The sequence below is a fragment of the Manihot esculenta genome, chromosome 7, assembly GCF_001659605.2.
Source record: "Manihot esculenta cultivar AM560-2 chromosome 7, M.esculenta_v8, whole genome shotgun sequence".
NCBI classification, from domain to species: Eukaryota; Viridiplantae; Streptophyta; class Magnoliopsida; order Malpighiales; family Euphorbiaceae; genus Manihot; species Manihot esculenta.
Window position 1 is genome coordinate 11,457,057 of NC_035167.2, and position 72,089 is coordinate 11,529,145.

Consider the following 72,089-nt stretch of genomic DNA (forward strand, 5'->3'; position numbering starts at 1 on the left):
AGGCGAACACATCTAACACCGTGGTGTTAGGTAATCTCGTCATTGGTTGTTCATATGTTTATGCCTTAATGGACCTGGTGCATCTCATTCTTTCATTGCTCTGAGGGCCGTCGAGAGGTTGGGTTTGATGGTCTCTGGGTTAGAGTGTCCCCTATAGGTCAGTGGACCCAAGTGTGACCCGTCAGTGGCAGAGTCAGTCTGCCAGTATAGTCCAGTTTTTGTTGAGGGGAGATGCCTTTCAGCCGACCTTGTGGTTTTAGATTTGACAGATTTTGACGTCATTCTAGGGATGGATTGGCTATCTACCCATGGTGCTACCTTGGACTGCAGAGACAAGGTAGTCAGGTTCAGATGTCAGGATGGGTCAGAGGTTGTCTTCAGAGGAGACAGGAGAGGTACACCTAGAGGTTTGATATCAGCCCTACAGGCTCGTAGGCTACTCAGGAGGGGTTGTCAGGGTTTTCTAGCTCATGTGAGAGAGCTGGATAGTCATGTCAGAGAGCCCGCCTCAATGCCCGTGGTCAGTGAGTTCTTAGATGTCTTCCTAGATGAACTGCCAGGTTTACCACCTGCTAGGGAGATAGAGTTTGAAATTGAGTTGGTGTCTGGAACTAGACCGATCTCTATCCCTCCCAACAGGATGGCACCATCAGAACTAAAGGAGCTTAAGGAGCAATTGCAAGAGCTGGTAGATAAGGACTTCATCCGACCGAGTACCTCACCTTGGGATTCTCCAGTGCTGTTCGTGAAAAAGAAAGATGGATCCCTTAGACTTTGTATCTAGTACAGCCCGGAAACCGGTACCCCTCTGTAATGGCCCGAACCATCACTGGCACTAGGATCCAGATCGGCTTAAGGCCACCGGGACCCCTCTGTAGCTAGCCAATCCACCACGAGAAGGACATCACACAGTCAAATCTAGAACCACTAGGTCAGCTGGAAGGCATCTACTCTCAACAAACTGAACCAGCAGACTGACTCTGCCACAGATGGATCACACTCAGATCTACGAACCCAAAGACAACTCTCTAAGCCCAGAAGTCATCAAACCCACCCTCTCTATGGCTCACTAAACAACCAGGAAAGAGAAACAACAGGGTCCAAAAGAACAGCATACACATCGGAACATCCACAAGTGAACGTACCAAACATCACCATGTTCGATGTGTTAGCCTCCTGCTAAGGTCAGGGTGAAGATCCAAGCCAAAGCTAACGGACCTTCCTTATGGGAACCTACTGAAGAAAAGGCTAACCCTCTCCTTCCGCCTCACACACTGCCCTACAATATGGCTAGAGCTACTGGCTGAGTCACACTACCTGAAGTCATCCACTGGGACTGTGCCAACCAGGGCCGCAGTAGGACACTCACATAACATGAGTTCTTCTTGCTCGCATCTATACATGCCGTAGTCCCATACCGACATACTCCCTCGTGCGAACTCCACGCCTCACGCATCCAGAACTATACCAGAGCTCAAACTACCACTTACTCCCGGACTACACTAAAACCTCTCCTGAACTTACGCTTAGTCTTACTCTTAACTTACACTTCCTCTTACTCTTCTCTGGCTTACTTCTTCTCTTCCTCTTACTCTTACTTACTTTACACCTCTTGTGTAACAGCCTGGCCCCGTACGACCGGCCCTGTTACCGCTCACAGCCCGTGACCTTCCTCTGGGCCCAGCCACTGTGAGCAGCTCTTAACATCCCTTCACCCTCACGGGTTCCAGGCAGGATTTGTCCCTCGGGGGAGCCATTACGGCCCGCCCTAGCCCGAGTGGATTTGGCCCAATTCCTTCCTCTGGGAATTAGGTCGCCTCCCCCACTGCTCGAACCCTTGACCTCCCACTTTAAGGGAATAGTCTGGTGAGAGTGAGTACCAATTGAAGGAAAGGAGGAGATGGTTTGCCGTTGAAGCTGAGTTCTGGATGAACTCAGGTTCGGCAGCCGAAGGTTCATTCGGCCGCCGAACCTCTTGCATGGTGGCTTGGCTGCCACAGCTTGTTTTGCATGTTCGGCTCTGTTTGGGGGATTCGGCCGCCGAAGGTGCCGCCGAAGGTGCTTGAGTTTCGTCTCTGGAGAGGACATTCGGCCGCCGAACCTGCCGCCGAAAGTGTCCTGTCCAGCTTTCTTTTGCATGCTTTGCATGGATAGTTGAGTGAGTTTAAGGGGATTCTTGGGAAAGTTTAAGAGAGTTATTGCTACGCTTGTTTGGTCCCTCATTTGAGTCCATCTGTATAGGTACAGATCAGAGGAACCAGAGAGAGCAGCAGTGAGTACTGCTCCAGAGGTTCAGAGCCTGCAGAGTCAGTCAGTCCAGATAGCCAGAGGTGAGTGGAACTAAACTTATGACTTTTAATTGAACCACAAACTGCTTTTAGCATCTCTCATGCATCATGTATATGCCATAGGGTGATTGCATTAGTATTCACGAATATGTTGCATTGCATCGTTATTTGGTGATGTGAGTGAATGCTGAATGATCCAATAGTCTCAGACAGGAAGTCCAGGAGCCTTTGACTACGCCCTGGCAGGTATAGTGAAGTCCAGGAGCCTTTGACTACGCCCTGGCAGGTATAGTGAAGTCCAGGAGCCTTTGACTACGCCCTGGCAGGTATAGTGAAGTCCAGGAGCCTTTGACTACGCCCTGGCAGGTATAGCAAAGTCCAGGAGCCTTTGACTACGCCCTGGCAATGGTAAGTACAGAGGTATTATATACACATATACATATATGACAGGAAGACCAGGTGCTCGATTCTACGCCCTGGCACAGAGTTACTGGGACTATGTGGTGACAGGTTTACTCTTGATGTGGCTTGTCTGTGATATGGTGCATTCCATGAGATCATATTTTACTGAGATATTTTACTGTTCTACTCACTGGGCTATAGAGCTCATCCCACTCCCTTAACCCCAGTTTTGCAGGTTCAGTGTACAGTGTACTGGGACAGTCCAGCAGAGTACAGGAAAAGTAAAAGAGATCTGTAATAGCTTAGAGTGGACATGTAATATTAACGAGATGTAATAGTTGTTGCTTGACCTAGTGATGTATGTTTTGTACATGATCTGTATATGTATATATGTTTTTCCTGTATGTGAAAACCAGGCTTAACAGGTATGAGATAACCCATCTAGAGCAAGCTCTAGTCAGGGATACAGAGTACAGAGTACAGAGTACATGAGTACAGAGTACAGATAGTGCATGCATAGGTTAAGCCTTGGTTCAGAAAAGAGTTTTATTTTCACAGAAATGTATGATCATGTAGAGGTTTACAGGTACACAGAGAGTCTAGTAGGCTTGCTACGGGTTCTGGCGGCCTTAAGCCGACCTGAATCCTAGCGCCGGTGACGGTCCATTTTGGGGTCGTTACAGATTATTGGAACAACTGGTACTCACTCTCACCAGACTATTCCCTTAAAGTGGGAGGTCAAGGGTTCGAGCAGTGGGGGAGGCGACCTAATTCCCAGAGGAAGGAATTGGGCCAAATCCACTCGGGCTAGGGCGGGCCGTAATGGCTCCCCCGAGGGACAAATCCTGCCTGGAACCCGTGAGGGTGAAGGGATGTTAAGAGCTGCTCACGACGCCAGTGGAAAGCCCGAGGTGGCAAGAGGCCAGGCGAGGGATAGCCCTGGGCCGTGAGCGGTAACAGTGCCGTGCGTACGGGCCGGGCTGTTACATCTTGAGGAGTGCAGGGGTTGTACTCTGAGATGAGAGATCACTCTCCCAATGTCTGGAGTTAGAAAAGACTCACCTCTCCCTGACCTCTCTCTTACTCTTTTACTTTGCTCTTTGTCACTTTCCCCTCTTCTTCTTCTCTTTAACTCTTCTCTAAACATCTATCTCTGGTAACCATTTATCTCTATTACTTTCTGTTCGGTGAACATCTAACCTCAGCATTACTCTCACATCAGCTATCATCCTCTTGGATTCAGTCCTGCTCTAACTGCATCAAAAGACCTTCTAGGGTCCCTTGATGTACCCTCTCTGCGGATGCTACGCTACGGTGCTCTTGGTAGAACAAAGGGAAAAAGTATCTATACCTTTCCTTTCAAGTGGAACTCCTGTCAATCCGTAGATCAACGAGTACCTCATATCCTGCCTGCTAGAAACAGAGCACACACAAAGAAGCCACATCATATCATAAACATATCATACGATAAACATAGTATCATAAGGGCATATCATCATATGATCCATGTGATAACACATGAACCCCATATCTCATACATAGCATATCATGGATGAACTGGTCACCACTAGCCCTCTACTACTGCCAAGGGCGCTGAAGCCTCACCCGGACTTCTCTTACTCTTTGCCAGGGGCAACTAAGCCAATCCTGGTCTGCTCATCGCATACATGTCATCACACGCATGCTAAGGGCTCAAGGATCTTCCAACATCCATTCACAACATAACATAAATGCGCATGCATACAATCATGGCATTTCACATCATCCGCAAGACAGGACTCCACATCCTATCCTAGTGGACATGATTTGGCCTATTGTGCTTGCCCTCCTATAAAAGAAAACACCTCTTTCCGATGTGAGATATCTCTAATCACTGAGTATACGTACTCAGCACATCGTACTCAGGAGGCTCTATGCTCTGATACCAATCTGTAACAGCCCGGAAACCGGTACCCCTCTGTAACGGCCCGAACCATCACTGGCACTAGGATCCAGATCGGCTTAAGGCCGCCGGGACCCGTAGCAAGCCGACTATACTCTCTGTGTACCTGATAAAATCCCATACATGATAAAAAATACTCAACAATCCTGTCAAACTACCAGGCTTAACTACTACTACTCAGATATACAAATCTGAAACGGCCCTCAAGGCCTATACCAGTGACTACTGACTGCTGTGGGTCAAGGGATTGAAACCCTTTCTTCCCTCACTGTTATGCTCTTGGGTCAAGAGATTTTATACCCTTTCTTCCCTCTCGGTTATGTTTTTGGGTCAAGGGATTTGATACCCTTTCTTCCCAAAACACAACCCACTGGCATCGCATCAAAGCCATACATTAAGCCTGGTTTCACACATTTCTCATCAAGAAACGCAAAACAGGATCCATGCACAAAGGGATTAATCATACACCACACTAAGGCAAAGACACGAGGGTAAAGCACAACTCTATCCATCAGAGGACTGTAATACCCGGCTAGAATCCGGCATCGGGATTCCTGCCTTCCAGCGGAATCTAGGGCGTTGGATCTCTCTAGAAGGGGTAAAATGTGTTTTCTAAAATGTTTTCATGTGATTTCATGGTTTTAAATGGAAAAGAATTGAGTTTGAAAAGGAAAAGACCAAGGAGGCGTTTGCCAGGTTCGGCCGCCGAAAGTGAAGTTCGGCCGCCGAACATGGAAAGGTTTCGGGAGTGCTTTTGGCCTCCGAAAGTCTTGTTTAAACGAGCCAAGGTTCGGCCGCCGAAAGTCAAGTTCGGCCGCCGAACATGCATGAGTTTAGGGGGCACGTTAGGCTGCCGAAGGTCTTCGACCAGGCCACCTATAAAGGGCCCTCAGATCGGAAATGGGTGAGTTTTCTCCCCATCCTCGAGCTCAGGTGAGTTTATGCCTTCCTTTGGTCGTTTTCGTGTTTTCTCTACCCATCTCTCAAGTTTTTCATGATTTTTACCCTTGTGCTTGAAGATTTAAAGCTTAAAAGGAGTTTTGGGAGCTTGGAGCTTTTGGAACTTGGATTCTCCACACCTCCGAGTTAGGGGTCACACCACCCTCGATCTTCAAGAGGTAAGTGTAGATCCTTGCTTCCCTAGTGTTTTCATGAAGTTTTATGATGTTTTTGATGGTTGAGTATGGGTAGATATGCATGTTTAGGTTTATGTGGGTTTTATACCCAATGTATGTTATGTGATGTTTGTGTTGAGGAGTTTATGTTAGTTTATGCTCCTTTATGCTTGTGGGAGTGAGTATGCATGATTGGGAGAGAGTATGTAAGGATTTGGGGTGTTTTGAGTTTGGTTTTTGGCTTGGCAGAATCGGACCTGTCGTCCAGAGGGGACCAGGTTCGGCCGCCGAAAGGAGTTTCGGCCGCCGAACCTGCATGGGAGGCAGTCTTTCGGCTGCCGAATGTGCCCCCGAAGGAGGGACTTTCGTTTCTGTCCTAGGGTTTCGGCCGCCGAACCTGCCGCCGAACCTACCCGAGTTTCGTCTCTGGAAGAGACTTTCGGCCGCCGAAGGTGCCGCCGAAAGTGCCCTGTCCAGCCGTTTCTTGGGTGTTTTCCATGCATGTTTAAGTGATGTTTAGAGGGGTTTTAGGGGGTATGTTTATGAGTTGTTAGAATGTGTTTGGCACCTCATTCGAGTCCACCTGTGTAGGATCGGACCCGAGAGACCGAGGAGGCCATCAGTGTTAGCAGTTGCAGAGTCAGTCAGCGTCTGCTAGGAGGTGAGTAGAACTAAACTTAATCTTTTATGCACAAAATCTAATGCCTAAAGCATGTTCATGCATCATGATTATGTATAGTAGGTTGATTGCACTAGTTCACGAATATGTTGCATTGCATTATTTCATGTTGATGCTGAGGTAGGGTGGACCGAGGCGACTTCAATAGCCCATATCTGTCACGAGTCTTGTCTTTGTCCTTTGAGAGCCGGACAAGTACATGTAGGAAAGTCCATGTGAGCTCTCTGTGGACCAGACACCATGTCATGTATGTTTCAGGCCTTTGTGAGCTCCTATGGGGGAGCCGGGTACCGACAGAGGGATTTTTGATGTCATGTCCATCCTCTGAGAGGAAAGATGCATGCAAAAAGACAGACTCTCAGAAACCAAGGTCCGTGGGGAATACATATTGCATAAGCCCCCAAGACGGACAAGATTATGTGATTTCTCTGTGTTATGACGCATTTCATGAAAGCATGTAATTAATGAACTGTTTTCTCTGTTTCTACTCACTGGGCTTTTTAGCTCACCCCTCTCCCCTAACCCCAGTGCTGCAGGTTTAAGTCAGAGCTCAGAAGTCAGCAGGGTAAAGATTAAGAGACGTGTGTTTTATGTAATAGTGTATGTTTATGTATCAGTTGAGTAGTTTTAGAAGTGGACATGTAATATAAGTTGAGATGATGTATGTAACTGATTGTAGAGTTAATGTTTATGGATTAGAGTGTGCTTGGCCCTATAGATTGGTTAATCCCTGTTAATGCATGGTTATGTTTATATTATATGTTGAGTTGAGAACCAAACTTGAGGCATGTAGTGTTACCCCATTGGAGTATATGATGAGGGCTCCAGTGGAGGTTTTTATGATTTTATGATGTATGTTTCATGTCAGGATACATGCACAGGTCAGGTTTGGGTTCATCAGATGTTCAGATTTCAGGTTTTATGTTAGAGTTTTGATCATGTATGGGATTTGACCAGGTAATAGTATGTATGTTGGCTTGCTACGGGTCCCGGCGGCCTTAAGCCGATCTGGATCCTAGCGCCGGTGATGGTTCGGGCCGTTACAGAGGGGTATCGGTTTCCGGGTCGTTACAGTTGGTATCAGAGCTTTGGGCCTCAAGAGTACGGTGTGTTGCACATCGGAAAGAGGTTGGCTTAGAGGTCATAGTAGGGCAAGCACATTAAGAAAGATTAAGAGTAAGAGCATGTCCACTAGGATAGGATGTCGAGTCCTGTCTTGCTATGATGATGTGATATGCCATGATTTCATGCATGTGCATAAATGCTATGATGTATGACATGTTATGTATGATATGTATGTATGATGTAGGTTCATGTGTTTCCACATGGACCGTATGATGCTGATGTTGTTTGCATGCTTGTGTGTGTGCTTCAGAGGAGTCAGGATGTGGGGTACTCGTCGATTTGTGGAATCGACAGGAGTTCCGTCAGAGAGGGAAGGTATGGACACCTTTCCCCCTACCCTGCCGAGAGCGCAGTCGTGGGGAGTCAGTAGATGGAGGACATCAAGGGACCCTAAGAGGTCTTTTGATGCAAGCAGAGAAGGTATGGATCTAAGGAGGATGTCAGCTAGTATGAGAGAGCCTGAGATGGATGTTCAGAGGAGAGATATGAGTTTGGATGTGGCTATGTTTGGAGAAGGTATGGGAGATTCCCAGGAAGATGCTCAGACCCAGGATTCTAGAATCTCGGGTTCAGGAGGGATTGATCCCTCCACTCTGAGTACAGCTGCCACGAGAGGTAAGAAATGGAAGAGAGGTCTCAGGAAGTCGCAGAAGAAGTTTTGGCAGAATTTGAAGGCCAGTTTGGGTTTTGGTGGCTCAAGCTCTGGCTCAGGCAGTTCAAGATGCTTGAGGTGCGGAAGGCCGCACAAGGGAGTCTGCCGTTATGGGACTACAGCTTGTTTCAGGTGCGGACAGGAGGGGCACATAGCACGTGAGTGTCCCACTGCGCCCAGGTTGGCTCCGTCCCAGCCAGCAGCTCCAGGTAGAACAGCTCAGCCAGCAGCTTCAGCCATGTTTCAGGTTAGTGGTCGAGGCAGAGGAAGAGGGTCAGCCCCTCATTCCTCAGGTTTCCGCGAAGGAGGTCCGTCAGCTCCGGCTCGGATCTTCGTCCAGGCTCAGCAGGAGGCAGACACATCGAACACGGTGGCGTCAGGTACGCTCACTTTGATGTTCTGATGTGCATGCTTTTGTGAACCTTGGTGTTTCTCTTTCCTTAGTTACTCTAAAGAGTCGTCGAGGGGTTGGGTTGATAACTTCTAGGCTAGAGTGTTCTCTCAGGGTCAGTGGACCCAAGTGTGATCCATCTGAGGCAGAGTCAGTCTGCCAGTTCAATTCAGGTGTCAGTTGAGGGTAGATTCCGTCCCTCCGGCTTTGAGGTCGTAGACTTGATTGTCTAGACGTCACTTTCAGACTGGATTGGGTTTCTACTTGTGATGCTGCCTTGGTCTGTAGAGGCAGGGTAGTCAGGTTCAGAGGACAAGATGGGTCAGAAGTAGTTTTTTGAGGGGACAGTGTAGGGTGCCTAGAGGTTTGATGTCAGCCTGTCAGGCTCATAGGGTGCGTAGGAGGGGTTGTCAGAGGGTTCTAGTTCTTGCTGGTGGGTTAGTAGTTGGGTCGGGAACCAGCCTCAGTGATAATAGTAGTTAGAGAGAGTTCTTAGATGTATTCCCAAGCGAGTTGTCAGGTTTACCATCTGTCAGGGAGTTAGAGTTTGGTATAGGAGTGGTGTCTGGACGCAGAACCATTTCTACCCTTCCCTATAGGATGGCGCCTGCATAGAGAAAGGTAGCAGTAGAGTAGAGGCGAGACTTGGTAGACAAGGGGTTTTGTCCGACCTAGTACCTCACTCTGGATTGTTCCAGTATGGTTGTGGGAAACGAAGGATGAATCCTTGAGACTTTGTAACGACTGTAAGCGGTTAAACAAGGTCACTACCAAGGGCAGGTATTCCCATGCAAGATGGATGATCTATTGGGACAGCTAGTAGGAGCTGTTTGTTTTTCCAAGATAGATCTGAAATTCGGGTACTACCTGTGAGAGTTAGAGTTAGTTTTGGGTTAGTAGTGAGAAGAAGCCAGTTAGTAAGGAAGAGAAGAGAAGAGAAGGACCAGAGTAGCGCGACAGAAGCTTGTGGAGTTCAGGAGAAGGTGAGGTATCGCTATTATATGTTTGAAAGGTCGGGAGTTCTTACTCCAGCAGTGCCTGTGTCTCTCTTTTAGAAGAGAGGTTTTTGGGTTTTGCTTGCTTGTTTATGTATGATTGATGCTATGTTTCAGATGCCTGTTTGTTTGTTTTAACATTCGGGGACGAATGTTTTTGTAAGGGGGGTAGAATGTAATACCCGGCTAGAATCCGGCATCGGGATTCCTGCCTTCCGGCGGAATCTAGGGCGTTGGATCTCTCTAGAAGGGGTAAAATGTGTTTTCTAAAATGTTTTCACGTGATTTCATGGTTTTAAATGGAAAAGAATTGAGTTTGAAAAGGAAAAGACCAAGGAGGCGTTTGCCAGGTTCGGCCGCCGAAAGTGAAGTTCGGCCGCCGAACATGGAAAGGTTTCGGGAGTGCTTTTGGCCTCCGAAAGTCTTGTTTAAACGAGCCAAGGTTCGGCCGCCGAAAGTCAAGTTCGGCCGCCGAACATGCATGAGTTTAGGGGGCACGTTAGGCTGCCGAAGGTCTTCGACCAGGCCACCTATAAAGGGCCCTCAGATCGGAAATGGGTGAGTTTTCTCCCCATCCTCGAGCTCAGGTGAGTTTATGCCTTCCTTTGGTCGTTTTCGTGTTTTCTCTACCCATCTCTCAAGTTTTTCATGATTTTTACCCTTGTGCTTGAAGATTTAAAGCTTAAAAGGAGTTTTGGGAGCTTGGAGCTTTTGGAACTTGGATTCTCCACACCTCCGAGTTAGGGGTCACACCACCCTCGATCTTCAAGAGGTAAGTGTAGATCCTTGCTTCCCTAGTGTTTTCATGAAGTTTTATGATGTTTTTGATGGTTGAGTATGGGTAGATATGCATGTTTAGGTTTATGTGGGTTTTATACCCAATGTATGTTATGTGATGTTTGTGTTGAGGAGTTTATGTTAGTTTATGCTCCTTTATGCTTGTGGGAGTGAGTATGCATGATTGGGAGAGAGTATGTAAGGATTTGGGGTGTTTTGAGTTTGGTTTTTGGCTTGGCAGAATCGGACCTGTCGTCCAGAGGGGACCAGGTTCGGCCGCCGAAAGGAGTTTCGGCCGCCGAACCTGCATGGGAGGCAGTCTTTCGGCTGCCGAATGTGCCCCCGAAGGAGGGACTTTCGTTTCTGTCCTAGGGTTTCGGCCGCCGAACCTGCCGCCGAACCTACCCGAGTTTCGTCTCTGGAAGAGACTTTCGGCCGCCGAAAGTGCCCTGTCCAGCCGTTTCTTGGGTGTTTTCCATGCATGTTTAAGTGATGTTTAGAGGGGTTTTAGGGGGTATGTTTATGAGTTGTTAGAATGTGTTTGGCACCTCATTCGAGTCCACCTGTGTAGGATCGGACCCGAGAGACCGAGGAGGCCATCAGTGTTAGCAGTTGCAGAGTCAGTCAGCGTCTGCTAGGAGGTGAGTAGAACTAAACTTAATCTTTTATGCACAAAATCTAATGCCTAAAGCATGTTCATGCATCATGATTATGTATAGTAGGTTGATTGCACTAGTTCACGAATATGTTGCATTGCATTATTTCATGTTGATGCTGAGGTAGGGTGGACCGAGGCGACTTCAATAGCCCATATCTGTCACGAGTCTTGTCTTTGTCCTTTGAGAGCCGGACAAGTACATGTAGGAAAGTCCATGTGAGCTCTCTGTGGACCAGACACCATGTCATGTATGTTTCAGGCCTTTGTGAGCTCCTATGGGGGAGCCGGGTACCGACAGAGGGATTTTTGATGTCATGTCCATCCTCTGAGAGGAAAGATGCATGCAAAAAGACAGACTCTCAGAAACCAGGGTCCGTGGGGAATACATATTGCATAAGCCCCCAAGACGGACAAGATTATGTGATTTCTCTGTGTTATGACGCATTTCATGAAAGCATGTAATTAATGAACTGTTTTCTCTGTTTCTACTCACTGGGCTTTTTAGCTCACCCCTCTCCCCTAACCCCAGTGCTGCAGGTTTAAGTCAGAGCTCAGAAGTCAGCAGGGTAAAGATTAAGAGACGTGTGTTTTATGTAATAGTGTATGTTTATGTATCAGTTGAGTAGTTTTAGAAGTGGACATGTAATATAAGTTGAGATGATGTATGTAACTGATTGTAGAGTTAATGTTTATGGATTAGAGTGTGCTTGGCCCTATAGATTGGTTAATCCCTGTTAATGCATGGTTATGTTTATATTATATGTTGAGTTGAGAACCAAACTTGAGGCATGTAGTGTTACCCCATTGGAGTATATGATGAGGGCTCCAGTGGAGGTTTTTATGATTTTATGATGTATGTTTCATGTCAGGATACATGCACAGGTCAGGTTTGGGTTCATCAGATGTTCAGATTTCAGGTTTTATGTTAGAGTTTTGATCATGTATGGGATTTGACCAGGTAATAGTATGTATGTTGGCTTGCTACGGGTCCCGGCGGCCTTAAGCCGATCTGGATCCTAGCGCCGGTGATGGTTCGGGCCGTTACAGAGGGGTATCGGTTTCCGGGTCGTTACAGTTGGTATCAGAGCTTTGGGCCTCAAGAGTACGGTGTGTTGCACATCGGAAAGAGGTTGGCTTAGAGGTCATAGTAGGGCAAGCACATTAAGAAAGATTAAGAGTAAGAGCATGTCCACTAGGATAGGATGTCGAGTCCTGTCTTGCTATGATGATGTGATATGCCATGATTTCATGCATGTGCATAAATGCTATGATGTATGACATGTTATGTATGATATGTATGTATGATGTAGGTTCATGTGTTTCCACATGGACCGTATGATGCTGATGTTGTTTGCATGCTTGTGTGTGTGCTTCAGAGGAGTCAGGATGTGGGGTACTCGTCGATTTGTGGAATCGACAGGAGTTCCGTCAGAGAGGGAAGGTATGGACACCTTTCCCCCTACCCTGCCGAGAGCGCAGTCGTGGGGAGTCAGTAGATGGAGGACATCAAGGGACCCTAAGAGGTCTTTTGATGCAAGCAGAGAAGGTATGGATCTAAGGAGGATGTCAGCTAGTATGAGAGAGCCTGAGATGGATGTTCAGAGGAGAGATATGAGTTTGGATGTGGCTATGTTTGGAGAAGGTATGGGAGATTCCCAGGAAGATGCTCAGACCCAGGATTCTAGAATCTCGGGTTCAGGAGGGATTGATCCCTCCACTCTGAGTACAGCTGCCACGAGAGGTAAGAAATGGAAGAGAGGTCTCAGGAAGTCGCAGAAGAAGTTTTGGCAGAATTTGAAGGCCAGTTTGGGTTTTGGTGGCTCAAGCTCTGGCTCAGGCAGTTCAAGATGCTTGAGGTGCGGAAGGCCGCACAAGGGAGTCTGCCGTTATGGGACTACAGCTTGTTTCAGGTGCGGACAGGAGGGGCACATAGCACGTGAGTGTCCCACTGCGCCCAGGTTGGCTCCGTCCCAGCCAGCAGCTCCAGGTAGAACAGCTCAGCCAGCAGCTTCAGCCATGTTTCAGGTTAGTGGTCGAGGCAGAGGAAGAGGGTCAGCCCCTCATTCCTCAGGTTTCCGCGAAGGAGGTCCGTCAGCTCCGGCTCGGATCTTCGTCCAGGCTCAGCAGGAGGCAGACACATCGAACACGGTGGCGTCAGGTACGCTCACTTTGATGTTCTGATGTGCATGCTTTTGTGAACCTTGGTGTTTCTCTTTCCTTAGTTACTCTAAAGAGTCGTCGAGGGGTTGGGTTGATAACTTCTAGGCTAGAGTGTTCTCTCAGGGTCAGTGGACCCAAGTGTGATCCATCTGAGGCAGAGTCAGTCTGCCAGTTCAATTCAGGTGTCAGTTGAGGGTAGATTCCGTCCCTCCGGCTTTGAGGTCGTAGACTTGATTGTCTAGACGTCACTTTCAGACTGGATTGGGTTTCTACTTGTGATGCTGCCTTGGTCTGTAGAGGCAGGGTAGTCAGGTTCAGAGGACAAGATGGGTCAGAAGTAGTTTTTTGAGGGGACAGTGTAGGGTGCCTAGAGGTTTGATGTCAGCCTGTCAGGCTCATAGGGTGCGTAGGAGGGGTTGTCAGAGGGTTCTAGTTCTTGCTGGTGGGTTAGTAGTTGGGTCGGGAACCAGCCTCAGTGATAATAGTAGTTAGAGAGAGTTCTTAGATGTATTCCCAAGCGAGTTGTCAGGTTTACCATCTGTCAGGGAGTTAGAGTTTGGTATAGGAGTGGTGTCTGGACGCAGAACCATTTCTACCCTTCCCTATAGGATGGCGCCTGCATAGAGAAAGGTAGCAGTAGAGTAGAGGCGAGACTTGGTAGACAAGGGGTTTTGTCCGACCTAGTACCTCACTCTGGATTGTTCCAGTATGGTTGTGGGAAACGAAGGATGAATCCTTGAGACTTTGTAACGACTGTAAGCGGTTAAACAAGGTCACTACCAAGGGCAGGTATTCCCATGCAAGATGGATGATCTATTGGGACAGCTAGTAGGAGCTGTTTGTTTTTCCAAGATAGATCTGAAATTCGGGTACTACCTGTGAGAGTTAGAGTTAGTTTTGGGTTAGTAGTGAGAAGAAGCCAGTTAGTAAGGAAGAGAAGAGAAGAGAAGGACCAGAGTAGCGCGACAGAAGCTTGTGGAGTTCAGGAGAAGGTGAGGTATCGCTATTATATGTTTGAAAGGTCGGGAGTTCTTACTCCAGCAGTGCCTGTGTCTCTCTTTTAGAAGAGAGGTTTTTGGGTTTTGCTTGCTTGTTTATGTATGATTGATGCTATGTTTCAGATGCCTGTTTGTTTGTTTTAACATTCGGGGACGAATGTTTTTGTAAGGGGGGTAGAATGTAATACCCGGCTAGAATCCGGCATCGGGATTCCTGCCTTCCGGCGGAATCTAGGGCGTTGGATCTCTCTAGAAGGGGTAAAATGTGTTTTCTAAAATGTTTTCACGTGATTTCATGGTTTTAAATGGAAAAGAATTGAGTTTGAAAAGGAAAAGACCAAGGAGGCGTTTGCCAGGTTCGGCCGCCGAAAGTGAAGTTCGGCCGCCGAACATGGAAAGGTTTCGGGAGTGCTTTTGGCCTCCGAAAGTCTTGTTTAAACGAGCCAAGGTTCGGCCGCCGAAAGTCAAGTTCGGCCGCCGAACATGCATGAGTTTAGGGGGCACGTTAGGCTGCCGAAGGTCTTCGACCAGGCCACCTATAAAGGGCCCTCAGATCGGAAATGGGTGAGTTTTCTCCCCATCCTCGAGCTCAGGTGAGTTTATGCCTTCCTTTGGTCGTTTTCGTGTTTTCTCTACCCATCTCTCAAGTTTTTCATGATTTTTACCCTTGTGCTTGAAGATTTAAAGCTTAAAAGGAGTTTTGGGAGCTTGGAGCTTTTGGAACTTGGATTCTCCACACCTCCGAGTTAGGGGTCACACCACCCTCGATCTTCAAGAGGTAAGTGTAGATCCTTGCTTCCCTAGTGTTTTCATGAAGTTTTATGATGTTTTTGATGGTTGAGTATGGGTAGATATGCATGTTTAGGTTTATGTGGGTTTTATACCCAATGTATGTTATGTGATGTTTGTGTTGAGGAGTTTATGTTAGTTTATGCTCCTTTATGCTTGTGGGAGTGAGTATGCATGATTGGGAGAGAGTATGTAAGGATTTGGGGTGTTTTGAGTTTGGTTTTTGGCTTGGCAGAATCGGACCTGTCGTCCAGAGGGGACCAGGTTCGGCCGCCGAAAGGAGTTTCGGCCGCCGAACCTGCATGGGAGGCAGTCTTTCGGCTGCCGAATGTGCCCCCGAAGGAGGGACTTTCGTTTCTGTCCTAGGGTTTCGGCCGCCGAACCTGCCGCCGAACCTACCCGAGTTTCGTCTCTGGAAGAGACTTTCGGCCGCCGAAGGTGCCGCCGAAAGTGCCCTGTCCAGCCGTTTCTTGGGTGTTTTCCATGCATGTTTAAGTGATGTTTAGAGGGGTTTTAGGGGGTATGTTTATGAGTTGTTAGAATGTGTTTGGCACCTCATTCGAGTCCACCTGTGTAGGATCGGACCCGAGAGACCGAGGAGGCCATCAGTGTTAGCAGTTGCAGAGTCAGTCAGCGTCTGCTAGGAGGTGAGTAGAACTAAACTTAATCTTTTATGCACAAAATCTAATGCCTAAAGCATGTTCATGCATCATGATTATGTATAGTAGGTTGATTGCACTAGTTCACGAATATGTTGCATTGCATTATTTCATGTTGATGCTGAGGTAGGGTGGACCGAGGCGACTTCAATAGCCCATATCTGTCACGAGTCTTGTCTTTGTCCTTTGAGAGCCGGACAAGTACATGTAGGAAAGTCCATGTGAGCTCTCTGTGGACCAGACACCATGTCATGTATGTTTCAGGCCTTTGTGAGCTCCTATGGGGGAGCCGGGTACCGACAGAGGGATTTTTGATGTCATGTCCATCCTCTGAGAGGAAAGATGCATGCAAAAAGACAGACTCTCAGAAACCAGGGTCCGTGGGGAATACATATTGCATAAGCCCCCAAGACGGACAAGATTATGTGATTTCTCTGTGTTATGACGCATTTCATGAAAGCATGTAATTAATGAACTGTTTTCTCTGTTTCTACTCACTGGGCTTTTTAGCTCACCCCTCTCCCCTAACCCCAGTGCTGCAAGTTTAAGTCAGAGCTCAGAAGTCAGCAGGGTAAAGATTAAGAGACGTGTGTTTTATGTAATAGTGTATGTTTATGTATCAGTTGAGTAGTTTTAGAAGTGGACATGTAATATAAGTTGAGATGATGTATGTAACTGATTGTAGAGTTAATGTTTATGGATTAGAGTGTGCTTGGCCCTATAGATTGGTTAATCCCTGTTAATGCATGGTTATGTTTATATTATATGTTGAGTTGAGAACCAAACTTGAGGCATGTAGTGTTACCCCATTGGAGTATATGATGAGGGCTCCAGTGGAGGTTTTTATGATTTTATGATGTATGTTTCATGTCAGGATACATGCACAGGTCAGGTTTGGGTTCATCAGATGTTCAGATTTCAGGTTTTATGTTAGAGTTTTGATCATGTATGGGATTTGACCAGGTAATAGTATGTATGTTGGCTTGCTACGGGTCCCGGCGGCCTTAAGCCGATCTGGATCCTAGCGCCGGTGATGGTTCGGGCCGTTACAGAGGGGTATCGGTTTCCGGGTCGTTACAAGGACAGTACATATCTATACATGACATTACAAACTAATCCTTTAATTTACATCATGTCCACTACTCTATTACATACATACATCCATGCAGCACTGTACTCTTTACTCTTGCTAACTCTGACGTCCCATAGCTTCCTCTGAACCTGCAAAACTGGGGTTAAGGGAATGGGATGAGCTACTACAGCCCAGTGAGTAGGAACAATAAAACAGGTCATTACTTACATGCTTTCATGAAATGTGTCACAACACAAGTAAATCACATTATCTCGAGTGAACATGTCCCCAATAGTCCCGACATCCTATCCTCGTGCCAGGGCGTAGAATGGGCACCTGGTCTTCCTGTACACAACATCTGATACTTACCATATACCGTGCCAGGGCGTAGACTGGGCACCTGGTCTTCTACTGTGCCAGGGTGTAGAATGGGCACCTGGTCTTTCTCAGAGACTATTGGATCATCCACTATCACCCACACAGCACAATGATAGAATGCAATGCAACATATTCATGATTTCTAATGCAATCAACCTATGGCATAACAATGGTGCATGAAGCATGCTAAAAGCAGTTGATTCCTCAATTAAAAAACAGTTTAGTTCCACTCACCTGTAGCCAATGCTTGGCTACCTCTAGGCCACCTCTACCTCTGAAGCAGCTACTACTGCTAAACACCTCGGTTCCTCGGGTCCAATCCTACAATGGAGGAATCACATGAGGCACCAAACATACTCATTCCCCAAAAACCCGCTAAAACATCATAGGCATGCATGGAACAACAGGCAAAGGAAGGCTGGACAGGGCATCTTCGGCGGCACCTTCGGCGGCCGAATGCTCCCTCCAGAACCGAACCTCAGGCATGTTCGACGGCCGAATCCTGCTTCGGCTGCCGAACCTGAGTTCATCCAGAACTCAGCTTCGAGCATAACCAAGCCTCCCAAACCTTCCAATCCCTCAAAACATGCATCCAACCTCTCTAACTCATACATAACTCATACAACAAGCATATAGGAGCTTAAGACAACTTAAACTCCAACAAACAACCTCATAAAGCAAACATAAAGCATAAAGGGTCCATAAACCCTCATAAACTCCCTGTCCCTTCATAAAACTCATATAAAACATCATAAAAACGAAGGATCTACACTTACCTCTTGAAGAACAAAGGCTGGTGTGACCCCAAACTCGAAGATATGGAGATCCAAGCTCCAAAACTCTCCAAGCTCATAAACTCTTCAAAACCAATATAAAACTTACTTAAACTTGCTTATCTTTGAAAGATTTGAAGAGAAACCATGAAAACCATCCAAGGAGAATAAGAACTCACCTCTGGTAGTGAAAGGGAAGCAACTCTATCCATTTCACCGACTGAGGTCCGTTTATAGGTGGCCAACCGCCTCAGCTTCGGCAGCCTAACCTGCATGCAAAACCATGCAATGTTCGGCGGCCGAACTTGGGTTTCGGAGGCCAAACTTAAGGCACTTTCGGCGGCCGAACATTACTTTCGGCGGCCGAACCTGGCCAAAGCCTCCTTGGTCTTTTCTCTTCAGAACTCAAGTCCTTTCAATCAAAACCATAGAACACTTAAAACACATTTTGAAAAACATCGTACACTTAAAACACATTTTGAAAAACAACGTTGAACCCTTCTAGAAGCCTCTGACATCCTCGAATTCTAGATTTCAACGGAGATTTCGCCGAAAAAGCAGAATTCCGATGCCGGCGTCTAGCCGGGTAGTACAGACTACAGGCAGTTGAACAAGGTCATTACCAAGAATAAGTACCCGTTACCGAGGATCGACGATCTATTCGACCAGTTAGCAGGAGCTGGTTGTTTCTCCAAGATAGATCTGAGATCCGGGTACCATCAGCTGAGGATAAGAGAAGAGGATGTACCGAAGATAGCATTCAGAACTAGATATGGGCACTATGAGTTTCTTGTGATGCCGTTCGGGTTAACCAATGCCCCTGCAGTATTCATGGATCTCATGAACAGAGTTTTCAGTCAGTACTTGGATCACTTTGCTATTGTCTTCATAGATGATATCTTAGTGTATTCCAGGAATGCAGAGGAGCATGCCCATTATCTGAGGTTAGTTATGCAAACCTTGAGGGAACATGGCTTGTATGCCAAGTTCTCCAAGTGTGAGTTCTGGCTGAGGAGCATTTCCTTCTTGGGGCATGTTGTGTCAGAAAATGGAATAGAGGTGGACCCCAAGAAAGTGAAAGCTGTAGCTAACTGGCCTAGACCCACTATAGTGACAGAGATTAAAAGCTTCTTGGGTTTGGCAGGTTACTACAGGAGGTTCGTTCAGGACTTCTCTAAGATTGCAGCTCCCATGACCAGACTGACTAAGAAGAACCAGAGGTTTGTATGGACCGACCAGTGTGAAGAGAGCTTTGAAAAGCTAAAGAAGAGGTTGACGTCGGCACCGGTGTTGGCTCTGCCATCTAGTGATGAAGACTTCACAGTGTATTGTGATGCATCCCGTGTGGGACTGGGTTGTGTGCTGATGCAGAATGAAAGGGTGATTGCTTATGCTTCTAGGCAGCTGAAGAAGCACGAGTTGAATTACCCTACACATGACCTAGAAATGGCAGCGGTGATCTTTGCACTCAAGATGTGGATGCATTACCTTTATGGGGTAAAATGTGAGATCTTCACAGATCATAAAAGCTTGCAGTACATCTTGAGTCAGAGAGAGTTGAATCTGAGACAAAAAAGATGGGTAGAACTGCTTAGTGACTATGATTGCAAAATTCAGTACCATCCGGGTAAGGCGAATGTTGTGGCAGACGCCTTAAGCCGAAAATTACTTGGCAGTTTGTCCCATATTTCAGCAGAGAGAAGACCAGTGGTGAGGCAGTTCTTCGAGCTCATTAATGAAGGTTTGCAGTTGGAGTTGTCTGGTATAGGTGCTTTGATAGCCCAAATGAGAGTGGCACCCGTGTTTCTGGAGCAGGTGGCTCAGAAACAGCACGAGGACCCAAAGTTAGTGAAGATTGTCAGGACTGTTCAATCAGGCAAGAATGAAGAGTTCAGGTTTGACAGCAAGGGGATCCTCCGCTATGGGAATAGATTGTGTGTACCAGATGATGTGGGTCTAAAAGGAGACATTATGAGAGAGGCTCATAATGCAAGATACAGTGTTCACCCGGGAGCCACCAAAATGTACCAAGATCTGAAAAGAGTTTATTGGTGGCCAGTTATGAAGAGAGAAGTGGCACAGTTCGTGTCAGCCTGCGAAGTTTGTCAGAGGGTGAAGCTAGAACATCAGAAGCCGGCTGGAATGCTTAACCCACTACCTATTCTAGAGTGGAAAGGAGACACCTTGAGCAATACCAAATCTCCCTCCTGAAATTCCACTTGCCTTCTGCGGATATCCGCATAACTCTTCTGTCTGCTCGCGGCAGTCTTGATCCTTTCTCTGATTATGGGCACCACTCTGCTGGTGATCTCTACTAACTCAGGCCCTGCCAAGGCCCTTTCTCCAACTTCCTCCCAGCAAACAGGTGACCTGCACTTCCTTCCATACAAAGCCTCATATGGAGCCATCCCTATACTAGCATGATGGCTGTTATTGTAGGCAAACTCCACCAAAGGTAGATGCTGCCTCTAAGAACCGCCAAAATCCAGCACACACATTTTGAGCATATCATCTATTGTCTGGATGGTCCTCTCTGATTGTCCGTCCGTCTGAGGATGGAAAGCAGTGCTAAAATCCAACCTGGTACCCATGACGTTCTGTAGACTCCGCCAAAACCTAGAGGTGAACTAGGGTCCTCTATCAGACACTATTGAAACATGAACCCCATGCAACTTGACAACCTCATCAACATACACCTGCGGCAGATAAATTAGAGTTAGTAGAAACACTAGTAGATATAGATGACTCAAAAATCTTCCCTTGAAGTTTGTTTTTGAATTCTGGAAACATAATTAAGAGAATTAAATGTGAGTCCATACTGATAATTCCCATTTTTCAATAAAATTTTAGGATGCAAATTAGATACTTTGAATGTAGCCTCACTTATTAAGGACGGATGATTATTCATCTAACTCATTTTAGGATGAGGTTAAGAAAAATCATATAAGCATATGGATAAGATTTGATGATAAGAGTCTATATTAAGGACATTGGATTTTAGGCTAATCCTTTTTCTGTAATATTAACGGTTTTATTAAACTATTAACTGATTATTCACCTTATTTAGTAGTGAATAGAAGTTATGTTAGTGATTAGTTGAATATAAAAGATAATTTTTTATAATTTATTTTTTTAATCACTGAATCAAAATATTAAGTATTATTTTTTAAAAAAATTATTACTTAATTTTTATAAAAAAATTTAATTTTAAAAAATATATTAAAATGTTTTAAATATTTTAAAAAATTTATTAGTAAATCATTAGGTTAATTTTATTCATTAAATATTTTACTATTTAATTTTTATAATTTTAAAAATTTATTAATTAATATTTTAGATATTTAAAAAGTTTATTAATTAATTTTTTATATTCATAACATTTTAAATTTTTTTATAATATTTAACCTTAAAATTAATAAAAAATAATTATTATTTTTTAAAAAATATTAAAAATATTTTAATATATTTTTTAAAATTAAAAAAGTTAATTATAAACACTAAAAAATACTTTTTTTTTTCCTTACTAAGATGGAAATGGCGGGAAGAAACCATTGCCACCCTATGACATCTTTTATTCTACAAATGATATTAAAATTTCAATAATGATTTCGGAGTTGTTACTGCACATGCATTTGCTCATACATATGGCACAAGCAATTAAGTTCCATAGTGGTAAGCAGAATTTATTGGAGTTCTCCACACTAGCTGCTCTTCACTTTATCAGAGAAAAATTATTTAGGGATTGGCAGATCTCAGTGCACCCCAATGGCCACTAATCATATCTCTGAACATCCCCCAAATCAAGAAATATTCGAAATCAAGGAATTAAAAATATTACCATGTACTGCATTGCCATTTTTTCTCAATTGGCTCCATTTTTTTTGCAAATATTAATATTAAAAATCCATAAATAATTAATTAACATAACTTCAAATCTTTCCTACCAAACTTGACTGTATATATAATTTCTTTCCTTCTTACCAAATCTATATTTAGAATAAATATTTCATATCTCTGAACATCCCTAAAATCAAGGAATTAAAAATATTACCATGTGTGCATTGCCATTTTTTTCCCAATTGGCTACATCTTTTTTGCAAATATTATTATTAAAAACCCATAAATAATTAATTACCATAACTTCAAATCTTTCCAAGCAAACTTGACTATATATATAATTACTTTCCTTCATACTAAATCCAAATTCAAAATAAATATTTCATATCTCTGAACATCCCCGAAACCAAGGAATTAAAAATATTATAATGTGTTGCATTGCCATTTTTTCCCAATTGGCTCCATCTTTTTTTGCAAATATTAATATTAAAAACCCATAAATAATTAATTACTATAACTTCAAATCTTTCCAAGCAAACATGACTATATATATAATTACTTTCCTTCTTACTAAATCCTAATTTAGAATAAATATTTCATCTCTGTACGTCCCCTAAACCAAGGAATTAAAAATATTACCATGTGCTGCATTGCCATTTTTTCCCAATTGGCTCCATCGTTTTTGCAAATATTAATATTAAAAACCCATAAATAATTCATTACCATAACTTCAAATCTTTCCAAGCAAACATGACTATATATATAATTACTTTCCTTCTTACTAAATCCAAATTTAGAATAAATATTGAGAATAACTAATATTTTTAAAGACCTCCAAAGATTTCCAGTCCTACTTTGTAATCCTAACTAGTCTCATGTCTCTTCCATTCTCTCTCTCTCTCTATATATCTCTAATGTGGCTAGAGTGGCTGGGATCACCAAGTAGGGCTCACACCTCCCCAAGACAGCCGCCGGAGCCACCTTCACCAAGGTACTTCTCCTGCTCATCTTTCAAAGATATCAATGCCATTCTAGAAGAACAAAATGGATCCAAATCCCAACCCCAAACCCCCAGAAGACCCTTCATTTTCCACCGCGCCTCCCCACTCCACAGCCACCACCGCAACCGCTCTAAAACATTCATAATTTCACCACCTCCTAACCAGGATGACTACAAGATCATCCTCTACTTTACCAGCCTCGGCGTTGTCCGCAAAACATTCGAAGATTGTAGAACCGTCAGATCAATCCTCCGTGGATTTCACGTCCCAATTGACGAGCGAGATTTGTCCATGGATGTTGGGTATCTCGACGAGATACAGATGATCACTGCGTCCAAAAAAGTTAGGTTACCTGCAGTTTTCTTAGGAGGGAATTATGTTGGTGGGGTCGAGGAGATCAAGGAGATGAATGAGAGTGGTGAGTTGAGTAAGCTGATTGGTGGGTTACCGTTTGTAGGAAACAATATTAAAATTAAATTTAATAGCGTCTGTGATGTTTGTGGAGGGCTGAGATATGTTCTTTGTGCACAGTGCAATGGCAGCCATAAGATCTTGATGTAGGACTATTTAGACTCTGTCAGGAGTTGTAACCAATATCGTTTGGTTAAGACGAAATAAGAGAAAAGAAGAACTATTTAGACTCCGTCAGGAGTTTTAACCAATATCGTTTGGTTAAGACGAAATAAGAGAAAAGATAAGCTGAAAGACTAAAAGTCTTATTGAAATTCCTCAAAGATTGAAAAATGAAAAGTGAGTTCCTAATAGCCAAGGGAGGCTATTTATAATAGAAATAAAATAATTCTAATCCTAATAGGAGTCTAAAATCCTAATAGCCAAGGGAGGCTATTTACAATAGAAATAAAACTCTAATATGCAAAATAATCCTAATCCTAATAGGAGTCTAAAATCCTAATAGCCAAGGGAGGCTATTTACAATAGAAATAAAACTCTAATATGCAAAATTATAAAAATACCTAAAATATCCAAAATAATAATTAAAATATAAAAGTTAGCCCCGGTCCAAGTCTGCCATAAAATCCAAGACTAGTTGTTCCGTGTCATTCCCTTCCACTTGTAAAGAACTCGTCCTCGAGTTGTCATCAGCAAGGTAGTACTGAAATAGATCTGCCACATTAAACATCTTGGAAATTTTCATTTCATGTGGGAGGTCAAGAACATAGACATTGTCATTGATCTTCTGAATGATCCGGAATGGACCAATCTTCTTGGCGTCAAGCTTTTTCTGTCCTCCACCACGCTCCTTGCATAAATACACCATCACTTGGTCACCGACATTGAAGGACTTGAAACGCCTATTTTTATCAGCTGTAGCTTTACATTTGTCATCGGTTTCTGTAAGGTATTGTTGTACCTGTTTGAAAATATCGACGTGCTGCTTTGCCAAGTTGCTTGCTGTAATACTGTTGTAAGCAAATTCCATCTGGTCTTGGAAGTTTTCACTCTCCTTTGGACTCATCTTATAATGAGGCAGATTCGGTAATTTTGATCCAGGAATGAGATCAATCTGATGTTGGATATCCCGCGGAGGTGGAAGCTTTGATGATTCCTCCACTATCTTAGGAAACTCCTTCAACAGCTCTTTGACGGGTGGTGGTAAAGATGGTACATCCTCCATTGTACTTTTTTCTCTCACCAATAAAGTCAGTGTGTCCCCAGATTTCTCAACTGCGCCTGATAGCTTCTGCACTCCTGTAGAAATAGCAATAACATTCTTCTCTTCCACTTTAGAATGTTTTGCAGAACCGGAAGGCAAGATAGTAATCTTCTTTTGATTCCATGTGAACGTGTATGAATTCTCCTTCCCTTTATGCAAAGCATCAACATCGAACTGCCAAGGGCGACCTAGCAAAATTCCACAGCAATCCATATCCACAACATCACAATTAACAAGTTCAGTATAAGATTTACCGATCGAGATAGGCACGCTGCAGATTCTGTTGACCTCAATTGTCGGACCTTCCTTAATCCATCCGACTTTGTATGGTGAGGGGTGAGGCTGTGTAGGCAACTGTAATTTTTCTACCAACTGCTTAGCTATCAGATTCTCACAACTGCAGCTATCTATAATTAGCCTGCAAATTGCCTCTCTTACTCGACACTTTGCCTGGAAAATCTTCCTCCTTTGTATCTCGTCCTCCTGTTTTGTTGAGCATAAGATCTTCTTCACCACATAGGTGACCTCTCCATCTTCAGAACCAGCAATAGATCCGTCATCGTCATCCACTTCCTCGTCAGTTTCAGCCACCTGCTCAACTATATTAACCTGCCGGCGGTCAGCATTAACTCCTCTACGTTCTGGACAATTATTTGATCGATGACCAGATTGCCTGCACCGGTAACAGATGTCTCCCGTTGGCTTCTGGTAAGGATTGGTGCTGCCTCCTTTGTCTGTTGTAGTGGTGACTGCCTTGCCCTTACTGTCTCTCCTTTCTTCCATGGTATTCGGAGGGTTGCCAGAATTTACAACCTTAGAAGGCTGCCCGCTGTAGTTGCCTCTATATTGCTGCGTCCTTGTTGAACTAGAGTTTCTGTAATTGAAATTCCGGTTGTACTGCTGCTGTCGTGGCTGCCAATCAACACGCCCTTCTGCCCTTTTTGCCATCTCAATAGCGTCTGCCAGGGTGAAAATCGCAGCTACTCCCATCATACAACGAATTTCGTGATTCAGCCCCCTCTGATAATGAGCAACCTGTTGGGCCTCGTTCTCACAGTTTTCACATCTCGCCTGCAACCTTAGAAACTCCTCGGTATACTCATCCACCCTTCGGTTCCCTTGTACACAGTCATGATACCGATTATATAAAACCTGAGCGTGATCGCTAGGCAAGAACCGTTGTTCAAACATCTGCTTCATCAACACCCAGTTTCGTATGGGCTCTAGCCTCTTCCGATAGCGTTCGTTTTGAATCGAATTCCACCAGGCTGCTGCACCCCCTTTCAACTTATAGGCCACAATTGGAACCTTGCGTTCCTCTTCCACGTTCATAATTTCAAAGAAGCGTTCAACCTCTGCCAGCCAATCAAGAACAGATTCAACATCTAATGAACCAGAAAAGTTTTGAAGGTCTACCTTGATCCTGTAACCTTCCTGATAGTTCTGTTGGGGATTTGCAGGCATAGGATTGACGACCACAGGATTGGCGGCCATAGGAATGGCGGCCACAGGATTGGCGGCCACATGGGGATGTGCGGCGGCGGCGGGTTGGTGGATTCCCTGCTGCAGGGTCAGTTGTCCGATCATCTCCCTCAATTCTGCCAAGGATGCCTCAATCGCAGCAAGTCGCGCCTCTTGGTTATCTGCCATGGTCGAACTTCGCTCTGATACCAATCTGATGTAAGACTATTTAGACTCTGTCAGGAGTTGTAACCAATATCGTTTGGTTAAGACGAAATAAGAGAAAAGAAGAACTATTTAGACTCCGTCAGGAATTTTAACCAATATCGTTTGGTTAAGGCGAAATAAGAGAAAAGATAAGCTGAAAGACTAAAAGTCTTATTGAAATTCCTCAAAGATTGAAAAGTGAAAAGTGAGTTCCTAATAGCCAAGGGAGGCTATTTATAATAGAAATAAAATAATTCTAATCCTAATAGGAGTCTAAAATCCTAATAGCCAAGGGAGGCTATTTACAATAGAAATAAAACTCTAATATGCAAAAATAATCCTAATCCTAATAGGAGTCTAAAATCCTAATAGCCAAGGGAGGCTATTTACAATAGAAATAAAACTCTAATATGCAAAATTATAAAAATACCTAAAATATCCAAAATAATAATTAAAATATAAAAGTTAGCCCCGGTCCAAGTCTGCCATAAAATCCAAGACTAGTTGTTCCGTGTCAGATCTACTCTGAGAAGCATGGGTTTAGGACCTGCACATCGTGCAATGTAAACGGTCTGATTAAGTGCGGCCTATGTTATCCCGTGCAATGTAAGCGGTCTGATTAAGTGCGGCCTATGTTATCCCGTGAAGCGGCGACATATGTCAACTTAGCCCTCTATCCACAAGTCCCTGTGATACTATTTCTCCTTTTTTTTTTTTCTCTTTTTCTTTGTTTTCTCTTTTTCTTTGTTTTTTGTAAACATAAGCGATTTCTAATTTCTATTACATGAAAGGGAAATGCAGTATTTCAGTCATACACCATACCTATTGAAGAATATTCAACATAAAAAAAACAAATCATGGATAGCTACTATAATATGCTTTAGAAAATATCATTGAGAAAATTATTAACTTAAATATATGTTAGTCAAATTTATAAAAAAAATTAATTTAAAATTAAATTTAACATGCTTTATTATAAAAAATTGAATAAGTAAATAATTTTAATTTTTTTTTTAGAATGGGCATTGGAAATTGAGAGACTAGAATATGAGAGTTCTCTCAAATTCACTTAAATGCACTTACCAGATTAAATCTGTGAGTCCAATTTTAAATTCTGTTTATATATATATATATAAAATATATACATAAACATATCTTAAACGATCATTGTTTTTTATTATTCCGATCTTTGACGGGATGAGCCGCTTTACTATTGACTGTCAAATTAATAGAGACAACTATATTTTTTTATTTATCGATAGTTAATTGACGCAGATCGTTTCTAATGGAGAAGGTGAAATAAGAAGTTAGGTTTAAAAAAGAGGAAAAGGCGAGAGTACCGAGTTACAAAAGGAGTACAGAAGAAAACTTACATTATTATATATACTATAAAAACATGTAGAAGCATATAAAAAAATTATTATATGAATCGTTAATCTAAGAAAAAAAGTCGTTAATTAATAAAAATATTCTGTGATAGCTCGTTAAAATTTTAATTAAAAAATAACAACGCTAGGAGATAAAATTTTTATTTATAATATTTTTAATTTGAAAAATATTTTAAATATTCATAAAGATTATGATGTTTATTTTCTTCTCTTTTTGCTCCTGGAAATTCATCAGATTTAGAGTTCTTCTTCTCTTTTTGCTCTACCAGAACTTTATTTTCTGCTGGTCGCTCAACGACGAAGGTATATAGCTACATATGGAACCCATTTTCAAAAGAAAAGTTTCTGATGTAAAAATAGATAAATTGCAAAAATACAAGTTTGGTCTAAATAGATTCTCTTGGCCTTTGACAAAAAAGAAAAATAGCTCAAGCATAAAGCAGACTCTGCACTATTTTTCTGTTAAATCACACCGACCATAATAATTCTATATTTGTTAAACAATAATAATAATTCAATAAAATTTAGAGATTAGAATATTCATCTATAATAGTCCTCTGTCCAGGGAGGGAAAAAAAATATCACTTTAGAAAAAACGCATTAATTAATACTGTAATTTTAAAAAATATATTAAAATAATTTTAATATTATAAAAATTTATTAACTAATCACTCTATTAATCTTAATAATTAATTATTTTATTATTTAATTTTTATAATTTTAAAAATTTTATTAATTAATCTCTTAAAATTTTAAAAGTATATTAACTAATATTTTTATATTACTGATATTTTTAATTTTTTATAATATTTAATAATTAAAATTAATAAAAAAATTAATTAATATATTTTTAAAAATATCAAAAATATTTTATAAATTAATTAATTAATTTTCTCGTAACATATCAACTATATAAAAACCTTTTTAAAACTCATATGCATTGGGATTATTAAATAATCTCTCTGATTAAAAATTTTTCGAAATTTTTTTTAAAAGATAAAATTATTCTATAAGTACATTTTAATTATTCTATAAAAAAAGAGACAGAAGACAAATTCTTCTTGCCCGTTTCCCAGAAAATGGCAAAAAACTCGATATCTGGTGCAATCAGGCAGTCTCGTAGTGTCTAGTGCCCACAGATTTTTTTTTTTTTTAAATAAAAACAAGAAAATTAAAAGAAATACCTGCATCCGAAATTCATGAACAAGAGAAATCAAAGGAACAATCTTGAGATAACGATCGATCTCAGCCTGAACTTGCCTGAACTGATAAACGACACTCCATCCCATAGCAAGCATATAAAGATAACTTTTATCTTTGCAGCTTTCAACCAAATCAAAAGCTTTTCTTAAAGCTTAACTTTTATCTTTGCAGCTTTCAACCAAATCAAAAGCTTTTCTTAAAGCTTCTTCCATGGCTTCCAAGGGTTCTTGTGTAGCTGGCAAGTTGATTAGGTCAGTGGATTTCAACTTCTCTAGCAAGTTACTGATAAGCCTCACGTGCTCGGCGAGCTGCTCGCAGTTTTTCCGGTGTGTGGTAGCGTTTCTTGCGGCTGATATGATCATGTTTGCTAGGCCTAGAGCATCTACTCCTGATGCTTGTGAAATGCTTGCCATAGTTGCTGTGATATAAAGAACTCTGTAGAGAGAAAAAGAGAAGAGGATATGAACTAGAAACTGTCTATGATGTTTAGCATGGAAGTGGAAGTTTATATATGGCAAAGGGAAGAGTTTTTTCTTTTATTTTTATAATACTAATACCGAATATTATAAAATTTAAGTTTAAATAATTTATAAAATGAGTTTAAAAATTAAATTTCAATTTGATTTATTTAAAAATTGAGTTAAATTTAAACAAGTTTTTAATGAATTAAATTTAGTTTATTTACCTCCTATTTTTAATGTATATATGGTTAATTATTTTTTTAATAAAATTTCACTCCAAAAAATCAAAGTCAAAGAGTTATGTTTGGCTTAGGGCTGTGCAATCGGTCGGTTCAGTTTCGAACCGAACTGAAAAAATCAAAAATTAAATTGTAAAAATATTAAAAATCGAAAAAATCGATTATAAAAATATAATCAAATCGAACCGATAAAAATCGATTTGGTTCGATTCAAACTGAAATCTATATTTTTTAAAATTTTTTTTGCTTCTAATTTCAATAGAATAATTCAATAAATGTTTCACATAAATTTATCAATAAAAATTATCTCAATATATAAGAATAATATTTAAAAATTCATATAAATTCATATAAAATTTAAAAATATAAATCAATTTAGTGTTTTAAATAATAAAAATATATATAAAATCAGTTTTTCAGTTTTTCGATTATTTAACACGTTTAAACTGAACCGAATCGAAAACTAAATAAATTGAAAAATATTAATCGAACCGGACCGAATTTTCCTATTAACCGAACTATTAAACCGAAATCGATCAATTCAGTTCGATTTTTCGGTTCAAACCGACTTACGCTCAGCCCTAATGCTTGCTGCTCAAAGTTCTCCTCTTGCCTTAGTGTTGTGCTCTATGCCTCAGGTTAAAAACATTAGGTTATTATGCATATCAATAACGACTTGCTGATAATTTTTATTAATATTTTATATTTTTTTTTGAAATTAATAATAGTTTATATTTTTAAGAGCACATACGGTATACATTTAAAGTGTAAATTTATTATATTGTAATTTTTCAGCTTTATTCTGGTAACGTTTTAAACATAAAATGCTTGACATTTGAGCGTAATTTTAACAAAATGTAATTTTAAAAAAAAATATTTCCGATTCTATGAAATAATTTAAAAACTAAATGTAAAATTTATAATAAAAATAATTATTTTATTAATTATGGATAATATATTAATATAATTCAAAATATTATATTTTTTATCCTATAATTTTTATTTATTTTATTTTTTATATATATTAAAAAATAATTTTTTCATTAATCTTTTTATTGTACTCATCTTAAAAATAACTTAAAATATGGTTGATATTGAAATTTTAAAAGAGAAAATTACTTATAATATCAATGAAATATAATTAATTTATTAATTAAATGTTAACAAAATTATATTTAGTAATTTAAAGAAAATAAAATGGAATCGTAAAGATCATATGTATTGAATTTTTTTTAATTACCCAAAACAAGTCACCATCTTATTTTCTTTTTAAATAAAAGAAATAAAGGTTAAAGCCTCGAGGGGCCGCGTGACTCATGGGTTTTAACTTTCTTTTTCTAGTGTAATTCCCTTCTTTCTCTTTTCTTTTCTTAAATAAAATTTTCTTCGTCTAAGTAAATTATCCATAAGTTTCACATAATATTTTCGTAAGTTATTTTCCTCCCTCTTTCTTTTCTCTTTTTAAACAGATGAAAAATTCTTTTCTTTTTATTTATATTTTATTTCCTATCTCATTTTCTATTAATTCAAACATGATATAAAAAAATTCATGATTTTTTTGATTTCTTTAAAATTCTTCTATCACATGATTCCTTCCCATCCAAAAGAAACCCTAAAAATGGCGTCAAATCGAAGTCATAAGTGGGAAGATCAAATGCACCAATAGCCACTGCAGGTTTCCAAGACAATGGATTAATCCCGCCGGAGAAAATGACCGGAATGGAACTTCTGAGACTACAAACTTCCCATCAAATTGTCACGAAAACTTCTCAAAATGCTCCATTACGGCGCAATGTAGTCAAATTGTTCATTCTAATGTAGGTAATCAATGGATTAGAGTACCAAAATTCATCGTTTTCGTGAAACGACACGTAATGAACATCGGAATCCCCTTCGATTGTAAACCAATAGCCTTTACTGTTACGAAATGAAGAAATCGGAATTATCAAATCAGCCGGCGATTCATGTACATCGTTCGCTCTAAATCCTCCCATTAGGCTTTGTTTTTGAAGGAAATTGCTTATGTGAGCACCCTCGATTAACGGAGTCTCAACGGCGATATCCTTGTAAAAGAATAGGGTGATGTCGACATGGTAAACGCCGTTGTAGACGTTATTAACGACGTTTTCGAGCATGATAGTGAATGTTCCTCTTCGCGAGAAGAGAGGAGTAACGAGTAATATCCTTTCTAACTGTCCAGGTGATTCCAGAATTCGTCGGCTCGGCGGTGATGGTGCGGAGGACTTCAGCTCCGCCGAGCCACAAGCCACAGATGCGATCATACTTGTCGCCGCCGCGGGATTTGAAGCGAAACTCGAGAGTGAGGTGGAGCCAAGGAGGAGGGCAGCCCGAGAGTGGAGAGTAAGGGGTGGAGTAGGGAGGACGGTTGACGGTGTTGGCGAAGGTGTGGTGAACAATGTGGAGAGCGCATGATGGGGTCAAATGATCAGATGGTAAAGGATGAATTAGTTCAAAAAATTCTCTGTACTTGGGTTGGAGAAAGTGGGTCTGGATGTCGCTGATGATTGCCTGAAGACATGGTCTGGAGATGTTGAGAGTGAAAGCGGAAAAGCAATGGCTGTGAGGAGGAGAAGCAGAAAACAAGTTCTTTCCATTTTCAGTTCTCGTGCTGGGCACTGAAGAAACTGGAGCAGAACCAGGTAGTTGCTTGTTAGTTATATCCTTTAGAAAAAGAAGATGGTTCCAACAATCTTAAATACCATATAAAAATTTCTCTAGAATTAACAGAAGGGAACCAAAAACCTGTTTGCTTTCTGGGTTTCTGTTCTTATTTCAAATGAAGGATTGCACCTGCAGGGTTAGCAACGGTGGCTGAATCCTCTCAATTTGGATAAGGTTGCAAGTTCCAGTCTCTCCTCCCTCATTTATAAACTCTAAAATCAAACGGGGATGTGGACATAAGCAAACAGTCATATGATTGCCAACTCAGGACAAACATTTAGATAGTAACAGTAGAATAAAGATAATCCTGCAGAAACATCAGTTTCCTTTCGTGCAGATAGCTCTAGAAACTACTAATTCTTGGCAACAATGGATGGGGACATAGTATTAATGGTGGGAGACTCATGGGCAAAGATAAATTTAGGAACTAGAGATGCAACCATAGCTTAAATCATCTGCAGAGAGTATGCCATGAGTAACTGCAATAGTCCTGGAGTAGCAAATGGATATATCCCTGTAAATCAACCTCTGATTAGTGTTTGATTCACCAGGAAAACTAGCTTGCTGCTCCGCAATCGGCATCCATCGATTGGTTTTCTGGAGATTGTCAATAGTCCTTGACATGTTATTGCCATTAGACCATGTCTCCAGAAAAGCATGAGAAACATTTGCAACAATTCTTCCTGGTATTGTTGTAGTGATCATGTTCAGAGGATACTTCCTTTTAACAATAACTCGTTTAAGCAACTCTCCCCTGTCATTTAACACCTGAATTTCCTTGTTTACCTTGATTTTCAATTTAACAAATTTTCTAGTTGCATTTTTTTGAAATTGTATAAAGCTCTGGAACCTGAACTCCTGCAGAACAAGAGTAGTTAGGTTCCCTGCAGTTGATATAACCCATCCCTTGGATTCACTCCCTCCCTTCCCTTTTACCTCAAATGACCCATCAAGCCGCTTAAATTCTTTCCGGCTTTTCAAAGCAAGTGAAGGATTATGAGCAACCACGGTTCCTGCGGTGACAGAGGATGAGCCTTTATCTAACCAGATATGCAAATTTGCATCGACAAGCCAATATGGAATAACATTGCCTACTCCAACCCCAAATTCATGAACCTGACCATCCAAAACCTTCTCTAGAAAAGGTGTAACCTCAAAATCATAAGAAGGGAGATTAAAAGCACCAATAGAAACAACTGGTTTCCAAAACAAAGAATTAAACACAGATGTCAACACAACTGGGAATGGCAACTCTGAGCCTACACTAGCCCCATCTATTGTAACAAATACCTCTCTATAAGCACCATTGCCTTGCAAAGATATATTGTTCATTCTCAGGTAGGAACTTGGTGGATTTGAGTACCAAGACTCATCATTTCCATGAAATGAAACATAAAGTTCCAGAACAGCACGGTGGGTGTTACACGGAACTAGGATTTGCTTTGAAGGCAAGTCTATTTCATTTTTCATTCTGTACCAAAACCCAGTGTCTCCATCATCAGAAATTGGAATAATCAAGTCAGCAGGAGTATCATAGAAACTCAACACACCTTCCAGCACACTATCCCCATCTCCATTTGCTTCTTTTTCTGCTAAAATTGGAAGGCTCAGATCATTCCTGTTTAATGAAACAGTAATGGAGCTATTTTTGTAGAATAAGACAGTCACGCTGACATTGTAAACACCAGTGGAGACATTGTCAACAATACTTTGGAGAATCATTGTGAGATTAAGGTCTTCTTTTGCAAGAAGAGAGGAGTACCTAGTGATGTCCTTCTTGACCGCCCACGAGTTTCTTGATTTGTCGATGGTCAGCTTGGGTGTGATGGTGCGAAGCAGCTCTACGCCACCAAGCCATAACCCAGATATGTGATAAGAAGTGTCGTTGCTGCATCCAGCATTGATGGAGAGGAGCAATCCGAGGGTGGAGAGTAAGGAGTGGAAAAGAGATAGTTCGTGGTGTTTGTGTTGTTGGTGAAGCTGTGTTGGATAATTGGATGGGTGCATGATGGTGTCAAATGATCAGATGGTAGAGGAGGGGTGACTTCAAAGAATTCTAGGAATTCTTGCAAGTTGAGAGCGGCAGAGGGAGAGACTAGTGTGAGCAGAGTGAAGAGAAGTAGGCAGAGAAGAATGACAACTGTCTTCATTTTCGAAGCAAGAGAATGCTTTCTTAGGTGTTTGATTTCAGGCTCTTTGTTATGCATATAAATGCACTAGATGGGGTCATAAATTATGCATGCCTTACCAAGCTCAGTATAATGTCTCTTAAAACAGCTAATTTGTACTTTTAGAGAAATATAGTGTGAAGTAGAAACAGTTAGGATCTTTTCTGTTTATGGTGTGGAATTCTGCAATTGCACAAATTCATTCTGCATGTGTACTTAGCTGACCTTCAGCATTAGGAATTAATTGAACACCTTTCAAAATTCAAATGCATGACTCATAATTTCTCAATTACACCAGAACATGCAAATTGTCTGTGAAACAAAAAATGCATCTGCAGATCATACGAGGACTAATTTTCACTACAAAACCCAATGCCTTTATAAGGTTAGTCATCTATTGATTTATACTAGTTGAGAATTTGCATATTATAGGCCTTGTATAGAATGCTAGAGAACTTTATCATGTTGGATGGATTGTAAAGAGGAAGGCAAAGAAGAGGGAGGAGGAGAAGGCAAGGAAGCTCCCCTGCTTACAAGAAACTGTGAAATGTCAGTGTAGCCAAGTGTTCTAGCCATGTAGAGTGGAGTAGCACCTCGGTTACTCATTGCATTAACATTAGCTCCTCTGCCGACCAACACCTCAACTGTCTCTAAACTGCCACCCTCCACGGCGAAATGCAGGGAGGAATGGCCTTCATTGTCCTGGCATTCCAAATCTACACCAAATTCAACTAGCATTGATACTATATCTTTGTGCCCTTTGATAGCTGCTGCATGCAAGGCTGTGAAGCCATATTGATCTTTGTAGTTTTTGTTTGCACCTTTCTTTAGTAATGATTCAAGGTGTTCCAAGTTCCCTCGCCGGGCCGCCATTAGCACTACTTCTCCACGTTCTCCTCCTGCGCCGTCGTCAATAAAGAAAGGTTCTTAATAGTGTAGACTGAAGAACAAGAATTATTTCAAGCTGGATTCTTTACTTTGTGACTATACTTACATGTCCCTTGTCCCGAGCAACATCAAAAGCTGAACGGCCATGATTATCTGCGATTGTGGGGTCAGAACCCATCTCAATTAGCATCTCTACCATCTTATGGTCACCATTTGCCGCTGCTCTATACAGTGCAGTCCTGCCATCTTTGCTATTAGCATCCTTATCTGCACCGGATTCCACCAGCACCCTAGCGCACTTGATATTCCCTCTACCTGCCGCGAAATGCAACGGTGTCCTGCCTTCTTTATCTCTCAAATCCAATGGCCCAAAACTATCCAATGAATCCAAAACTTCGTCCGTCCGATCAAATGCTATTGCCACGTGCAGCTCGCTCCAGCCCTTGGATTGCCACTTTGCGTCCATTTGATGAAAGCCCACATCATCCGCTTTAGCCCGTGCGTCAATCTTCAACCCAGCTTCAAGCAGTAAGTTCACCATGCCCTCAGGGTCAGCCAACTCAGTAGCAACTCGAAGGAGCGACTCAGCCTCTCTCGGTGTGACAACTCAGAAAGTATCGACCTCTGCCTCTTTATTATATTCTTCACTGAGTGAACATCCCCACAGCTGACAGCATGCCGGAGAAGAAACGGACCGACGAAGGCAACCTTGAGCTTAAAATCTTGAGTTGACCAGAGAGGAAGGGAAGAGAACCATGAGTTGAGAGAATCGGGGTTAGTCAAATCGGATGGATTGGGAGGAAACGGTGCCGTTTTGATGAGGAAACGGTCGGAGGGAGAACGAGGGAAAGAGGATGGGAGATGGGTTTGTGGTCTGAGTATGATTTGAAAGATGGTAGAGGATGAAGGAGGGATAAGCCCAGTTGGTGGATTAACCAGGAACTTGTGCTGCCATGAAGTTTGGACCTTGAATGCTATTGGGGTAGTGGCGGAGAGAGACCTGAGGCGAACCTCTGAGTCTGATACTTCGATGAGCGGCCTCTCCATTAATGGAGATAGAGAAGTCAGAAATGGGGAAATGACCTGTATGCTGTGATGATTAATGACGAGGAAAGATATTCCCCGAAATTAAGGAATTAAAAATATTAAGCATTGCCATTTTTTTCCCACTCCATCTGATTTCGTAAATATTAATATTAAAAAATATTAAGCATTGAACACTCTTCTTTTTCAGGTGGTTCGCACTTCAAAGACTGATCAACCGCTGAAACTGTTGAGGACTCCGGTATGTATTGAGATTCAAACTGTGGCCCTTGTGGAGAATCAGTGTCAGAGTACGCAAACATATCATTTGGTTTCGACAGCTTAGAGATATTGTTTTTGTTAATCAATTCTTCGCTGGTATTTTGGAGGAGGGTTTCCATTTGCAACCTCATCTGCAAAACTCGTTTTTACTTGCTGCAATTAGATACAAAAGGCAACACCCAACTCCCATATTGAAAGAGGTATCTTTCCTGCTCTCTCCTGGAAAAATTGAACATACTAATACCACATTGAATTGATATAGCCTTCAAATTAATAAAACTTACATAAGAAACAAACAGAACTGACTGACCAGTCTTCGACACCGAATTTCCACCGTTCAGTCCATTCATCGAACATCTAGCCTGCACCGCTCGATCACCCAATCCTTTCTCATCTTCACCCATCTTGCTCTCTGTCTCTTTCTCTTTCTTCACATGTTCACCCAATCCGTTCAGTCCATTCATCGAACATCTAGCCTGCACCGCTCGATTAACCAATCCTTTCTCATCTTCATCCATCTTGCTCTCTGTCTCTTTCTCTTTCTTCACATGTTCACCCAATCCGTTCAGTCCATTCATCGAACATCTAGCCTGCACCGCTCGATCACCCAATCCTTTCTCATCTTCATCCATCTTGCTCTCTGTCTCTTTCTCTTTCTTCACATGTTCACCCGGGATTCTCTTCACCCTGGTCCGCCTCAGCCCCGAGATCCACTCGCTCATAATAGAAAGCTCGTCTAAAACGTCGTCGTCGTCGTCGGCAGCGAGTAAGATATAGGAGATGCGTAAGGGGGGCGAAATTTGGTGTCGGGACGTTTAGGGACTTGAAATTTAAGGCTGGCTTCATCGAGGATAGCCAGTTATACATAGAAGGAATTAAATGTGATGATGCAGTGTCAGAGAGGAGAGTTTGGAAGGTGGATGAAATAGGAGGGAAAGTTTTGAACGGTTTCGCTTTGTACTTTTTACTTAACTCTGCTTGACGTTCTATGATTGGTATCCGCACTTTATTAAGAGTGCCAAACGGGGTAAATTCATTTTCCATTATTGTAGTAAATTTTTTAATTAACTTTCATTAATTATAGTAGTAAACTTTTTTTTTGGCCACTAATTGCTATTATTGTAGTAATTACATAATTATTGTATAAGATTTATAAGTTTTATTGTAACATTTTGTATATTGATGTTATTATTTTAATAATTTATTTTATCATATTTTTAAAACAATCACTTAAATCACTTATTATTATATTATTTTATGATAAAGTTAAATAGATTATGATAGTTATTTATATGTTGTTATAATTAAAAAAATTAATAATTTTAAAATAATTAAAAAAAAGTGAAAATAAAAATTATAAGATGGAAAATTAATTTTTTTTATAGAATATAAATTAATTAAAATAAATATTATATAAATTTTGATATTAAATATTTTATTTTAAAGAGTATTAGTTGAAATCCTATGCAATTCTTATTAAAAGACATGGGATATAGGCATGTAAATGGGTAGGGTATCCGCGGAAATTAAACTATCCAAACTCGAACCTGATTTATATTAGTAATATTCGAACCCGTTTCGAACCCGATTAAAAATTAATTTAAACTATCCGAATCCATTCCAAACCCGATTATTATTATCCGAATAAAATCCGAACCCGTTTAATTTTATATATTTTAATTAATAATTTATATAAAAAATATTTTTCATTAATAATTTTTATTTAAAAAATATAATATTTTTAAAGAATATTTAAATTTAAATTTTTAAATAAAAATATATATAAAAAAATTTATAAATATTATTATAAAATATATTTTTTATATTAAATTAAATATTTATTCTGAATTTGAATTTAGTAAGAAGGAAAGTAATTATATATATAGTCAAGTTTGCTTGGAAAAATTTGAAGTTATGGTAATTAATTATTTATGGGTTTTTAATATTAATATTTATAAAAAAAGATGGAGCCAATTGGGAAAAAATGGCAATGTAATATTTGGGGATGTTCAGAGATATGAAATATTTATTCTGAATTTGGATTTAGTAAAAAGGAAAGAAATTATATATATAGTCAAGTTTGGTGGGAAAAATTTGAAGTTAATGGTAATTAATTATTTATGAATTTTTAATATTAATATTTATAAAAAAAATAGAGTCAATTAGAAAAAAATGGCAATGCAACATATTGTAGTATTTTTAATTTCTTGGTTTTGGGGATGTTCAGAGATATTAAATGTTTATTCTGAATTTATATTTAGTAAGAAGGAAAGTAATTATATATATAATTAAGTTTGTTTGGAAAGATTTAAAGTTATGGTAATTAATTATTTATGAATTTTTAAAATTAATATTTACCAAAAGGATGAAATCAATTGAAAAATAAATAGTAATGCAGCAAATGGTAATATTTTTAATTTTTTAATTTTAAAAATATACAGAAATATGAAATATTTAATCTAAATTATATATATAATCAAATTTAGATTTCATAAAAAGAAAAATAATTATATATATAGAGTAAAATTTATTTGGAAAGATTTGAAATTATGATAATTAATTATTTATGAATTTTTAATATTAATATTTACGAAATCAGATGGAGTGGGAAAAAAATGGCAATGCTTAATATTTTTAATTCCTTAATTTCGGGGAATATCTTTCCTCGTCATTAATCATCACAGCATACAGGTCATTTCCCCATTTCTGACTTCTCTATCTCCATTAATGGAGAGGCCGCTCATCGAAGTATCAGACTCAGAGGTTCGTCTCAGGTCTCTCTCCGCCACTACCCCAATAGCATTCAAGGTCCAAACTTCATCGCCGCACAAGTTCCTGGTTAATCCACCAACTGGGCTTATCCCTCCTTCATCCTCTACCATCTTTCAAATCATACTCAGACCACAAACCCATCTCCCATCCTCTTTCCCTCGTTCTCCCTTCGACCGTTTCCTCATCAAAACGGCACCGTTTCCTCCCAATCCATCCGATTTGACTAACCCCGATTCTCTCAACTCATGGTTCTCTTCCCTTCCTCTCTGGTCAACTCAAGATTTTAAGCTCAAGGTTGCCTTCGTCGGTCCGTTTCTTCTCCGGCATGCTGTCAGCTGTGGGGATGTTAACTCACTGAAGAATATAATAAAGAGGCAGAGGTCGATACTTTCTGAGTTGTCACACCGAGAGAGGCTGAGTCGCTCCTTCGAGTTGCTACTGAGTTGGCTGACCCTGAGGGCATGGTGAACTTACTGCTTGAAGCTGGGTTGAAGATTGACGCACGGGCTAAAGCGGATGATGTGGGCTGGGCTTTCATCAAATGGACGCAAAGTGGCAATCCAAGGGCTGGAGCGAGCTGCACGTGGCAATAGCATTTGATCGGACGGACGAAGTTTTGGATTCATTGGATAGTTTTGGGCCATTGGATTTGAGAGATAAAGAAGGCAGGACACCGTTGCATTTCGCGGCAGGTAGAGGGAATATCAAGTGCGCTAGGGTGCTGGTGGAATCCGGTGCAGATAAGGATGCTAATAGCAAAGATGGCAGGACTGCACTGTATAGAGCAGCGGCAAATGGTGACCATAAGATGGTAGAGATGCTAATTGAGATGGGTTCTGACCCCACAATCGCAGATAATCATGGCCGTTCAGCTTTTGATGTTGCTCGGGACAAGGGACATGTAAGTATAGTCACAAAGTAAAGAATCCAGCTTGAAATAATTCTTGTTCTTCAGTCTACACTATTAAGAACCTTTCTTTATTGACGACGGCGCAGGAGGAGAACGTGGAGAAGTAGTGCTAATGGCGGCCCGGCGAGGGAACTTGGAACACCTTGAATCATTACTAAAGAAAGGTGCAAACAAAAACTACAAAGATCAATATGGCTTCACAGCCTTGCATGCAGCAGCTATCAAAGGGCACAAAGATATAGTATCAATGCTAGTTGAATTTGGTGTAGATTTGGAATGCCAGGACAATGAAGGCCATTCCTCCCTGCATTTCGCCGTGGAGGGTGGCAGTTTAGAGACAGTTGAGGTGTTGGTCGGCAGAGGAGCTAATGTTAATGCAATGAGTAACCGAGGTGCTACTCCACTCTACATGGCTAGAACACTTGGCTACACTGACATTTCACAGTTTCTTGTAAGCAGGGGAGCTTCCTTGCCTTCTCCTCCTCCCTCTTCTTTGCCTTCCTCTTTACAATCCATCCAACATGATAAAGTTCTCTAGCATTCTATACAAGGCCTATAATATGCAAATTCTCAACTAGTATAAATCAATAGATGACTAACCTTATAAAGGCATTGGGTTTTGTAGTGAAAATTAGTCCTCGTATGATCTGCAGATGCATTTTTTGTTTCACAGACAATTTGCATGTTCTGGTGTAATTGAGAAATTATGAGTCATGCATTTGAATTTTGAAAGGTGTTCAATTAATTCCTAATGCTGAAGGTCAGCTAAGTACACATGCAGAATGAATTTGTGCAATTGCAGAATTCCACACCATAAACAGAAAAGATCCTAACTGTTTCTACTTCACACTATATTTCTCTAAAAGTACAAATTAGCTGTTTTAAGAGACATTATACTGAGCTTGGTAAGGCATGCATAATTTATGACCCCATCTAGTGCATTTATATGCATAACAAAGAGCCTGAAATCAAACACCTAAGAAAGCATTCTCTTGCTTCGAAAATGAAGACAGTTGTCATTCTTCTCTGCCTACTTCTCTTCACTCTGCTCACACTAGTCTCTCCCTCTGCCGCTCTCAACTTGCAAGAATTCCTAGAATTCTTTGAAGTCACCCCTCCTCTACCATCTGATCATTTGACACCATCATGCACCCATCCAATTATCCAACACAGCTTCACCAACAACACAAACACCACGAACTATCTCTTTTCCACTCCTTACTCTCCACCCTCGGATTGCTCCTCTCCATCAATGCTGGATGCAGCAACGACACTTCTTATCACATATCTGGGTTATGGCTTGGTGGCGTAGAGCTGCTTCGCACCATCACACCCAAGCTGACCATCGACAAATCAAGAAACTCGTGGGCGGTCAAGAAGGACATCACTAGGTACTCCTCTCTTCTTGCAAAAGAAGACCTTAATCTCACAATGATTCTCCAAAGTATTGTTGACAATGTCTCCACTGGTGTTTACAATGTCAGCGTGACTGTCTTATTCTACAAAAATAGCTCCATTACTGTTTCATTAAACAGGAATGATCTGAGCCTTCCAATTTTAGCAGAAAAAGAAGCAAATGGAGATGGGGATAGTGTGCTGGAAGGTGTGTTGAGTTTCTATGATACTCCTGCTGACTTGATTATTCCAATTTCTGATGATGGAGACACTGGGTTTTGGTACAGAATGAAAAATGAAATAGACTTGCCTTCAAAGCAAATCCTAGTTCCGTGTAACACCCACCGTGCTGTTCTGGAACTTTATGTTTCATTTCATGGAAATGATGAGTCTTGGTACTCAAATCCACCAAGTTCCTACCTGAGAATGAACAATATATCTTTGCAAGGCAATGGTGCTTATAGAGAGGTATTTGTTACAATAGATGGGGCTAGTGTAGGCTCAGAGTTGCCATTCCCAGTTGTGTTGACATCTGTGTTTAATTCTTTGTTTTGGAAACCAGTTGTTTCTATTGGTGCTTTTAATCTCCCTTCTTATGATTTTGAGGTGACACCTTTTCTAGAGAAGGTTTTGGATGGTCAGGTTCATGAATTTGGGGTTGGAGTAGGCAATGTTATTCCATATTGGCTTGTCGATGCAAATTTGCATATCTGGTTAGATAAAGGCTCATCCTCTGTCACCGCAGGAACCGTGGTTGCTCATAATCCTTCACTTGCTTTGAAAAGCCGGAAAGAAGTTAAGCGGCTTGATGGGTCATTTGAGGTAAAAGGGAAGGGAGGGAGTGAATCCAAGGGATGGGTTATATCAACTGCAGGGAACCTAACTACTCTTGTTCTGCAGGAGTTCAGGTTCCAGAGCTTTATACAATTTCAAAAAAATGCAACTAGAAAATTTGTTAAATTGAAAATCAAGGTAAACAAGGAAATTCAGGTGTTAAATGACAGGGGAGAGTTGCTTAAATGAGTTATTGTTAAAAGGAAGTATCCTCTGAACATGATCACTACAACAATACCAGGAAGAATTGTTGCAAATGTTTCTCATACTTTTCTGGAGACATGGTCTAATGGCAATAACATGTCAAGGACTATTGACAATCTCCAGAAAACCAATGGATGGATGCCGATTGCGGAGCAGCAAGCTAGTTTTCCTGGTGAATCAAACACTAATCAGAGGTTGATTTACAGGGATATATCCATTTGCTACTCCAGGACTATTGCAGTTACTCATGGCATACTCTCTGCAGATGATTTAAGCTATGGTTGCATCTCTAGTTCCTAAATTTATCTTTGCCCATGAGTCTCCCACCATTAATACTATGTCCCCATCCATTGTTGCCAAGAATTAGTAGTTTCTAGAGCTATCTGCACGAAAGGAAACTGATGTTTCTGCAGGATTATCTTTATTCTACTGTTACTATCTAAATGTTTGTCCTGAGTTGGCAATCATATGACTGTTTGCTTATGTCCACATCCCCGTTTGATTTTAGAGTTTATAAATGAGGGAGGAGAGACTGGAACTTGCAACCTTATCCAAATTGAGAGGATTCAGCCACCGTTGCTAACCCTGCAGGTGCAATCCTTCATTTGAAATAAGAACAGAAACCCAGAAAGCAAACAGGTTTTTGGTTCCCTTCTGTTAATTCTAGAGAAATTTTTATATGATATTTAAGATTGTTGGAACCATCTTCTTTTTCTAAAGGATATAACTAACAAGCAACTACCTGGTTCTGCTCCAGTTCACGAGAACTGAAAATGGAAAGAACTTGTTTTCTGCTTCTCCTCCTCACAGCCATTGCTTTTCCGCTTTCACTCTCAACATCTCCAGACCATGTCTTCAGGCAATCATCAGCGACATCCAGACCCACTTTCTCCAACCCAAGTACAGAGAATTTTTTGAACTAATTCATCCTTTACCATCTGATCATTTGACCCCATCATGCGCTCTCCACATTGTTCACCACACCTTCGCCAACACCGTCAACCGTCCTCCCTACTCCACCCCTTACTCTCCACTCTCGGGCTGCCCTCCTCCTTGGCTCCACCTCACTCTCGAGTTTCGCTTCAAATCCCGCGGCGGCGACAAGTATGATCGCATCTGTGGCTTGTGGCTCGGCGGAGCTGAAGTCCTCCGCACCATCACCGCCGAGCCGACGAATTCTGGAATCACCTGGACAGTTAGAAAGGATATTACTCGTTACTCCTCTCTTCTCGCGAAGAGGAACATTCACTATCATGCTCGAAAACGTCGTTAATAACGTCTACAACGGCGTTTACCATGTGGACATCACCCTATTCTTTTACAAGGATATCGCCGTTAAGACTCCGTTAATCGAGGGTGCTCACAGAAGCAATTTCCTTCAAAAACAAAGCCTAATGGGAGGATTTAGAGCGAACGATGTACATGAATCGCCGGCTGATTTGATAATTCCGATTTCTTCATTTCGTAACAGTAAAGGCTATTGGTTTACAATCGAAGGGGATTCCGATGTTCATTACGTGTCGATTCACGAAAACGACGAATTTTGATACTCTAATCCATTGATTACCTACATTAGAATGAACAATTTGACTACATTGCGCCGTAATGGAGCATTTTGAGAAGTTTTCGTGACAATTTGATGGGAAGTTTGTGGCCTCAGAAGTTCCATTCCGGTCATTTTCTCCGGCGGGATTAATCCATTGTCTTGGAAACCTGCAGTGGCTATTGGTGCATTTGATCTTCCCACTTATGACTTCGATTTGACGCCATTTTTAGGGTTTCTTTTGGATGGGAAGGAATCATTTGATCGAAGTTGGTATTAGTGATGGCATTTCTTATTGGCTCATTGATGCTAATTTGCATCTTTGGTTGGATTCTGGAGCAGCTACTGTAGAAGCTAAATCAGTGGTTTATCAGAATCCTGGTTCCTCCATTTAAAAGACAAGAAGAATTTTAAAGAAATCAAAAAAATAAAGAATTTTTTTGTATCATGTTTGAATTAATAGAAAATGAGATAGGAAATAAAATATAAATAAAAAGAAAAGAATTTTTCATCTGTTTAAAAAGAGAAAAGAAAGAGGGAGGAAAATAACTTACGAAAATATTATGTGAAACTTATGGATAATTTGCTTAGACCGGAAGAAAATTTTATTTAAAAAAAGAAAAGAGAAAGAAGGGAATTACACTAGAAAAAGAAAGTTAAAACCCATGAGTCACGCGGCCCCTTGAGGCTTTAACCTTTATTTCTTTTATTTAAAAAGAAAATGAGATGGTGACTTGTTTTGGGTAATTAAAAAAAATTCAATACATATGATCTTTACGATTCCATTTTATTTTGTTTAAATTACTAAATATAATTTTGTTAACATTTAATTAATAAATTAATTATATTTTATTTGATATTATAAGTAACTTTCTTTTTTAAAATTTCAATATCAACCGTATTTTAAGTTATTTTTAAGATGAGTACAATAAAAAGATTAATAAAAAAATTATTTTTTAATATATATAAAAAATAAAATAAATAAAAATTATAGAATAAAAAAATATAATATTTTGAATTATATTAATATATTATCCATAATTAATAAAATAATTATTTTTTATTATAAATTTTACATTTAGTTTTTAAATTATTTCATAGAATCGGAAATATTTTTTTTTTTTAAATTACATTTTGTTAAAATTACGCTCAAATGTCAAGCATTTTATGTTTAAAACGTTACCAGAATAAAGCTGAAAAATTACAATATAATAAATTTACACTTTAAATGTATACCGTATGTGCTCTTAAAAATATAAACTATTATTAATTTCAAAAAAAAATATAAAATATTAATAAAAATTATCAGCAAGTCGTTATTGATATGCATAATAACCTAATGTTTTTAACCTAAGGCATAGAGCACAACACTAAGGCAAGAGGAGAACTTTGAGCAGCAAGCATCACGGCTGAGCGTAAGTCGGTTTGAATCGAAAAACCGAACCGAACCGATCGATTTCAGTTTAATAGTTCGGTTAATAGGGAAGTTCGGTCCGGTTCGGTTAATATTTTCCAATTTATTTAGTTTTCGATTCAGTTCAGTTTAAACGTGTTAAATAATCGAAAAACTGAAAAACCGATTTTATATATATTTTTATTATTTAAAACACTGAATTGATTTATATTTTTAAATTTTATATGAATTTATATGAATTTTTTAAATATTATACTTATATATTGAGATAATTTTTATTGATAAATTTATGTGAAACATTTATTGAATTATTCTATTGAAATTAGAAGCAAAAAAATTTAAAAAAATATAGATTTCAGTTTGAATCGAATCAAATCGATTTTTATCAGTTCGATTCGATTTGATTATATTTTTATAATCGATTTTTTTGATTTTTAATATTTTTACAATTCAATTTTCGATTTTTTCCGTTCGGTTCGAAACTGAACCGACCGATTGTACAGCCCTAAGCCAAGCATAACTCTTTGACTCTGATTTTTTAGAGTGAAATTTTATTAAAAAAACAATTAACCATATATACATTAAAAATAGGAGGTAAATAAACTAAATTTAATTCATTAAAAACTTGTTTAAATTTAAATCAATTTTTAAATAAATCAAATTTAAATTTAATTTTTAAACTCATTTTATAAATTATTTAAACTTAAATTTTATAATATTCGATATTAGTATTATAAAAATAAAAGAAAAAACTCTTCCCTTTTCCATATATAAACTTCCACTTCCATGCTAAACATCATAGACAGTTTCTAGTTCATATCCTCTTCTCTTTTTCTCTCTACAGAGTTCTTTATATCACAGCAACTATGGCAAGCATTTCACAAGCATCAGGAGTAGATGCTCTAGGCCTAGCAAACATGATCATATCAGCCGCAAGAAACGCTACCACACACCAGAAAAACTGCGAGCAGCTCGCCGAGCACGTGAGGCTTATCAGTAACTTGCTAGAGAAGTTGAAATCCACTGACCTAATCAACTTGCCAGCTACACAAGAACCCTTGGAAGCCATGGAAGAAGCTTTAAGAAAAGCTTTTGATTTGGTTGAAAGCTGCAAAGATAAAAGTTAAGCTTTAAGAAAAGCTTTTGATTTGGTTGAAAGCTGCAAAGATAAAAGTTATCTTTATATGCTTGCTATGGGATGGAGTGTCGTTTATCAGTTCAGGCAAGTTCAGGCTGAGATCGATCGTTATCTCAAGATTGTTCCTTTGATTTCTCTTGTTCATGAATTTCGGATGCAGGTATTTCTTTTAATTTTCTTGTTTTTATTTAAAAAAAAAAAAAATCTGTGGGCACTAGACACTAGGAGACTGCCTGATTGCACCAGATATCGAGTTTTATGTCATTTTCTGGGAAACGGACAAGAATAATTTGTCTTCTGTCTCTTTTTTTATAGAATAATTAAAATGTATTTATAGAATAATTTTACCTTTTAAAAAAAATTTTCAAAAATTTTTAATCAGAGAGATTATTTAATAATCTCAATGCATATGAGTTTTAAAAAGGTTTTTATATAGTTGATATGTTACGAGAAAATTAATTAATTAATTTATAAAATATTTTTGATATTTTTAAAAATATATTAATTAATTTTTTTATTAATTTTAATTATTAAATATTATAAAAAATTAAAAATATCAGTAATATAAAAATATTAGTTAATATACTTTTAAAATTTTAAGAGATTAATTAATAAAATTTTTAAAATTATAAAAATTAAATAATAAAATAATTAATTATTAAGATTAATAGAGTGATTAGTTAATAAATTTTTATAATATTAAAATTATTTTAATATATTTTTTAAAATTACAGTATTAATTAATGCGTTTTTTCTAAAGTGATATTTTTTTTTCCTCCCTGGACGTGCGGGAGTTTTGAGATTGAGATATTAATCAGCTAAGATCACCATATGTCTATAACTGTAATTGGGTTCTGATGATGGTTGATGAATCGTTTTGCCTTTGAAATGTGAATAGCAAAGCGTCTGATACATACTGCAAGATAGAAGTGGAAAGTTGATACAAAAAATGAGAGCAAAAAGGAGAAACAGGATTGCCATTTGAAGTACAAAACCTTCTTTCTGACTTTGTCCGCTGCTGTAATAGGTGTTAATTGATCATTGTTTAGGTGCTTATTGTGCATATACAATTACTGCCCATTTCTTGGTTATCAAATTGAATATGATTGTGTGAATTGTGGATTGCAGTGCCCATCATTGGTCCACTAGGTCACAATTATTTATTCCCAGGTCTTGATTTTATGTTCTTGACTTCTTGGTATGGATAATGGATTCGAATTTATATGAGCCACCCAATTGCCTTTATATTAATAGCTGAGTTTCTTTGTCTTTGAAAAGAGAAAAAGAAAAGGCTGCCTTTCAAGCGTGTGTCCAATATTCTCTTATGATAAGATTAATTAGTAAGTGCCCATATAGATATGAAGTTAAATTTACCTCATAGATTAGTGCAGAAAACAATATAATATTACCACTTGATTTATTGATTGTAACTTTAATAAATTAAGAGGGTATTTGGGTAGGAGAAAGAAAAAGAAGTCGGTTTAATATTTATATAGACGGGAAAAAGCTTGGAGTCTTTTTTTAAATAAAAATATAACAAATTTTTTTGGAATGATAAGACTGTTTCGCTTATAAAATGTTTAAATCTTACTTATAAGTTGTAACAGCCCGCATCTCCGGACCGCCACCGGCGCTAGGATCCAGATCGGCTTAAGGCCGCCGGGACCCGTAGCAAGCCACTAGACATGCTAAACTTCTGGTCTAATCCCATACATGATCAAACTTTTCTTGAAAACTTAAGCTTTTGTTTCAGAAAAACCTTTAAACTTGTTTTCCTTACTTCCGCTTGACCTATGCATGAAAACATAGAACCTCATACCAGATGGGTCATCAAGCTTGCTTTAAAACCATGTCCGCTTTGGGTCAAGGGATTGAAACCCTTTCTTCCCTCACGGGCCATTCAAACCTCAATACATTAAAACATTTCACATCATGAAAACCTTTAACTCTTTAACATCAAGACATTTTCTTAAGATCATGTAAACCAAGGGATCAACCAACTCTAGGGTCAAGCACAACTCTATACATCACAAGACATACTATACTTTCCATCCTCTAGCTTTTCATTAACTCTTTACATACATCATCATATCATAACCTTTAATACATCATGTCCACTACTATACTATTCAAGCATACAAAACATAACATCTCTTTATATCCAGCTTACTTAACATATACATACTTTTTCCTTTACATAAACTAGCTATACTATTACATCAAAACACGGCAACCCATGCTTAAACTCTGCTTTTCCCATAGCTTACTCTGACTACTCTGGCTTAACTTAGCTCTGGCCCTGCAAAACTGGGGTTAAAGGAAAGGGATGAGCTACAAGAGCCCAGTGAGTAGAAACAGATAAAACAGTTCATTCATTCATTACATGCTTTCATGATATGTGTCACAGCACAAACATTCCACATCTCGGATTAGACATGACCTCAAAACTCCCTCTGTCGGTGCCCGACTCCTCCTATGGAGCTCACACAGGACTTTCACTGCCATTGACAGATTATGGGCTATTGATGTCGCCTTGGTCCAATCCCCACTGTCAATAAATAATGCAATGCACCATAGTCGTGATTCTAATGCAATCACCCTAGTACATAACATGGCATCCATGATGCATGAACTATGCTAAAGCATTCCATTTTTCAGTATAAAAGATTAAGTTTAGTTCTACTCACCTGAAGCCACTGCTCAGCTAACTCTACTGGGCCAACTAGCACTGAAGCTAGACACCTCGATGTCTTAGGTCCGATCCTACACAGATGGACTCACATGAGGTACCAAACAACTCTAACATAGACATAAACATCTCCCCAAAAACCCCCCCTAAAACATCCTCAAAACATGCATAGAACATACGCATGAAAAGGCTGGACAGGGCACTTTCGGCGGCCGAAGGTCCCAGACAGAGACGAAAGTCAGGTAGGTTCGGCGGCACCTTCGGCGGCCGAACCCTCTCTCCAGAGACGAAAGTCAAGCACTTTCGGCGGCAGAACATTACCTTCGGCGGCCGAAAGTCTGCTTTCAAGCCAAAACTCAACTTTCGGGGGCAAGGTTAGGCGGCCAAACCATGCATCCACAGGCAGGTTCGGCGGCCGAAACCACCTTCGGCGGCCGAACCTGAGTTCATCAGAACTCAGCCTCTCGAGCATACCAGCCTCCTAAACCCCCAAAACTAACCTCAACCTCACATACTCTCTCCCAAACATGCATACACACTCCCATAAGCATAAAGGAGCAAAGAAACTAGCTTAAACCTACCAACACAACACCACATAACATACATTGGGCAAAAACCCACAAAAGCCTAAACATGCATAACTACCCATACATAAACATTAAAACTTCATAAAACCATAAGGGAAAACCAAGATCTACACTTACCTCTTGAAAATCGAGGGTTGGTGCAATCCTTAACTCGGAGATGCGGAGGATCCAAGCTCCAAAAGCCTCCAAGCTCCCAAAACTTGATTTAAGCTTAAAACTCTTCAAAACAAACGTAAAACTCATGAAAACTTGAGGGATGGGTAGAGAAAGCATGAAAACGACCAAAGGAAGGCAAAAACTCACCTGAGCTCGGGAATGGGGAGAAAACTCGCCCATTTTCGATCTGAGGGCTCTTTATAGGTGGCCTGGTCAGAGACCTTGGGCAGCCTAACGTGCCCCCTAAACTCATGCATGTTCGGCGGCCGAACTTGACTTTCGGCGGCCGAACCTTGGCTCGTTCAAACAAGGCTTTCGGAGGCCAAAAGCGCTCCCGAAATCTTTCCATGTTCGGCGGCCGAACATTACCTTCGACGGCCGAACCTGGCAAAAGCTTCCTTGGTCTTTTCTCTTCAAAACTCAAAACATTTCTTTTACAACTATAAAACACTTAAAACCATTTTAGAAAACCTTTCCTTAACTCTTGCTATACCCCTCAAAAAGGATCCGACATCCGAAACTCCACCGGACGGTAGGAATTCTGATGCCTGAACGAGCGGGGTCTTACATTCTTCCCTCCTTACAGAACATTCGTCCCCGAATGTTCAAACAAAAACACATAAAACCTCAAACTTGCGACTGAACGCCACCAGCTTCTGCTGCGTTACTCTGATCCTTCTCTTCTTCCTCCTTTTCTACTCTTACCCTCTACTCTTCTACTAACCTCTTCTCTAAGCTCAATAACCTGAACCCGAATCTCAAATCTAGGAAAACAACCGACTCTTGCTAGTTGATCCATAGATCATCGATCCAAGGTAGAGATTACCTACTCCCGGTAGTAACCCTGCACAACTGCTTACAGTCGCTACAAAGGCTCAAGGATCCATCCTTCCTTTCCTGCACAATACTGGAGCGTTCCAGGGTGAGGTACTAGGTCGAATAAAACCCTTGTCTACCAAGCACTCCACTACTCCTACACTCCTCCTATAACTCTGCAGGTACCATCCTAGGGAAAGAGAAAAACGGTTCTGGTATTAAATACCACTTCTAAACCAAACTCTACCTCACTGACCGATGGTAAACCTGACGCTAGCCTGGAATCTCTAAAACTCGCTCTATCTACGGCACTAAGGCTGGTTCCCTGACCTGCCTACTAACCTTTCAAACCTGAACAAGAACCCTCTAACAACCACTCCTACACACCCTATGAGCCTAACGGGCTGACATCAAACCTCTCGGCATCTCTACACTGTCCCCTCTGAAGACTACCTCTGACCCATCCTGAACCCTGAACTTGACTACCTCGTCTCAACCGACCAAGGTAGCACCAGCACCACGAGTAGAGAAACCAATCCATCCCCCGAATGACATCCAGACAACTAAGTCCCGGACCTCAAGGTCGGGTGGAAGGTATCTACCCTCACCTGATACTGGACTGAAACGGCAGACTGACTCCGCCACAGATGGATCATACATAGATTCAAAGAGAACACTCTACACCCAAAAGCTATCAACTCAACCTTTCAAAGGCTCCTAGAGCAACAACAGAAGAAGAACACACCAGGGTTCACAACAACACACACATCAGAACAGTCAAAAGTGAGCGTACCTAGCATCACCATGTTCGATGTGTCTGCTCCCCTTCTATGATCACTGGTCTGAGCCACATTACTTGGAGCCAACCGCTGGGACCGTACCATCCTGGGTGCAGTAGGACACTCACGTGCGAAGTGCCCTTCCTGTCCGCACCTAAAACATGCCGTAGTCCCCGCCAGACAAACTCCTTTGTGTGGCCTCCCACACCTCATGCATCCTGTAGTGCCTCGACCAGAACTCGAACCATTTTCAGCCTCTAGCCTAAACCTCTTCCACAACCTACCCTTCTTAGTCCTGCCCCATTGCCTAGGGGTTCTTCTCCCCCTTCTACCTCTCTTGGCGGCTGTACTCAGCATGGAGGGATCAACTTCTCCTGAACTTGAACTCTTAGAATCCTTAGACTTTTCCATATTTTCTTCATCCATATCCACTTGCAAACCTACATCCCTCCTCTGCACCTCCATCTTCTCTTCTCTGCTGGGAAGGTCCTCTTGATGTTTCCCCACTGCCAACTCTACCTGACTGTACTCCTGGCAGAACGGGAGGAAAGGTCTTCGTACCTTCCCACTCAGACGGATCTGACTCCACAGATCGACTAGCACCTTGCATCTTCTCTCTTCTGAAAACACAACAGGCACACAAGCAAACATCAGCATCACATCACATCATGTGATCCAAGTAAAACAGCCTCACATAAGGTCCATGTAGCAAACACATGAACTCTAAAACATATATATTATGGATGATCCTGTCACCAAAAGCCCTCAATCTAGCATAACATGCCCTGACCAACTGTGCCAAAGGCCATACCTGGTCTCTCAACTCATCTTATATCAGAACATAGCATATCGAGGACTAAGTGACCAGTCAACATCCATCATACGAACACAAATGCACATGCATCATACATGGCATTACACATCATCAAGCAAGACAGGACTCCTCATCCTATCCTAGTGGACATGATCTTACTCTGAATCTTTCTTATTGTGCTTGCCCATCTAAAGCAACCTCTTTCCGATGTGGGATACCTTCATCCCTGAGCATCCTTGCTCAAAACACCGTACTCTTGAGGCCCTATGCTCTGATACCATCTGTAACAGCCCGCATCTCCGGACCGCCACCGGCGCTAGGATCCAGATCGGCTTAAGGCCGCCGGGACCCGTAGCAAGCCACTAGACATGCTAAACTTCTGGTCTAATCCCATACATGATCAAACTTTTCTTGAAAACTTAAGCTTTTGTTTCAGAAAAACCTTTAAACTTGTTTTCCTTACCTCCGCTTGACCTATGCATGAAAACATAGAACCTCATACCAGATGGGTCATCAAGCTTGCTTTAAAACCATGTCCGCTTTGGGTCAAGGGATTGAAACCCTTTCTTCCCTCACGGGCCATTCAAACCTCAATACATTAAAACATTTCACATCATGAAAACCTTTAACTCTTTAACATCAAGACATTTTCTTAAGATCATGTAAACCAAGGGATCAACCAACTCTAGGGTCAAGCACAACTCTATACATCACAAAACATACTATACTTTCCATCCTCTAGCTTTTCATTAACTCTTTACATACATCATCATATCATAACCTTTAATACATCATGTCCACTACTATACTATTCAAGCATACAAAACATAACATCTCTTTATATCCAGCTTACTTAACATATACATACTTTTTCCTTTACATAAACTAAGCTATACTATTACATCAAAACACGGCAACCCATGCTTAAACTCTGCTTTTCCCATAGCTTACTCTGACTACTCTGGCTTAACTTAGCTCTGGCCCTGCAAAACTGGGGTTAAGGGAAAGGGATGAGCTACAAGAGCCCAGTGAGTAGAAACAGATAAAACAGTTCATTCATTCATTACATGCTTTCATGATATGTGTCACAGCACAAACATTCCACATCTCGGATTAGACATGACCTCAAAACTCCCTCTGTCGGCACCCGACTCCTCCTATGGAGCTCACACAGGACTTTCACTGCCATTGACAGATTATGGGCTATTGATGTCGCCTTGGTCCAATCCCCACTGTCAGTAAATAATGCAATGCACCATAGTCGTGATTCTAATGCAATCACCCTAGTACATAACATGGCATCCATGATGCATGAACTATGCTAAAGCATTCCATTTTTCAGTATAAAAGATTAAGTTTAGTTCTACTCACCTGAAGCCACTGCTCAGCTAACTCTACTGGGCCAACTAGCACTGAAGCTAGACACCTCGATGTCTCAGGTCCGATCCTACACAGATGGACTCACATGAGGTACCAAACAACTCTAACATAGACATAAACATCTCCCAAAAAACCCCCCCTAAAACATCCTCAAAACATGCATAGAACATACGCATGAAAAGGCTGGACAGGGCACTTTCGGCGGCACTTTCGGCGGCCGAAGGTCCCAGACAGAGACGAAAGTCAGGCAGGTTCGGCGGCACCTTCGGCGGCCGAACCCTCTCTCCAGAGACGAAAGTCAAGCACTTTCGGCGGCCGAACATTACCTTCGGCGGCCGAAAGTCTGCTTTCAAGCCAAAACTCAACTTTCGGGGGCAAGGTTAGGCGGCCAAACCATGCATCCACAGGCAGGTTCGGCGACCGAAACCACCTTCGGCGGCCGAACCTGAGTTCATCAGAACTCAGCCTCTCGAGCATACCAGCCTCCTAAACCCCCAAAACTAACCTCAACCTCACATACTCTCTCCCAAACATGCATACACACTCCCACAAGCATAAAGGAGCAAAGAAACTAGCTTAAACCTACCAACACAACACCACATAACATACATTGGGCAAAAACCCACAAAAGCCTAAACATGCATAACTACCCATACATAAACATTAAAACTTCATAAAACCATAAGGGAAAACCAAGATCTACACTTACCTCTTGAAGATCGAGGGTTGGTGCAATCCTTAACTCGGAGATGCGGAGGATCCAAGCTCCAAAAGCCTCCAAGCTCCCAAAACTTGATTTAAGCTTAAAACTCTTCAAAACAAATGTAAAACTCATGAAAACTTGAGGGATGGGTAGAGAAAGCATGAAAACGACCAAAGGAAGGCAAAAACTCACCTGAGCTCGGGAATGGGGAGAAAACTCACCCATTTCCGATCTGAGGGCTCTTTATAGGTGGCCTGGTCATAGACCTTCGGCAGCCTAACGTGCCCCCTAAACTCATGCATGTTCGGCGGCCGAACTTGACTTTCGGCGGCCGAACCTTGGCTCGTTCAAACAAGGCTTTCGGAGGCCAAAAGCGCTCCCGAAACCTTTCCATGTTCGGCGGCCGAACATTACCTTCGGCGGCCGAACCTGGCAAAAGCCTCCTTGGTCTTTTCTCTTCAAAACTCAAAACATTTCTTTTACAACTATAAAACACTTAAAACCATTTTAGAAAACCTTTCCTTAACTCTTGCTATACCCCTCAAAAAGGATCCGACATCCGAAACTCCACCGGACGGTAGGAATTCTGATGCCTGAACGAGCGGGGTCTTACATAAGTAATTAGTGTTTGTAGTTTGGATCTTCATCTTCCACGGCTTTTTCTCTTGTTCCAAGCTTTTCCTTCTTTAAAATTTGGTTTCTGGGTAGTTTCTCTGTCTTGGATTTCTTTGAAAATCTTTCTGGTATCAGGGTGTTGCCTGGAGGTTTTAGACCCCTGGATCGATTCTTCTGTTGCTCTTATCGGGTGAAAGGAGATATGTTTCTGCATGTCAAAGTTTTCTGCTCATCCTCTCGATCTAGAAGCTTTTGCTCTATTGGTTGTTTTTCTTCATTCGCCGTCTTCAATGAGTGTTAATAAGGCCTTTCTAAATTGTCTGTAGAGGGAGATATTGCATTTGCCATAGTGGTGGAAGGTTTCCGGAATGGAGTGCAGCTGGCTATTTGTTTGCATGCGGAGTGAGCTTATTTGTTTTGAATATGTTGTTTGAGACTTGAACTGTATTTTGAGATTTATGTTTAAGTCTTGTACGTTTCATAATGAATTTATCTCTAGAAAAAGAAGTAATTAACGTTTGAATTGACTTATCAAATAAAAAATAAATAAATAAATAATCATAATTGGTATTTGTTTGAAAGACCTTACACATTAGCTTATCCGAATGACTCCGCAACTCCATAAACATTTTGTAGTTCGAAACATATTCTTGGGGTCCCGTCCCATTATAGATTGTCAAAATTGATATCACGAACTTCTTTGATATTGTTTCCTACTGAATTTGTTTTACAAACAACAATGAGATTGACAATAGAGGACTGTTGTTGTCTCGTACTCCTAGCTCTGTCTATATTCTCTTTCAATCTTTCTAACTTTTGGTCTACTTCTGCGTCTTCCCTTTTGAACCTCTTCTCCAGGCAGTAGTTTCTTTCTAACTTTTCATTCTCGGACCTTTATGTGGACTCGAAAGAGTAGCTCTCAGTCCCATCATTCTCAATGAGCTCTCTGGCTATCTTGTCTCTAGCGTAGGGCTGTTGGCTCGTTTCTCCAACTTGCTTCTCCGTCTCCATCTTCTGTCTTCTTACTACTCTATTAGGGGATTTGATAGTTCAATATGGGTTGGAACTCATTGATATTGAGCCCTTCGGCTACAAGTAGTTTGCCTAACGAGGTATTGAGTCATCTCTACTATAACATCTGACCTAATCAGTGGGTAATATTCTGTAATTGGAGAGCTATGTTTTGCAATTTTTAGTCAGATAGGAAAGTTCAGGACACAGTCCCGATTGAGCTTGGTGAAGAGTTAAACAATATGGGTAGTGTAATACCCGGCTAGACCCCGGCACAGGAATTCCTACCTTGAGGCGGAATCTTCGTTGGAATCTAGAATTTCTTGGATATCGGAATCTTCTAGAAGGGTAAAATAAAGGTTTTCTAAAATGTTTTTACATGTTTTTATGGTTTGATTAAGAAAGAAAATTGAGTTTTGAAAGAAAAGAAAGTTTTGAAGGGAAATGCCCGGTTCGGCCTCTGAACCTCATGTTCGGCCGCCGAAAGTGGCTCCCTTTTGCTGCCGCCGAATATCAAGTTCGGCCGCCCAACGTGGTGGAGTTGTGGAAGCACCTTTGGCCTCCGAAGGTGGTCTGGCCAGCCACTTAAAAAAGGCCCCATGTCCGAAAATGGGCTAGTTTCTTCTCAATTTTCGGGCAAACGTGAGTCCATACCCTTACATGATTAGTGTTGATGTTTTCCTTCAAATCATTCATATTTTTTTATGAGTTTTAACTTGGTTTTGAAGATTTTTGAGCAAAGATCGAAGTTTAGAAACTTGGAGACCCCGGAGCCCATGTCCTCCACAACTCCAAGTTTGGATCGCCTCTCCTTTCGATCTTCAAGAGGATCGGACCTGAGAGACCGAGGATTTATCTCTTTATTTTTTAAATCTAATATATTAGTTTTAAATTTTAATTCTATCAAAATTCAAAAAAGAAAATCTCCATAAATAAATAAAAATTTTAATAGATTCGAATTCAATAAATACAATAAAAATTAAAATATATAAAATTTAAATTATTAAAAATTAAAAATTAAAACTCAATATAAATTATTTTTATGATGCGGATGGCTGTCAATCTCTACTCTGCTTGATTATCTCTTTCTCAATTACTGCAAATTGATTTTTAATATATAAATTTTATAATTTTGAGTATAGTTGTTAGAAACAAATAATGAAGAAGGTGTGAAAAATATATGAAAGAAATATGAGAATATGGAAAGTAGAATAAAATTTTTATTAGAGAAAATTACTACTTCACTAGTTGGTTACTCGATTTTAAAAATTATATTAAAATGCCATTGACATTTTAAAAGTTTACTAATTAATTTTAATAGTTAAGTATTATAAAAAAAATCTAAAATACTTTTGATATAAAGGGACAAATTATTAAATTTTTTAATAATTTGATTGACCAACTAATAAATTTTTTAAAATTAGTAAAATACTTAACGATAAATGAACGAAGTGACTAATCAGTAGATTTTTTAAAATATTAAAGACTTTTAATATATTTTTTAAAATCGAGAGATTAACTAGCGAGTTTATCCATACTATATGGTTCTATTTTATTATTGATAAGAGTAGTTTTGATATTATATTTAATATTTTTTCTTTGATTATATATAAATCATTAATTTTTTACAAAGAAATATTTAATTTTAATATAATTAAATCTCATGAATATAAGTATTGACTATTAAAAATAAATAAATAAATTCATCAATTATATTATATTCAGAGAGAAAAGATAATTTTTTTTCTTTTAATTTTGATTTTGTGTTGTGGTCTCTATTTTTTCTTTGAGTAAAATATATTTTATATCTTTCTTGTCTCATTGTGACAAAAGGACGGTGTGAGTTCTTTATTTTATTTTTATTTATTTTTTATATTTATGATACTCTTGCTAATGAAGGTTTTCTTTTTTTTTTTTTTCAAGGATTAGTGATTCCACTTTTAAAATCAATAAGATTTTATTTAGTTTGACATTGGTGGTTTGAGATCCCATAAATGCGTCAAGTGACTCGTGCTCTTTTAGACCGACGTTCGTCTAGAATTGCAGCATGGCTTCCTTGTTTGTTTCATTTCCGCTTATGTAACCTTTGAGAGTTCTTCCGTAAATTTCCTTGTTTTGTTTAGTATGCATGATTGTTATGATATTCTTATCGCCCTCTAATTGATTGCTTGTTGGTTTGATAGACATCGGTCATGGATGCTCTATTGCTCATCGAATATAGCGATGAGAGGTATTTTGACAGAATCGTGTGGTTGGGTTGGTTGCCTCTTGGCTGTGGACTGCTGCGGATTATGAACCTGCTTTTGCATTTTTCCAATGGTGGGCCTCTAAATCGTTTGAGGCTGTATTTGTTGGTCATTTTAGATAATAACCTATTATTGTATTTTAGTTTATTGGGTTAGACTCACTCTCTTAATACTGTAATTAACTAATTTCTACCATAAAAAATAAAATTATTATATTGTTAAAAAAAAACCTTAGCATTATAGCACATTAAAACAAATCGATTTTTTTTTATAATATACCAACTAAGTAAATATAGAGTTTAAGGTATATATTTTTACACTTACACTTATCTATTTTGATAAATTACAGATTTAACATTTAAATGGTTGTACACACACATCACTTTTTTCATTTTATAAAATAATATATTAATTTCAGTTTTTTTTACCATATCAAAATTAAATTAGTCCAAAATCAAAACTAAAATAGTCATTAAATTATTTAAAACTTGAACTATCTTAATTCATTTCATTATTCATCAAATTTAAAATTTAGGTTTTAACCAGACCAGACTTTGGAGAGATCTTATTCAATGGAAGTCCCATAAGACGGAAAAACAATGATGACCATGTGCGAACCACATGGATATGTTATGGCAAATGAATCAATCATTTGCTTTTATACATGAAAATTAAAAAGAAAGAGGTAATGAAGTATAAGAATGGGTAGAAAAATTGAAGGCCAACATCAAAAGAAGTCACCAATTCCACCAAACCAATTTAATATCAAATCACACAAATAATCAAATATTTAATTAATACCATAAACCGTCCTTAAGAAATAATCAATCCAATCCAATTACACGTGTTTGACCGTTTCGTTTTTGTTCGCTGGAAGGAGTCTGTAACTCTGCCCGATAACCAAGGGACTGATACAAACGCCATGATTAGTTTCCAAAGAGCAGCCCATTTTGCAATTGGTAAATTAATATAAACATAAATTTCGCTTTCTACATGTGATCTAAGCTATTATGTTAAACAAACAAATCCTTCGCAGGAAATTGTTTTGAACGTGTGCAACTTTTCCGTTAAGCTAACCATTGTTGTTCTCTCAGCTAATGCCAAGAACATCAAATTGTTTGAACGTGTTGATTTGTGTATTATCTATGATAGCTTTGAGGAGACACAACCAAACTTCACTTCTGGAGATCATATGAAGATCCAACCTACTCCCATACCCTCCTAACTGTGACAGAATGAAACTCCAATGTCAGTAACATGATATGTGCGCATTTCAAGATGTTTTTTTTTGTTTCTCTCTCTTTTATCTTCATGATATTCTAAACAATCTTTTACATTTTTTTTCTTTTTCCAACAAGGTTATGCAATTAGCTTTCCAACAGGGTTATGCAATTAGCTTTCCAACAGGGATATGCAATTATCTAATGCAGCCTTTTTTTTCTTTCACCAATTTCCATTATATATTGCAATCTCAAAAAAAAATCCATTATATGTTTTTATATATTTATTTGTCTTTCCTGGACCGGCGTGTGAAACTTCTGTTAATGTATTTGTTTTTTCCAAAAATGAGATTCTTAAATGTTTGTAGTGATTTCCTTTACTACTGAATCATATAAGGGTTTTCCATTTGATGATGACGTACAGTGGTGTATATTAATAACTACAGAACAATTTGATCATATTCCTTCTTCATTTTAATGAACCGAAACATTATGTGGTCATTCTAGCATTTAGTCTGAAGCCGTGACTGATAGAGCGAACACTTGTGAACTTTCACTAAGAAAACGTCTAGCTGTGTACATATATTAACATTAATATTGCCTTACGCAGCTGTTGAAATTGAAGGCTATCTAGAAAAATAAGTCAATCAACCATCTGATGAATGCAAGGCAAGCAGACAGGTAAAGTAATTTAATTAAAGAAGCTCTTATGTATGATCATGTAGCTTAACAAAAGACGATAAAAGTTTATCTGATCTTGAAAGAGGGGTTGAAACAGGATCTATGGGGTCAAGGGCTTAATAAATGGCAAAAAAGAAGACATGCAACTCGCACAATGAATCATGAAGAAACCATGATTCCAGGTCAAATATACCAGTCATGGCTTCAAAATGCTTCTGATATTGCCTCTAGAAGAGGAATAAAATGAAAGGTTCGTGCTTGCTCTTCAACATGGTTCACTTTTCTAACCTGGGCAATGAATCTTTTGATTATCATGTAAGTCAGGAGACAATTGGATAGGCTAAGAATATACTAACATGTCCACCATTGTTTAAAATTTCAATTGTTGGATGTATCTACCCTTGCAAAACAAACATTAAAGTGAAAAGCAAAGGAGCCTTGGACAACATACTGCATATTTTGCAGGAATGCAGGGATATTACGTCTTATTGGAGTAGCTAACCTGATGGATCTGCCACCTCTGTTCCTTATTGATGATTTATGTGCATATGAATATAGAGAGATCTATTATTCAGCACCTCTTCTGGAGCTTTGAATGAGAAGTGCCCAACCTCCCATAAGTTTATTATCCTATGAAAGACAATTGAATAAATTCATATTTTCGGTCTGCACTGGAAGGACTTCCATTGCTCTGCATCCAGAACCAGCAAGAGCCAACTGGATATGTAAGTCTCTCCAGTTTAATCAGTTTGTTCCAAGGAGAAACACTGAAGTCTATCTGATCGAGTTTGGAGAATCTTTTCAGTGTTGGGTCTCCGTCACTGGATGTTTCTTTTCATCAGTACGCTACTTCCCCTCATTACTGGATAGATACTTCTAGAGAGGTGCAGGCACCCAGCTTGTAGAAAAGCTATAATGCGACTCCGCTTCAAAACTAGCTCGCAAGGATAGGTTTACAAATCCATTCATATTGTTAGATGGATGTACAAACAACAATTATGTGATTTTCCATAAAAATTGTAATTAAAGAATTAAGCAAGTGATTTTCCATAAGAATTGTAATTAGAGAATTGAGCAAGTAAGGCAAAAAAAAAAAAGAAAAGCAAGAATAAGTAAGAAAGAAAGGAATAGGATTTGGGGATAAATTTTGAATAAATAAAAAATAAATATGTTAGAAGATAACAAGTGTGTGATTTATAATACTCTTCTATTCTAATAATTTTGAATATTATTTAATCAATTTTAGATTTTCAAAATATCTCTCTAAATTAATTCATATTTAAAATAAAGTTTTATATTAAATATTGTTGTGAAATTTTTTCCTCTTTCTACTACAACTTATCTAAACAAGCTATTTTATAGCATATGTAACTTTCAACACCAACTTTTAAAACATCAAACATTTTCATAAACAATATAAAAGATAGTGTTTTGGAACTCTTACCCTATTATCATGGATTATTTACAGAAAAGAAAAGTAAATAATATTATTATAAGAAAGAATGATACAGATAAATTAGAGTTAGTAGAAACACTAGTAGATATAGATGACTCAAAAATCTTCCCTTGAAGTTTGTTTTTGAATTCTGGAAACATAATTAAGAGAATTAAATGTGAGTCCATACTGATAATTTCCATTTTTCAATAAAATTTTAGGATGCAAATTAGATACTTTGAATGTAGCCTCACTTATTAAGGACGGATGATTATTCATCTAACTCATTTTAGGATGAGATTAAGAAAAATCATATAAGCATATGGATAAGATTTGATGATAAGAGTCTATATTAAGGACATTGGGTTTTAGGCTAATCCTTTTTCTATAATATTAACGGTTTTATTAAACTATTAACGGATTATTCACCTTATTTAGTAGTGAATAGAAGTTATGTTAGTGATTAGTTGAATATAAAAGATAATTTTTTATAATTTATTTTTTTAATCACTGAATCAAAATATTAAGTATTATTTTAAAAAAAAATTATTACTTAATTTTTATAAAAAAATTTAATTTTAAAAAATATATTAAAATGTTTTAAATATTTTAAAAAATTTATTAGTAAATCATTAGGTTAATTTTATTCATTAAATATTTTACTATTTAATTTTTATAATTTTAAAAATTTATTAATTAATATTTTAGATATTTAAAAAGTTTATTAATTAATTTTTTATATTCATAACATTTTAAATTTTTTTATAATATTTAACCTTAAAATTAATAAAAAATAATTATTATTTTTTAAAAAATATTAAAAATATTTTAATATATTTTTTAAAATTAAAAAAGTTAATTAATTTTCGTATACCATATACACTAAAAAATACTTTTTTTTTCTTTACTAAGATGGAAATGGCGGGAAGAAACCATTGTCACCCTATGACATCTTTTATTCTACAAATGATATTAAAATTTCAATAATGATTTCGGAGTTGTTACTGCACATGCATTTGCTCATACATATGGCACAGGCAATTAAGTTCCATAGTGGTAAGCAGAATTTATTGGAGTTCTCCACACTAGCTGCTCTTCACTTTATCAGAGAAAAATTATTTAGGAATTGGGAGATCTCAGTGCACCCCCAATGGCCACTAATCATATATCTGAACATCCCCAAATCAAGAAATATTCGAAATCAAGAAATTAAAAATATTACCATGTACTGCATTGCCATTTTTTTCCAATTGGCTCCATCTTTTTTGTAAATATTAATATTAAAAATCCATAAATAATTAATTAACATAACTTCAAATCTTTCCTATCAAACTTGACTGTATATATAATTTCTTTCCTTCTTACCAAATTTATATTTAGAATAAATATTTCATATCTCTGAACATCCCTAAAATCAAGGAATTAAAAATATTATCATGTGTGCATTGCCATTTTTTTCCCAATTGGCTACATCTTTTTTGCAAATATTATTATTAAAAACCCATAAATAATTAATTACCATAACTTCAAATCTTTCCAAGCAAACGTGACTATATATATAATTACTTTCCTTCATACTAAATCCAAATTCAAAATAAATATTTCATATCTCTGAACATCCCCGAAACCAAGGAATTAAAAATATTATAATGTATTGTATTGCCATTTTTTCCAATTGGCTCCATCTTTTTTTGCAAATATTAATATTAAAAACCCATAAATAATTAATTACTATAACTTCAAATCTTTCCAAGCAAACATGACTATATATATAATTACTTTCCTTCTTACTAAATCCTAATTTAGAATAAATATTTCATCTCTGAACGTCCCTGAAACCAAGAAATTAAAAATATTACCATGTGCTGCATTGCCATTTTTTCCCAATTGGCTCCATCGTTTTTGCAAATATTAATATTAAAAACCCATAAATAATTAATTACCATAACTTCAAATCTTTCCAAGCAAACATGACTATATATATAATTACTTTCCTTCTTACTAAATCCAAATTTAGAATAAATATTGAGAATAACTAATATTTTTAAAGACCTCCGAAGATTTCCAGTCCTACTTTGTAATCCTAACTAGTCTCATGTCTCTTCCATTCTCTCTCTCTATATATATCTCTAATGTGGCTAGAGTGGCTGAGATCACCAAGTAGGGCTCACACCTCCCCAAGACACTACAAAAAAACTGTGAAATTGCAACCAAAATTAGCGACCATATTTTTTTGTCGCTATATAGCTACCAATCAGCGACCATTCTGCGACTAAATGAATGAAATAATATATTTATTTAACAAAAAGCTTAGCGACCAATTTTTGGTCGTTAATTGGTCGCTATTTAGCGACCAAATATAAAATGGTCGCTAAATTTAGCGGGAATTAATGGCGCGAGTTATTTGCGACCATATTTAGCGACTAAAATAATTAGTAGCTAAATAGCGACTAATCAGCGACCATTTCATTTTTGAAATTTTAATTTATTTTTTTTTAAATTTTATTTTATTTAAAATTTTAAATTAAGTGATTTCAAAATGACGTCGTTTTGACAATTTAAGGAACAATCTAACCTAATTCCTAATCCTAATCCCTAATATCTATTAGGGGTGAGCATTCGATCGGTTCGGTTCAAAATCGAACCGAACCGAATAAACCGAAAATTGAAATTTTAGTGTTTATAAAAATCGAACCGAACCGGTCTGATTCAGTTCGATTCGGTTCGGTTTGATCGATTTCGATTTTTAATAATTTTTTATTTTTTACACTTCATTTTTAGTATTTTAAAATTTAATTAAAATATTTTAATCTTCATATGATTTAATTTCTCTATATTATTGAAAAAACATATTATTATCATTAATCGGTTGGGTTCGGTTTTTTTATTTTTTTTTATCAAAACCGAACCGAACCGAAATAATTAAAATTTTCAAAATTAAAAACCAAACCGAACCAAAATGTATAAAAAACCGAACCAAATTTTTAAATTGATTCGGTTCGATCGGTTTTTTCGATTTGAACCGAATTCTGCTCACCCCTAATATCTAATACCTAATTAATCCCTAATCCCTAATAAAATTAACCCTAATTCCTAATAACTAATCTGTAATCTCTAACCCTAATTCCTAATTAATCCCTAATTCCTAACAAAATTAACCCTAATCTCTAATCCATAATCCCTAATCCCTAATTCTTAATCCCTAACTCTAATCCCTAATTCTAATCCCCAATCCCTAATTTCTAATCCTTAATCCCTAATCCCTAAGAAAACTAACCCTAATCCCTCATTCCTAATCCCTAATCACTAATCACTAATTAGCTATACTAACAAAACTAACCCTAATCCCTCTTCTATTTTCCCATTTTGCTCGAGTCAAACTTCCCTCTCTCCGTCCGTGCCTCTCTCCCCCGATTCCCTTCCCAATCAACGTCTCTCTCCCCCACTTCACTGAAGAGTGCCGGCAGCCCAGTCGGCAGCGGCGACGTCTCCTATCTCCACCCAGTCGACAACGGCGAAATCTCCTTTGACTGGAACTCTCTTCAGGTTTGCTCAGTTTTTGTCTCTGTCTTCTCTTTACTCAGTTTCTCCTCTATTATCTGTTTATGGCTTCTCCTCAATTTTCATTTGTTTATTTATTTCAAACTTTTTTAATTTTTCGCTTTCTTTTCTTATTTTCCCCCTCTTTGTTTGTTCGGTGGGGTTTTAGCTTAGGATGCAATTTTGGGAATTTTCGGGTGAAGGAGGTTTAAGTGACTAGTCCTATATAGATCTGTGAAACTTGTCTTTGCTTTTTCGTAGCTGAAACAATTCTTGATGCTAGCAATCACATTGAGAGAATTTTCAAATAGTTCAATAAGTGGGTCACCTAATCAGTATTATTTCATTTTTTTTTGCATGATGCAACCATGGAACTCCACATTAATATTGGTATCTCATGGCTGTTTGGAAGTGAACTTAATTACTTGCAGTATTGATAATTTCTTTTTAAAATTTTCATTCTACATATTTTTTTTATTCATCATAAGACAATGGATATTAGTAATAGGTGAGTTCTGCATCAGTCAAAATGGTAAATTTTTCTGTTTTGCTATTCTAACTGCTTTGCAATCTTAGACTTCATAAGTCAGTCAACTACCTTGGCTATATAGATTTGCTTGTGCATTGTTTCTCTCTTTTTGTTGGACCAGCTTATGATTGCGTATCAAGGGTCACAATTTGTATGTATTTGTGTTGAAGAACTGGTCTCAAATAAAGCTAAATGGTGAACAGGATCCATATGAATGACTCCAACTAGTTTGGGATAAAGGCTTAGTTGTTGTTGTTGGATCTAGAACACTTCTCTTGATTTTGCTAAGCTTGTGTACAAGATTGTTAATTCGTGGCATGTTACTAATACCTTGCAACTTGCCACTTATTATTGTTTTGACTTGTATCTTTACCTTTAGGCTGCATCTGGGACTAAGGGTGGTTCAAGTGGTTCCCCAGTGATTGATTGGCAAGGCAGGGCTGTGGCCTTGAATGCTGGCAGCAAGTCTTCTAGTGCTTCTGCATTTTTCTTACCTTTAGAACGAGTGAGTGTCTTTATTATTAATGTTTTAATTTTGTTTGCTTAACCTCTATGAATGCTTTGATTATTAAATGCTTAGCATTTTAAGTTTGGATATTATCCTCTCTCCCATAATGTGCTTCCTAATAATTTTTACAAAACGAAAAAGTTAATTGAGGGTTTGGGTCTACCAGTGGAAAAGATTGATTGTTGTAGAAATAATTGCATGATATATTGGTCTGGTGACGCTGAGTTACAAGAATGCAAGTTTTGCCAGCTTCCTAGATATAAACGCACGGTAAACAGCTTGACAAAGCAAGTTGTTCAGAAGCCATATAAGAAGATGTATTACTTTCCTCTCACTCCAAGGTTACAACGGCTTTATGCATCAGACGCAACAGCACCCCATATGAGATGGCATGCTGAACATGAATATGAGGAAGGGGTCATGCATCATCCATCTGATTCTCCTGCATGGAAACACTTTAATGCATGTTATCCATCATTTGGATCAGAGATAAGGAATGTGATGCTTGGATTGTCTACTGACGGATTCCAACCATTTGGACAATCTGGCCAACAGTACTCATCTTGGCCCATCATTCTGACACCGTATAATCTTCCGCCATGGCTGTGTATGAAGTCAGAATATATGTTTCTCACTGTTATAGTTCCGGGCCCAAATAATCCTAAATTTAAAATTGATATATTCTTACAACCCTTAATCGAAGAACTAAAACAATTATGGAACATGGGGGTTGAGACATATGATGTGGATAAGAAGTAAAATTTTCTCATGCGGGTTGCTTTGCTATGGACCATTAGTGACTTTCCTGCTTATGCCATGCTTTCTGGTTGGAGCACTGCAGGAAGGCTTGCATGCCCATATTGTATGGATAACACTGATGCATTTACTTTGCCAAGAGGTGGCAAACAATGTTGGTTTGACAATCATCACAAATTTTTGAACCATAACCATCCATGGCGGAAGAATAAATCATGGTTTAGAAAAAACAAAGTTGTAACTGAACATGCACCTCTAGTAAGGACTGGAGAGGAAATTTTGCATGAGATAGAGAGTCTTGGATTAATGAGAGTGACAGATCCAGGTTCAGATGTTGTTAATGCTGTTATTAGTAAGACATGTGGATGGAGGAAACGCAGCATATTCTGGGATTTACCTTATTGGAGTTCCTTGCTTATTAGACACAACCTTGATGTAATGCATATTGAAAAGAATTTTTTTGATAACTTGTTCAATACCATTATGAATATAGAGGGTAAAACAAAAGATAATGCAAAAGCAAGAGAAGATATGAGGAAAATATGTCGGCGGCCTGAGTTGGAGGTTAATGCAGAAATTGGCAGGTATCCAAAAGCTTAGTGAGCCTGATGTGGAGATCCAAGAAGATCTCGCCTATGTTGAGCAGCCAGTACGGATCCTAGACACCCAGATCAGAAAGTTGAGAAACAAGGAAATCCCGATGGTGAAGGTCCTTTGGAATCACCACAACATTGAGGAGTGTACCTGGGAGACACGAGAGTCCATGCTCCAGCAATATCCTCATCTCTTCTAAGGTTAGTGTTTTGTGTTTTGTGTGTATGTTGATGTTTATGCTATGCATGTGTTGTTTGGTGAACATTCGGGGATGAATGTTCTTAAGGGGGGAATAATGTAATACCCGGCTAGACTCCGGTATCGGAATTCCTACCGTCCGGTAGAATCTCGAATGTTGGAAATCTCTAGAAGGGTAAAATCATGTTTTTATGAAATGTTTTAATGTATTTGATGATTTTAAGTAAGAAGGAAATTGAGTTTTGAATGAAATAGATAATGCAGACATTTCCAGGTTCGGCCGCCGAACCTCAAGTTTGGCCGCCGAACGTGGGATAGTTTAGGGGGGCAAGTTAGGCTTCCGAAAGTGGCCAAGGTTCGGCCGCCGAACCCCATGTTTGACCGCCGAACTTGCATGAGTTTTGGAGGCACCTTAGGCTGCCGAAGGGTGGTCTGGCCAGCCCTATTTAAGGACTCCATGGCCGAAATGGGCGAGCTTTCTCCCCATTTTCGGCCAACGGTGAGTCCATGCTCTCCCATGGTCGTTTTTTATGGTTTTTCCTCCAATCTTTCAAGTTTTAACAAGTGTTTGCTTGATTTTTGAAGATTTGTGAACTTTGAGCGAGTTTGGGAACTTAGAGACCAAAGAGTTGATTTCTCCCCATCTCCGAGTTGGATCGTCTTCCCTCTCGATCTTCAAGAGGTAAGCTTCGATCCTACCATTCTAGTATGTTTTAAACAAGTTTTATGAGGTTTGTGAGGTAGAAATGCATGTTTAGGTTATTTTTGAGTTTATGGGTTAATGTTGAGTTTTTGAGCAATGTGGGTTGTTTATGTATGTTTGATGTGTTGTAGTTGGGGTTTAGGATAGTTTGAGACCCCTATATGTTTGTTGGCTTGTTATAAAATAGGTAAATGCATGATTGAATGGGTTGGGAGGCATTTGTGCATGTTGGAGGCTGAGTTCCGCCCTTTGGAAGAACTCAGGTTCGGCAGCCGAAAGGACTTTCGGCCGCCGAACCTGCCTGTGGAGGTCAGCCTTTGGCTGCTGAACCCTGCCCCCGAAAGTGGACTTTCGGCTCTGGAAGGGACTTTCGGCCGCCGAAGGTGACGCCGAACATGCATGAGTTTCATCTCTGGAAGGAACCTTCGGCAGCCGAAAGTGCCGCCGAAGGTGCATGACTTTCGTCTCTGAAGGGACTTTCGGCCGCCGAACCTGCCGCCGAAAGTGCCCTGTCCAGCCTTTCTTTACATGTTTTTTATGATTGTTTCAAGGTGTTTTAGGGGGTGTTTGGGGAGTATTTTAGAGTCATGTTCATGTATGTTTGGTCCCTCATTTGAGTCCACCTGTGTAGGTTCGGACCCGAGGAACCGAGGACCCAGCAGTGAGACAGCTACTTCAGTGTCTTGTCAGAGCTAGCCAGAGGTGAGTAGAATGACTCTTTACGTTTTTAAACAAATAATGAAAGTTTTAGCATGATTCACGCATCATGAATGCCATGAGATATATTAGGTTGTTTGCATTAGAATTCACGAATATGTTGCATTGCATATTATGTTGTTGATGTGGATGAATGTTGAATGATCCCTTAGCCCTCGTATGAAATGATATGATGATGATACGGTATGGAAGTCCAGGAAGACCCATTCTACGTCCCTGGCACTATGTAAGAGAAAGTCCAGGAAGACCCATTCTACGTCCCTGGCACATTGGAATGTTATGACATGTTATGTAAGGGAAAGACCATGACCCATTCTACATTCTGGCACTATTGGATTATGTAGAGGGCTATTGGTGACAAGTTCATCCTTAATGTGATTTGTTTGTGATGTGATGCATTTCATGAAAGCAGGAACTCTTAATATAATGTTTTATTATTCTGCTCACTGGGCTCTTGTAGCTCACCCCTTTCCCTTAATCCCCCAGATTTGCAAGTACGGGATAGACCAGGAAGTCAGCTAGAGTAAAGTCATGGTTATGTAATAGCTAGTGGTGGACATGATAACTATTGAAATGTAATGTAATGAATAGTTTTGAACAGTCATGTAATGTAATGATGTTTATTGAGGTTTAGAGTTGTGCTTGACCCTAGTTTGTATGTTAATCCCTTTTGATACATGATTTTTCAAATGTAATGGTTTAATGATGTTTTATGTAACCCAAGCTTATTGTATGTGATGTTACCCCGTTGGAGCATTTGATGAGAGCTCTAGTGTGGGATTTATGATTATGAGTTGTGCATGCACAGGGTAAGCTTGGTAAATGAATGAAAAAGTTCAAAATTTTTATATATGTGTTGGTCATGTATGGGATTAAACAGGTATACAGGAGGTATGTTAGGCTTGCTACGGGTCCCGGCGGCCTTATGCCGATCTGGATCCTAGCGCCGGTAGCGGTCCGGATTCTAGGTCGTTACAATTCCGGACTACCCCTCGAACGCCGACAAAGGAAACACCATTCGCATTGGCATTCGACACCGAGGCAGTAGTCCCTGTAGAACTACAGATTCCTTCTCACCATGTCCAATTCAACAATGAGAACACCAACGGGGAGAAGCTGAGAAGTAACCTGAACGCCCTAGAGGAAATCAGAGAGGAAGCTCAAGTACGCACCTCTGCTTATTAGTAAAAGGCAGCCCGCTACTACAACCAGAAGGATCAAGAAAGGAGCTTGAAAGTTGGAGACCTGACCCTAAGAAGATTAGAAGCGACGGGGAAGAGAGCAGTAGTGGAAAAATTGGCACCAACTTAGGAGGGCCCCTTTAGGATAACTAAAGTCATCAGGCCTGGGGTATATCGGATTGAAGATTTGTAAGGGAACCTGGAGCCCCACACGTGGAATATTCAACACCTGAAGAGGTATTTTCCTTAAAGAATGAGCAATGTAAAATTTTATACTTTGAAAACATAAATGAATGAGAAATGCTGCCTCTATTCCCTATATCTTGAGTATACCCAAAACAGGTACGAAAGCTCTCAGTGAGGTGGGTGACTGGTCTCAGAAAATGACTGTTAGCACCACAAAACCGGCTAAGAGGAAGAAGCCCTTAGTGGGTGACTGGTCTCAGAAAATGATCGCCAGCACCACAAAACTGGCTGAGAGGAAGAAGTCCTCAATGAGGTGGGTGATTGGTTTCGGAAAATGACCGCTAACACCATAAAATTGGCTGAGAGAAAGAAGCCCTCAGTGAGGTGGGTGACTGGTCTCGAAAAATGACTGCCAGCACCACAAAACCGATTGAGAGGAAGAAGCCCTCAGTGAGGTAGGCGACAGGTCTTGGAAAAGGACTGTCAGTGCTACAAAGCCGGTTGAGAGGATAAAGATCAACTAAGGAAAAATAAAAGCCTTGAGCCCCCCTCAAACAAAAAACTAAAGTTGAACAAGCAAGCAGTCAAACTGAAACATAGCCCATAAAAGGCTCAGCAAGTAAACAGAAAATTGAGTCCGACCTCACAAAAGAGCTCAGGGCACCCAAGTGCAGGAAACAAAATTCCAAACTCCCGAGCTCGCAGCACGGACAGGTTCACAGGATATGAATTGAGCTCACAGCTTAGAACTCGCAGCCTATAAACGTTTGACAAGATAAGTTAAGTATGAAAAATAATAATAATAAGCCGAGCTCACAATTTAGATGGGCCCACAGGCTATGAATGTGCAAATACAGCCGAAATACAAAAAATAGCCGAGAATGCAGTTCGGACTAGCTCACAGCCTGACAAGCGCAAAAACGATCTCAGCATAAAAAAGTAACCAAGCTCTCAGATCGGATGAGCTTGCAGCCTTTAAATCGTATGATGAAATAGGCCAAAAATGACAAACAGTATATGAGCTCGTAAGCATTTGTGATAAAAGTAGGCTAAGTATAAAACGATAAAAGGAGCTCACAGACTCGAAAATGAAGACAATTAAGTAACCCTAGCGCGAATTAAATTAAGTCCCAAAGGACTAAACAGCTTGGAAGAATAGAGAAAATAATACATTTAGAAAATAATTTAAGTATACAAATGAACGACACTGAGGTAGAATATCCGAAACTATTAAGCATTTGCAGGTCATCATACATCACAATTCCAAGTCGAAAATAGGAAACAGAATACAATAAATAAACATAAAGGCAAATACACAGAAGAAAATATCTTTATTTATTTATTCATTTGAATGGATTATAAATACAACAGAGAAAGGGGAGCCCGAACTAACAAGGTCGTTCAAGGGCTTATCTATAGTATCCTCCTGATAGCGGTTGTGGAAGCCGTAAAAAATAAATCTATTAA

General features: G+C 39.2%; 3 protein-coding genes, 1 long non-coding RNA gene and 4 pseudogenes across 5 annotated transcripts; 4 read left to right on the forward strand and 4 right to left on the reverse strand.

Annotated features, from left to right (window-relative positions):
- Positions 1–30,896: 30,896 nt before the first annotated feature.
- LOC110618967 lies at positions 30,897–32,134 on the reverse strand (annotated as a pseudogene).
- A 153-nt stretch (positions 32,135–32,287) lies between these two features.
- Positions 32,288–34,273, reverse strand: LOC110618968 (peptide-N4-(N-acetyl-beta-glucosaminyl)asparagine amidase A-like). Its single transcript, XM_043958238.1, has one exon. It carries the CDS (start codon positions 34,012–34,014, stop codon positions 32,428–32,430), a length of 1,587 nt encoding a protein of 528 aa, XP_043814173.1. The 5' UTR covers positions 34,015–34,273; the 3' UTR covers positions 32,288–32,427.
- A 320-nt stretch (positions 34,274–34,593) lies between these two features.
- On the reverse strand, positions 34,594–36,236 carry LOC122724027 (annotated as a pseudogene).
- Positions 36,237–36,446: 210 nt separating this feature from the next.
- Positions 36,447–37,090, reverse strand: LOC122724025. 2 transcript variants are annotated; one of them, XM_043958240.1, is made up of 2 exons: positions 36,679–37,090; positions 36,447–36,587 (listed from the first exon to the last, which is right to left on the reverse strand). In XM_043958240.1, the coding sequence occupies exons 1-2, from the start codon at positions 37,088–37,090 to the stop codon at positions 36,496–36,498; spliced, it is 504 nt and encodes a 167-aa protein (XP_043814175.1). In that variant the 3' UTR covers positions 36,447–36,495. The 2 variants fall into 2 exon arrangements, with proteins under 2 accessions (XP_043814175.1, XP_043814174.1); XM_043958239.1 differs by having other exon boundaries at positions 36,496–36,605.
- A 1,901-nt stretch (positions 37,091–38,991) lies between these two features.
- LOC122724026 lies at positions 38,992–40,617 on the forward strand (annotated as a pseudogene).
- A 322-nt stretch (positions 40,618–40,939) lies between these two features.
- LOC110618544 (peptide-N4-(N-acetyl-beta-glucosaminyl)asparagine amidase A) lies at positions 40,940–42,923 on the forward strand. Its single transcript, XM_021761689.2, is given in 1 exon segment — positions 40,940–42,923. A coding segment is annotated over 1 exon segment (1,587 nt). The 5' UTR covers positions 40,940–41,196; the 3' UTR covers positions 42,784–42,923.
- A 150-nt stretch (positions 42,924–43,073) lies between these two features.
- Positions 43,074–44,695, forward strand: LOC110619685 (annotated as a pseudogene).
- Positions 44,696–59,968: 15,273 nt separating this feature from the next.
- LOC110619176 lies at positions 59,969–60,849 on the forward strand. The gene is made up of 2 exons (XR_002488610.2): positions 59,969–60,275; positions 60,373–60,849. It is a non-coding gene; the product is annotated as an uncharacterized LOC110619176 (long non-coding RNA).
- Positions 60,850–72,089: the final 11,240 nt, after the last annotated feature.

Excerpts from the sequence above, each read along its gene's own strand:
- LOC110618968 (XM_043958238.1), bottom strand. The coding sequence starts at position 34,014 with ATGCACCCATCCAATTATCCAACACAGCTTCACCAACAACACAAACAC.
- LOC122724025 (XM_043958239.1), bottom strand. The coding sequence starts at position 37,090 with ATGAGCGAGTGGATCTCGGGGCTGAGGCGGACCAGGGTGAAGAGAATC. Across the intron at positions 36,606-36,678 it reads AAATTCGGTGTCGAAGACTG|TATGTTCAATTTTTCCAGGA; the intron begins GTCAGTCAGTTC and ends ATGTGGTATTAG.